Consider the following 60948-nt stretch of genomic DNA (forward strand, 5'->3'; position numbering starts at 1 on the left):
TCTACACATTTGTTTGTATTTTTTCGTTTTACTGGTTACTTCTTACACACCTACGTATCAATATACCGATGTAAATTCTTTAATTATTCCCAGTGACATGCGCTGGTATATTTCCCTGCAGTTTACGAATCAATGCCATTACACCCGTAAATAATAGAAACTAAACCGTAGCGTATTTAGCAAAACGTCGTGTAAAACGCGATGAATATTTCACGTGTGTGAGAGAACGAGCACGTGGCCCGGTACGGCGATACACGGCACATGGCACATGTCACAACGTCAGAAAACTAAATACGAGGTACCTGAGTTCAAAATACTGAAACCTAAATTACCCTAAACACACAATCATACTAAGCTAAAGCGTTGAAAGCGAGCTGCGAGCCGCCGGACTTAGCTGGAGTGAGGCCGAAGATAGGCGGAAGTGGCGGACGTTAGTGCAGACCCTCTGTACCTCTGGGGTGCCATAGGCCTACAACAACAACAGCATACTAAGTACCTACCTATAATAACTTTAGTAGTTACAAGTATCTATCGTATTCATTAGAATCTACTACGTTATATTACAGACAAATTATTATTTTTACTACAGCTTTTTGCAAAAGTATAGTAACCTAAGACTATCAACATTACTTTTGTTACGCTCAAATAGTACCCATATTTATATATCTTTCAGCTTCACGAAATATATGTAGTATTGCAGGGTAAAGGTAAAACCAATGCCTAGTTTCCGCTTTCCGGGTGTTTTGCAGAATAAGGTTTTTTGGTTATCGACATTATGGCAATGTAACCGGTGGACAGCCCTCGTGGTGGAGGACAAAATTACCTCAAATTGCCGGCTGTCACACGTTGATTTGCGAAATTAGACAGAGACACAACATTTATTCCTTTATCCCTCTCTAATTAAATGTTTATCAAATTGCTGTTAGCGTTCGTCAAAATACTTTGATCTAAAGCTGTTTTATGTTTTAATTATACCTACGTTGTAGCAACCAAAATTTTCAGTATGAAAAAGTATTAGGTACCTAAATCTAAAATAAATAAATACTATAATAATAATACGCCAAAACTGCTGTACCACAGATAAGTAGTTAATAGAATAAATCTGTATCTAAGTAATCGAAACCGAATAATTTATTCCATAAATAGATTCCAGTACCTAAATGGCCACAATAATTATGAATTATAATTTGGAACCTCTTGTAAGTTTGTACAACAGGTACATCATATAACAACATTTAGGTAATTAAAACCATATCTGCATTCAGACACCTCCCGTCTCAAGTTTAGAAATGTACCTGCAGTTACACCCAACAGTTATGAAGTTTTATACATTATATCACCATAATCTTCTGTTACATTAACTAATGATTATGATTCAGCCCAAACTCTTATCCAGAAACCCCTTCGTCACAGCCTAGAGGTGATTCGCAAGCGAGTTATGTTTACTATAGATGAAAGTTAAAAGCAAATACATTGACAAACTGTAGACAATAAGTGATTTGTGTTAATTCGCGTCTAAATCAAGTGGGAGCGGGATCGGGTCGCAATGCGATAGTCATTATTTCCCCATTGAAGACCGAGGCCGGGAATAAAATTATACGAAGCGATACGGCGTGAGAACGGCGATACGGCGCGCGGCCCCACTGTCGTTGCCGACACGATCTAATGGGTCGATTACACCTAACGAGTACAAAGGTGAGACAGTATCCTCGGCCGATTCTCGACCAATGAACGGCTAGCAAGTGACCGAATGCGCGGCGGAGGACACTGACTTGCCAGTCGCCACTATACTCGTTAGGTGTAATCGACTCATAAGACTGTTTCACCAAATAATGTATCTGTCAAAACCATTACGAGTATCACATTGGAATGAGGTTAGGTTAGATTTTGTTAGTTTGTATGTTTGCTAGTAGGTACCTACAGGCTTGATAGTTTTCGAAAACTATGAAATTTTGAACTTTTGACAGATAATGTATGCAAGTGACAGAAGAATACCAAATCTTTTTTCGTTTACATAAATTACAAAACTTGTACTAGATGGCCAGGTTTGATAGTTTGTCGGAAACTATAATAGTTTACGTTTTCTTACATACAAAGTGGCGCCTGTAGCGGAAACTATCATGAAACTTTTGACAGATAAGTAATGTATACAGATGACAGACGAACTGTTACTTGCGCAACATGGGATAACTCACTCTTTTATGCAGTAAAGCCGCCTTTTTGTACTGTTTATCTACGTTTTTGTCGTGTTATTTGTTGTTTTTAATGCAAATTGAGTTTGCTTCTTGGAATCCATCCTTCTATTTTTTCTTTATGGATTTTTAGGAAAAAAGCATAAAAGTTTCCAATAATTTTCTTGTTAGGTACCAATTTACTATCTCGCAATACTAACTTACGTACAGGACGTAAGACGATATCGTGCGAATACGTAAGAATGGAAACAATTTCTCATAATGATCGAAAAACAAATTCAGCGGTCGGTCGCCTAAACTATCAATAATAGGTATTAAGATCATTTTTATTGTGGCAACATTTATCCTTAACGATTTCTTTATGGATAATGTTACTATCTCGTTTCAGTTAATGAATTTCGGTGGAGTTTTTACTGTGTTATTGATTCTTCATATTCACATAGCGATGCTATCACTTTTAACATGTAGTATAGTTATCAAGATGGTGGCCAAAATTTGAATCTTTATTATCATAAGTACCTAAGTACATATATACAGACGAATTTATACAGGGAGTTCCAAAAGTTGTAACTGTATAACTGTCTATGTATTTGAACAGTAAGATTTTGTTCTTGTGTGTGTGTGTGATAAATTTTAATAAATAATTAAACACTCGTAAATAGATAACATCTAAAGGCTGAGTTAGGCGATATAATTTTCATATTTATGCACAACTGCACACACACAAGAAAATTAAAATATATTTATGAAGTACATTGACAATTGTTTGCTCCTGATTTTACCATATCTATTCCGTGATTAACAACATCATTGAATCCATAAACCGGATTATAACACAATTAAAAAAGCCATAACGATTAATAACAAACACACAAATAAGACATCGGTCCCCGCGCCCCCCGCGTCCCCCGCGTCCCCCGCGACACATTTATTAAGAACGCGATAAATCAAAACAACAAACCGTTTATACCCCCCTCCCCTCCCCACCGGGGTTAAGGGGAAGCACTTTGTGTATATTGTTATATTCGTAGCAAGTAGACTAACCACAATCTCATAAAGAGAAATAAAACGTTGAGTTTGAATTTTCAGTTTTATGTCAGTTTTGTAGAAATAAAATTATTCAAAATGAAAGTGTGAGCGTTGAGTTTTTCCAACCACATAGGACACTGTTGTATAGTCATTTTAATGTTATACCAAGTAATATTCAAATTAATCTAATTTTATGAATACTTTCCTTGTCACGCCAATCGACGGGTCAAGTCAGCTCAACTCCATTGTAAGATTTGAAAAAAAAGTATTTTTATACGTCAACTCCTTATATTTCGTGTCATTTGTTTTAACATATTGCTGATGAGAGACGGTGCAATGATGTAAGTATAAGAATACGTTAAGTACAGAATATTTTAATTACAAAATGATGTGTTAACAGACGTATACTGAATGCCATCAAAATGGGCGACCCTGTGCTATCGTTAATTTTAATCATCACATTTCAAACTACACTACCCCTTAACATTCGCGAGATTTACCCCCATTATGGGGAATCTGGCTCAGCACGTCGGGTATTTCGCAGAAATTACTGGCAATACATCATTGTGCTCTTTTTAATAAGCGTTAGTGTTGCCAGCTCCGACCATTCGTTGTTTCGTTGCTTTGTTACCGACATAGCTTGAAATATTGCGAAATTGTATGTTCCTAAACGGGAATAGGAATATACTGAAATATCTCTTAAATACTGCTAGAGACTATTTGCAACAGGCGTAAATAAAAAAAAATAACGAATTAACTAATAATAACACACAGTTACATATATTACATATTGTTACTAGAATGTAAGACCTTAAGCATGTAACTTATCATGTTATGTTTCATATCTGTGGTGTGATGCAAATAAATAAATAAATAATAAATAACAAAAGCCTAGAAGTTGAACATCAAAGTATGTTTAAAAAATTGAACAAACACACAGCTCGTAAATACCGCACAGGACAATAGTCTAAATGTCTATACCTCTAGTAGGTTGGTTGGTAGAAAACGCTTTTAGTAGTAAGCCCACGTTATGTACATTTATATAATATCCTATATTTGTGCAATAAAAAGTAAAATAAATAAACTAAGTTATTGCCATAGTCTCCATCGCTTAGCCGGCGAGTTGGTCACTTATCACACAAAAATCAAACAATACTCGTACTCAATACTCAATCTTTTATTGCATCCATAAGTAAATTTTTGTACTCAGGTCTTGGGTGTTGATATTAATTTGTATTTAATATTGTATCTATCTATGTATTTGTGTAGAGATATCAGCTGTCCGATACCCATAACACAGGCTCTGCCTAGCTTGGGGTCGGATGGCCGTGTGTGAGATGTCCCCACATATATATTTTTATTTATTTAATGTTTGTCATGAACGTCACAGTCCTAACTACAACCAGCGTTCAAGTGAAGTTTCATAAATTTCGCACAAATATCTACAATGTATGTACTACGTCTACGGCTACGTCTGTAAAATCCTGTTATCACTGTGCTTGTTTCACGCTGAAATGAGTTATCGTTTTTCATTCTCATAATATGAAAATTGCAGCTTATCTTTTACTGAGTAAAAGTTCCTTTAGTTTCTTGCATTTCTAGGGGTTTCAAGAGCTGGGTCTTGTAAAAAAACTACTCACTACTTACTTAACTGTTCTACATCAGGCTACTTAATAAATATAAAAAAGGTTAAACCTTATTTAGTTAACGCACTGATTGCTTTGTTATTAACAATAAGCCGGGTTTAACAGAAGATTATTATCCATTAAAAGTTTCCTGAAATATACATACAGAGTGGGGTATAAAAATAGGTACTGAGGGGCTAGTACGGGGCGCATTTAAGACGTGACAAGAGTTTTGCATCACGCTAACTCACATCGCGCAGCCTCAAGAGCGAGCGCGACGGACAACTTTTGTCGCGTCTTAATAGCGTAGCGCCCCGTGCTACAGGGCCAGGAGAATGTACGAGTTGTCTTCTTTCATGCGAGAGTCCTTTTGCCGAGTAGCAGAAAGGAACTTTAAGCTAACGTCGGCATTAAATCTATGTATGTCTCTTTCTATCCATTAACAGTTTACAATCCTCTTTATTTGCACCAAAACAAAAAAAAATACAAAAATAAAAACAATATAAAAAGGCGGCCTTATTGCTTATAGCAATCTCTACCATATACTGTCAAAGCAAGGCATAAATAATTAAAGTGGACAATAAGCTTTAAGTTCCTTTCTGCACCTCCCTCACTGATGGAACTATACCTAGTGATGACGTAGAAAGAGAATCTTTATAGCGTCAAAAGTGGCACGTCGAGAACGCTCCCGGCGCGCGGGGTGTCCCACTATTGTCGGGGTGTCCCACTATTGTCAGCCGTCGATACAACAAAAGCGATGGAACTGCAGCGATAATCGCAGGGAGTAAATGTTACGCCTTTGGGTAAGGACGGCCGCGCGCTGACGAATTTGATTAAATTCCAAATTAATAGAGTAGATGAAAAACTTATATTTTGGCTCTGCAGAAACAAAAATAAAATAGTTATAGGTCACTTAACATAAATTTTATAATATAATTTATCATTTAAACAAGTGAGGTATTGTCTATATTTGGCTTACAATGTCTATGGCCCTGTTCCACTTTAAAGTGAGCATATCGACCCCGACGAAATTCAATTGGTCCAAAATGATACATATTGCTTTATTTCTATACCTAAGTACATAATATGTATTGTATACGTATACACAATCTTCAAAAAACGGCTCGAAACGGCTGAACCGATTTCAGTTGTGTTTTTATGATGATTGGTAATGTTACCCCGGGCGATCTAAGCTATATCTTATCAAAATCGGCGTAGCCATTCAAAAGTTATGCTACTAGCGTAGAATGTCGGGGGCTTATAACGTTGGTTAGGTCGTGCGCATGCGGCCGCCCTAACCCGAACAAAAGCCGCGCTTTAATTGCAGCAGTCGCTTTGTCCATTATTGTCAAAGTTAAATATTAAATAGCACAATGAACTCCTCACCAGCCAAGACGGGCTCTTGATTATGTAAATATAAGTGTTTTCGATGCGTATCAATAGGCCCGCGCGAGGGTCCCGGAGACCCTTTGTGTGGTGCGGACGGGTTATTACTTTATTTCCATTGAAGGGTTGAGTGCCTTGGTTTTTGAACTGCCTCTTTCAAGATTTTACTACAGTGCATGCTCGTTCTTAGATTATCCGTGGGGGCAGATAGCTATTGCTGATTTTAAATAAGAATCAAAAGCCATATAATTTCTATGCTATAATGGAAAATATACCTATGAAATTTTGTATCATGAAAGAAAATATTACAAAATCATCATCATCGTGACCCATCACGTCCCCACTGCTTGGGCACGGGTCTCCTTCCAATGAAGGGAGGGGTTTAGGTTTAGGCCTAGTCCACCACGCTGGCCTAGTGTGGGTTGGTGGACCAATTACAAAATGATAACTTATAAATAAAACAGTAAAAAGACTTACTAATTATATTCAAATGAGATATTAAGGGCCAGCAAAAATATTTTAATCTTAGTTTAGAAAAAAAGGAACCTTATCTCACATATACACAATATCATCTTTTCACACGCCTAATAGTATTCGGTAAAAATATAAAATAATTGTTGCATCCTGACATCATCCATACAAAGCATTGTCCATCGGTCACGTTTCAATTTCGAGGGTTCGGTATTGTTATTATGATGTTAAGAATAAATCCCATATCTCATTCACGCATGTCTATTCATTTTGCAGAGACCCTATATCACACATGCTACTTTTATAGCACTTAGGTACTACAAGTACCTACTGTTACATAAAAATAATTAACAACAGAGCATCTGAACCAATAGTTCAAACTCAGGTCACTGTGTATAAATATGCTTAGCTAGCAACACTAACAATGAAGCATGCTCCCAAATTTATGCGGATAAAACATATTTTCCAATCGACTTAGAGTTCCTAAATGCACCTAGGTTTAGGTACTAAGACTTACCAGTGACTAATAACTTTATTTCTTAAGCACATTCTGCCCTAAAAGAGAGGTAAAGAAGCTAGGTAGTTATCAGGTAAAATACTATATTTTTACTACAAATGTAAGTTTATTTAGATCTTTGATTCAACTTTTGTCATAAACAATTACTAACTATGTATTTGCTCTTATATATGAGGTCAGCAAACAAGGTTAAGTAAACTACTTCATCACTAACTGGACTAAACAACAGTGAATTATCTCCGGCCGAGTTAAGGCACCGGCCATAATGTACAATAATGTTTTTTTAAGGAAAAGCCGAGTCTTCTTTAATTTGTAGCCCCCCGCGGTTACCAGGGCAGCAGCGGGAGAGGGCAGGTTGACCAAGTTGTCTTAGCTGAAGGAAATAACAGTAGGCCTAGTACAGGTTTTGGTAGTTTAACGAAAACTATAAGTAAACGGTTTCTCAAATACGAAGTAGAGCCTCTAGCGAAAACTATGATGAAACTTTTGACAGTTACTGAATGCAGATGACAAAAAAACTTTACGTAAATTGCAAAACCTGTACTACATACCGAGAATCTAGCATAAATCCTAGTTACTCACAAGAGTATGTCATGTTAAGGGAAACTTAAGCACTAAGTATTATCTGTGGAGGTGTGGTGGTAGGCTGAATTTTCGCTGAGCAAGACTTAAAAACTTTGATTTGGTATGTTTACTCATGATTATCATGATGAGAAACTGGATTTAGATCCAGTGGGCCTTAGGGCCCACTTCTGTCCAAAAACCAATACTAAGGTATGCAAACGAGCATGTCCGGCAAATACTTTCTATAAGCAATATTTTATTTATGCACCTGCCAAAGCGCCACTCTATACAGGCAGTATTTGTTAGTTATCCTATACCCGGTTGATTTAGTAGTTTATGTGTTTCGGGTCACGTATAATGAGATATTTTTGCAACTTTCCCTGTTGCGTTTTTTTTAGGAAAAGTCGGTAAATAAATATACTGCAGGTTGATATATGGGATTAGATTTTTTCTTATTTACTCCTATGGCTCTTTCTTTGCGCGAATAAAGCATCACTTGTTTCAATTTCAGCAAACTGATATTTTTGTTTCCCATAGTGTTCCTATCTATGATCATCTAAAACTTTTACTTTCCACATCATTATTAGCTTGTTTCCAATATGGTATACTAATAATGTAACGAGTGGACGATGTTTGAATGTTATTTGGCATTTGAACAGGTTTATATTGTTTGATTGTGAATATTCACTGTTCGAAACCTGTTCCAACTAAATTCTGTGAAAGTTTCATACAAACTGAACTTTCAGTATTTTCTCGTACACCTGAAATTTTCTTAAATTCAAACTTTAAAGTATGTATAATGTACTATGCGTATGAAATCAGCGTGAAACATAATCAGATACATAAGGAATACATAACAAAACACATAATTATAGCCTAGTCCTGCGCCGGCCGAGGTACCAGACGCCCAGAGCCGCTAGGAGCCGGCATCCACGCACAATTGGCCTCTAATGGTGCGTGGCTCGTTGCTCGCGAGCATTAGCCAAGCATCTCCACTCACGGGCGAATCTAGAAGATTCGATTTGAGAAATTCGAGCAATCGATCTCACGTTTAGTGTTCTGTGTGATTGATTGTTGTGAGTTGAGATGGTTTACTTAGATATAATGTGTAGTTAATGTAAGAATTTTCGTTTAAGTATTTGATTTTTTTTATTTATAATAAACATCTAATAATAACTTCTACTTACGTACATCGTTAACTTAGGCTAGGTATACGTGAAACAGAAGCGACAAAGTTCCTTAAGTTGAAGGGCGCATTACAAAATGTCAAGATAAGCAATAATGACAGGACACCTGGGCGCATGCCACATCAATAACGAACTTCGGCGCGCTAATGATGATGATTATCATTTTACTTGTCATTATAATGATTAAAAAATAGCGAACATTCGAGAGATAATCGGCGGAAGCGCCGTGTCATTATTGCAAAATCTCGAATGGTCCCGGAGTGTGTTTTGATATTTCTGATCGTAGAAGTACTCGTTATTCTGTTTCTGATCTTACATTATTTGATTCCACATCATATTATAGGTATCAATGCCAGGTACAGGTGTATGCCCCCCGAGAAAATATAATAGAATAGCCCGGTAAAACTCTATTGGCCTGAAGCTGACGCCATCAAGACATTGTCGTCGATTACAAGCATGGAAATAATAAGTACTTACTCAACTCTCAAGAAATAAAAAAAATGTCTTGCATTTTGACAGTGACTGTGTTGTTGATACGCAACGTTAACGGGGGTTCGAAAATACCTGCACTGCTACTACCATGGAACAATATAGCATTTTTCTGGAGTTATATATTATGTACCCAGTGATTATTGTTTCTAGCAGCCGGCTCCCGCAGGGCGGCGCGAACATTCGTCAGTGTCGCGGCTCCCGACTGCACATTCTGCGCTAATCAGCGCGGCTACTGAGGAACTCTGAGAGGGAACTTTTTATTTTTATAAACATTGCTTTTACAGGAGAGATATCGAACACGAATGTCAAATAAAAATAAATTTGGAGCAGGCGTTATGATTGGCGCATGGAACATGTGATACACGTAGAAGGTCACAGTTTCCTATTATGATGGTATTAATCCTACGTCCTAGTAAGAAAAGAAGAGATTTTAGAGTTACAGGAACTCTGCCGAAGCAGAGTTGTCAAAAATATGAGTTAGACTCATTTGAGTGTTCCCCTCCACGGAAATCTTTAGTAAAAGGCGAAAGATTTATACGTTTTGAAGGGAAACCAGAGTACCGAATATAAGCTCTCCTCACTATATCAATATACACCGTAAGCCAAACCATACCGCGATGTAGAAATGATACAAGTAGCGCCATCTAGTTAATTACCTGTGAACCAAAAATACAACTCGTAATCATCCACTGATGGACATAGGCGTCACCCAAGGAGCGCAACAACACTCTGTCCTCAGCTTTCCTCATCCAGCGTAGTATGTATAATTATAGTATTGTAGTCGTTACAGCGAACGGCCTGTGACACCACGCTAGTATTGCCTGTTTGTGGTCTTCATACGCCTCAACGGTCATCGGTTCTTCAGCAGGTATATATTATGACCAGTCCACTGCCATTTCAGCTAGCAGATAAAGCTTTTAGACCATTACTATAAGCAAAAGGAATTTAATTTTGAACTTTCTCTCTTAAAAGTAGCTTCAGACGAGTACTAAAGTAATAAGTTATCCGGAGTTTAGATTCACGAAAATCCTTCAAAATTTAACTTGTCACTCCAACTTTGATTGCGTCAATTTGGCTTCAATTAGCGTAGAATCAATCTGAGCAACAAACGCAGATAATAGAGTAAACTCGTCAGTTCTTCCGTCAATTTATCACCATCATGGGCGAGCGAGTTGCCGGGTTCGAGTCCCAGCAACTCATAAATCATCGTTCAGCCTCATATCACAACTTGGGAGTTTTGTTTGTACCTCCCTGCGAGGCCTACGCGTGAAACTAGTTGAGGGCAGCTCGGGTCGTTGATGTAATGAAAACAAGCCTACTTTTACGAGCTTACATCGTCATGTATAAGTTGGCATGTGGAAAATGATAGGAACTATTTTTTTACAATAAGTAGATATTTGTTTTATTTACTTATACCAAAATTAAGAAAACTGACTCAAAATATAAAAAATGAGGCATAGAGGCATATTTGAAATTTTCGAGAGATATGAGCAAAATAAACAAAAATATTAATAAAAGTTACTGTGAGCTATCGGGAGACAGACTGGCCATATAAAATTAACACTGTGATTTTCGTAATTCATCAGCTGCAAATTAATTGGATGTAAAAAAAAACAACAGAAAACAATTTTTTTTATTAGTAATATAGAGAGTACTAAGTATTCATTCCATTAAATAATTAACCCAAATATGTTCGTAGTGTTCATGAGTAGACCTTGGCAAGCAAGTTTGTTCCTCGGATATTGTTTGCAAACAACATTAGGCCCATTTTGTTGCTTTTCTCAATCACGAAGTACTGCATCGCACTTGAGTGGGTCTTTATCAGTTTAATGAAAGTGCTTCGTTGTATTTATATTTAAAAACGTATTTTAACTATCCCACAAAAATATGTATTAAATAATTATGTCAAGAACCCTCATACAAACAGGAATTTCTTTCAAAAGTGTGCACCTACTATAGGTAACCAGGTACAAATGATCTACCTACTGACCCAACTCGACTATCATTAAACTAATCTCGACTTCTCGAGCTCATTTCTAAAAAGACGCGTACGTATAAATCGGTCCCTTATTTGCCTACTCTTAATGCAGAATCCAATTATGAAACTAGACCAGAACAATCACATAAATTCCGAACAATTACTCCAATATGGTCATCGGTCAGACGGATTTTCTAAAAACTAACGGGATCCGGCGTAAGTGCAACACGCTTGATCGTAAAATGATAGCAAGCGCTGTGGTCAAGTAGATTTCATTTACTTTACTAGTTACATAGATTATATAAACATATCAAGTGTTTATGTATTCGATCGTTAATTATAATTGATCAAATTCTTATTTTAAATTGAGCAAATCGTAAACATTTTCACAGTAATAGTTATTAGTACAAAAGTACAAGAATGTGGATGAATAAACCACGGTAATGGATAGTGGATGAGTATGTGGTATATGTATGGCTATAGAATGAGTGGATGGATCAGTTTAATTTAAAACTTTCGCCCTTAATTTTATCAGGATCCAACTTACTTTCCTATATGCTAGGAAGTACGTAGTTCCCTAGAAAAAACATACACGAGTTCAGAGTTCCTAATAACGACTTTAAAGTTATGTATTTCGTACGGCCTCTGACCCCAACGACCGCGTTGGCCATGGGCAGCCGAGTGCAGACGAATGGCCGATTGTTCTATAATTTATTTGTTTTTGACGTTGATAGCCAACTCTGTGACTCGATAGTGCCGCCCCTGTGTTCTATCTAATCTGTGTTAGTTTTGGCTATCATTTGAGTTAGCTTGAATCGCTGACATTTTGCACCCAAAATGCCACCGCTCTGTCGGTGTTAATAATATGGTACGTATAGGTATTTTAACATGAACCGCCTATTGCAAGACACGAATGCTCTATCTAAATACCTTAGACGAACAAAATAATTAAATTAATTATGAAAAAGGTAATTTCCAGAGACAATACTTTGACGACCGAATGGCGTAGTGGTTAGTGACCTGACTACTGAGCCGATGGTCCCGGGTTCGATTCCCGGCTGGGGCAGATATTTGTTTAAAGACAGATATTTGTACTCGGGTCTTGGGTGTTGATATTTATATTTAGTAACTATCTATCTATGTATTTGTGTAGATATATCAGCTGTCCGACACCCATAACACAGGTTCTGCCTAGCTTGGGGTCGGATGGCCGTGTGTGAGATGTCCCCACATATTTATTTATTTATTTTATTTATAAAAAAAATACAATAATTCACCATCCCTTCAATACTGAAAATCTTTAACCGATTTCAGTTAAATGCGCCCTAATTCGGAATAAAGATCCGTCGCAGGTCCGATGTTTTTCAGCCAGTAACGAACTATTTTATACCCCCCCCCCCCCCTCTGCCAGTCCCACGAGAAAATAAATTAATTAAGCCTTACATCGAGGTGCCTGTCGGGGGCGCCGGGGAGCTATGTTCACTGGATACGGTATTTAAAATAGGCTTAATATCGTAAGGACTAACTACAAATGTAAGCGTCCTATTGGTACCGAACTTAAAACGAATGGACGCGCTTGTGCGAATTTCTATACAACTAATACTGAATACGATGCGTCCCTTGTGTACGATAGCGATAGGTGGACACTTACTTTAAAGTCCCATTCTCACCATACTCTGATAGATTATACATAACAAGGGATTAGTTGTTGACTTTTGACACACCTGTCAAGAATTAAAGATGGAGATGACGTATAATATAAGCGATAAGACCGCCTTTTGTACCCTAGTTAAGTGACTAAGTAAAATTGTTAATTATTTCTTGGTGTACAAATAAAGAGTACTCTATCTATCTATCTATCTATAATTTAATACAGTGATTAGTAGAATATTGATGAAATTACAATGTAACAAGGGTGTTAATGATCTAACAGACTCTGGTGAAACTATGCAAAGCCTATTTGCCTTCTCCACGCCAACCGCTGCCTGGCTGCAGGCGCCGCGCAATCAACTAACAAGTGATGTAATTTGATTGGTCGCTGGATTCGAACCCTGCACTCTTTGCTTGTGCGACTTCTATTTAACGACTTACGTGCCAGGCACTTTCAAATGACTATTAACTCGCTCCTGCCTCTGGGTTGCTCTTGATAATAATGACGGCTAGAAGGGTAAAACGTTCTACTGACTAGACATTGCATGTGGAAAAATATGACTGTAATTATAATAACATATGTATTCCAAAAGTGGTATAGATAGTCGAAAAAGATCACCTTCTGCAAGAGGTAATTCTTTACTACTTTTGTCCAACGACTTTTGGAAATGTTGTTTTGGGCTTATTATACCCTTTTTGCAACACTCTACCGCATACTATCAACATAAGGATGAGGTTTATAGGATTCCATTATTTTTTTACATCTGGAACACAAAGATTTGAAAATAGATAAAAGAATTTAGGACATCAGACAAGATTTTTTGAAGAAGTAGCTAGCTAGGATAGCGGTTTTAATAGTTTTTTTTGTGTCTACATATACAGGGTGATTGGTAAGTCGATGTATTCCTTTAAATGGGTTATAGACGAAGGCATTTCCAGTCGATTGAACCCCATAATGCATTATCCGAAAGTCAACCATTTCTGAATTATTTAAGTTTTTAGTTTTTTTTTGTTTTTGCCAAAATTTATGTTTAAAAGCAAAACCATTTTTTAAATACTTTTTTGATTGATTTGCATTAGTGACATCTTAGCCAACTAATTATTATCATTAAATGCGCAATATTTAACTTGATTTAGACACAGTGCTTCAAAATACGTGAAACATTATGAAAATGTTACGAAAGGTGAAAACAAAAATGTTGAATTTAAAAAGAATTTTAACTGAAAATTTTTCAGGCACTACAGTTTAACCCCCTTATTCATAGAAAAGTTACAATACGTTTTAACTAATAAACTGTTTTGTCCCTCTCCGACAAAGAACAATTTGTTCTTTGACAGAGAGGGACAAAACAGTTTATTAGTTAAAACGTATTGTAACTTTTCTATGAATAAGGGGGTAAAAATATAGTCAATTTATAAGCTTTCAAAAGACATATGCATATCCAAAGTCGATTAAGGTATGACCAAGATATAGCCAAAACAACCACATAGGCGGACAAATCTCAGTAGGGAAACGAACAAGATTTGTTCAAATTTTAAGGTAAAAACTCTTATAACTAGACTGTGTAGAGCTCTGAACCGTTTATTAATTATTGTTCTCCGATAGCGCGGTTCCTCAAAAGCACACATTGCTTGCTGTTGCTTCACCGAAATAATACTTGTCCGATAACATGGTTAGCCGAAAGTACTTTTCGATAACTATAGGTTCAACGATAGAATGCTTTTTCGACTGCACAGTTTGTCAAATTGTTTAACCGATAAATTGCATCACCCATAACACTATTCGGTGAAACTTTTCAGCTAAAACATTTGGCACAGTTGTGTTTGAACACGGTGAAGTTAAAACAATTATTGTCGAACAGTGCTATTGTCTAAACGTGCTACTGGCCAATTATGTTTTTGGCGAATTAACTGTCGTCGAACAGTACAACTTTTGGAGAACCGGGTTGTATCATTCTTTTGTTTTACCAATCATAATAATTGAAAAGTACTTTCGGCTAACCGTGTTTTCGGACAAGCATTATTTCGGTGAAGCAACCTCATCGTCGATCTTTGCTTTTGAGGAACCGCGCTATCGGAGAACAATAATTAGTTAACGGTTCAGATTCAGAGCTCTACACAGTCTAGTTATAAGAGTTTTTACCTTAAAAATTGAACGAATCTTGTTCGTTTCCGTACTGACATTTGTCCGCCTATGTGGTTATTTTGTCTATATCTTGGTCATACCTTAATCGATTTTGGATTGGCATATATCATTTGAAAGCTTATAAATTGACTATGTTTTTAAGCTGTAGTGCCTGAAAATTTTTTTTAAATTCAGCATTTTTGTTTTCACCTTTCGTAACATTTTCTTAATGTTTCACCTATTTTGAAGCACTGTGTCTAAATAAAGTTAAATATTGCGCATTTAATGATTATAATTAGTCGGCTAAGGTGTCACTAATGCAAATCAATCAAAAAAGTATTTAAAAAATGGTTATTATTTTAAATATTTTGCTTTTGAACATAAATTTTGACAAAAACCAAAAAAAAACTTATATAACTCAGAAATGGTTGACTTTCGGATAATGCATTATGGGGTTCAATCGACTGGAAATGCCTTCGTCTATAACCCATTTAAAGGAATACATCGACTTACCAATCACCCGGTATATTATATTGTGTGTAGGTATCATACCTACTGGCTATCCGTGTCATTGGTGTAGATAAAAATAGACGGTAAAGCTATTCTTAGAATTGCGATTACTGCCAGTTTCAATAACTCTATCTACTGATGACTGGTACAGTGCCACAAACTTATCTGTTCCGGGGAGAGCTCACGTAAATGTCTAATATTTCTTCATTCTGTAAGATTTTATGTTTGCCAGTAGTGGTAATTCGCCCTTGCGGTATTAATAAACCCATATATTATTTAACAATATAGAATTCATTAGTAAGTTATGAGATATGGATCAATTTAGTTCGCTCTCACCGGAACAGATAAGTTTGTCGCACTATAGTTACTTTCATACGATTTTGACAGGTTGTAACTTTTGAAGTGTCAAAATAATATGAAAGTAACTACCAGTCATCGGTAGATACAGTGCCACAAACTTATCTGTTCCGGTGAGAGCGAACTAAATTGACCCATATCTCATTATTTACCAATGAATTATATATTGATACAGATTAGATGGGTTTATTGAAACCACAAGAGCGAATTACCACTACTGGCAAACTTAAAATCTTATAGAATGAAGAAATATTACACATTTAGGTACGTGAGCTGTCACCGGAACAGATAAGTTTGTGGCACTGTAGAGTTATAGAAACTGGCAGTTAGGATATTTAGAAATGGCTAACCAGGAATACTAATAACAAATTTCATCACACAAGAGTTAATCCTAACTTGAAGTACCTATAATAAACATGATGATCGTGAAGTCCATTAAACGTCAATGGACAACATTTCAAAAAACTAAAGCTGCTATAAATCAAAAACCATTTCGAGATTTAGCTCTAAAGGGCACAAAAAAAATGTTTTTGTATTTTTTGGATGTATCATTTTCGAGAAAATCATAAAATAGTAAAAAAGTGCTGATGACGACATGCATCAGGTGCGATGCATTTTGATGATCAAAGCCCATAGATTTAAAAACAAAGTAACTGTCACTTTCATTTTTGATTGACGTTGACGTTTTATCGTGACGTTGTTGTTTATTTGGGTCATTTTCATTAATTCTGTTCTGACACTTTCTGACTATTTTTTTTATTTATTATTAAGAGATGACCTCTATATAATATGTCCCAGAGCATGCCACCGCCTACACAGTTGAAAAAATGCTTCTGCTTATTTTTTTACATGATAAGTACCTACTTTCCATCTTCAGAAAGGGTGTCATTTAAACGATCGCCAATTAAATCCGTTTTGAATTTGCTAAATAATAGGTTTGAAGGCAAAATAGTAGATTTGCCAGCAAATTTTTGCCCCCAAACAATTTTAAATCAATTCAACAATTAATCACTTAAAATTGCCGGGATTTATGATCAAGTGGCAAGTTAACATTTATGTATATATTTTAATAGGTATGTCCACATAACTCGATGTTATGTTTAATATTTAAATGAAACAAAAAATTAAGTTTAAATCATCAATATTCTTAATTAAAAACAACATAAACAACCTTCTTCTAATTGTAACTTAAACCTTAATCTTCTTCTAATCAAAAGCAATCTTATTGTAATTAAAACTTAAACTTCCTCTCTTCATCATCATCATCATCAGCCAATAATCATCCACTGGTGGAGATAGATCCGCTCCCAAGGAGTGCCACAACATTCGGTCCTCTGCCTTCCTCATCCAACCACTATCGGCTATCCGCCTAAGATCGTCAGTCCAGCGGGCAGGAGGGCGTCCCACGCTCCGTTTGCCTGTTCGTGGTCTCGACTCGAGAACTCGTCTACCCCAACGGTTATCGGTTCTTCGGCAGATATGACCAGCCCACTGCCTCTTCAGCTTGCATATTTTGACAGCTAAGTATGTCGGTAACCTTGGTCCTCTGACGGATAATCTCATTTCTGATACGATCCATCAGAGAAACTCCAAGCATAGCTCTCTCCATAGCACCGTCTCCGCTAATTTGTAAACTCATGTATTAAATTGCTAACGAATTATAATGTTTTAATAACTGGACCAATCATAATGTAACTACTGCAATGCTGATAAAATATGAATTAAAAAGAAATCGCAACATGCGACCTAGAGTCAATATATTTGCTGGCAAATCTACTATTCTGCGGGCGCAGTTATTATTTGAGGAGCAAAAATAATATTCTGCATACAAAGTTTTTATTTATGTAATGAACTCAAATTTTTTGGCAATCCATCTATTATTTTAGATTTTTGTATTGATATTATTTGCTGATTCATACCAGAGGACACTTTTTATTTATTTGAGGACAAAAATATATTGTTGCGGTTGATCTATTAATTTGCTGATACAAGTTGATGACAAAAATAAACTTTGCTGGCAAGAAATATAGTTCCCCTTCAGAAATATCAATGTCATTTGAAAATGACCCATTTGTTGGTTGGCATGTAAACAAAGTTTAAATGTCACTTGTCAGTGTCATTTATGTTTTTTTCGAGACTCAGGCAATAGACAAAAATAAAAATTGAGCCTAATATGTAACGTCACTTCCGGTTTTAAAATAATCAACTTTAAAATTAAAAATAACATGCAAAAATTAATGTATATACAAAATAAAAAAATACGGGTCCACTAATTTTCTATAAACTTTCCGAATAGCTAATAAAAATATAGGGTAAAGAAAATGAAATGTTGTCCATTGGGCAATTTTCTCAGGGCATAGACCTTCCTTCTAACCATGGCTACCTAAATAACTCCAATATAGACACTAGTACTGCCATAGGTACAATTATGACTTCACTTTATAGAATCGTTTGCATTTCATGTCAAACGCAAATTTATAGAACCTCCATTATTTTCGTTTTACAGAAAAAAAACAGATAGCGGGAAGGTACTTGTGTATATTATTTTTTCAAAATAGTAAAATTTTAAGCTCGTGCTGTCACACAGTGCTCTGATGCTCAACAACTGTTTATCTCCTCGCTGCGCCCCTCGAGACCTCAATATGTGCTGCGCCCCGGCGTACTGCGTCCTGCTGCACTATTCTGTTCACCATATTCTATTTTGACAAGGAAACCTACTTACTCTGTTTCAAGGAAAATTGCTTCCTTTGTTCACATTGGACAGCAATTGTTCAACTACAACATCAAGTATCTACCGTTTAGGATGCAGTTAAGTGCTGCATGAAATTTACATTGGTGACATCATGGCTTGGCTAGTGATCACTGATCAAGGCACATAATTAGTTCGATTCATATTCACTATAATATTGGGTATTATAAATATATGGTAAGAATAAATATATATGGTAAGAATAAATTGGGACTGCTCGCCGCATATCACCCTCCCAAGGCAGACGCAGCAACGCACTTAAATCTTCAATACAAAATTCAATTCGGTGTCTTTTAAAGTCTGATTATTTTTCATTTCCTTGATTTAATACCGTACTAGGGTCCTGAATCCGGCGCCTGACAACAGGACGTGCCCAAGAATATCATATTTATGAACTCTTAAGCGTCTAGGTATTATTTTTTGGTTCACTGGCTTGGAATAAGGCGGTGGAGGTAAATTAAAGTGTGGTTTTGAGATAAATCTTCGTATATTTATAAAGGTTTCCGCTCTTGGCCTCAGCTTACATGGATTGGTTTTTTACCTCCTGAATAATCTCCTTGGATCATTCCTTTGTGGCCCTTCAGTGGTTAAGAAGCGGATATGTGATGTGAGGGAGTGAGGGGTCTGAGGGTATGTGATAGTATTTACCTGCACGTAACATTTCAGTGTAAGTAATACCTACTAGGGAGATGTGATTTTATTTTACGTAAGTTTTTTATATACTTAAATAAATAAATAAATAAATAAATAATAATAAATAAATATGTGGGACATCTCACACACGGCCATCCGACCCCAAGCTAGGCAGAACCTGTGTTATGGGTGTCGGACAGCTGATATATCTACACAAATACACAGATAGATAGATACTTAATATAAATATCAACACCCAAGACCCGAGAACAAATATCAGTGTTTAAACAAATATCTGCCCCAGCCGGGAATCGAACCCGGGACCTTCGGCTCAGTAGTCAGGGTCACTAACCACTACGCCATTCGGTCGTCAATACTTAAGTAGATATTTCGTGTATTTAACTTCGTAACTAATGTAGTTTAATAAAATGTACCCATACGACGCTAACTTTCAAGTGTGCAAAGATAAATGGCTACAAACCTCTTGAAAATTTTAAACTTCCCATTTTATGCTTTCCCGAGGAATTCTGCATTTAATGGAACTTATTAGCCGCCCATGACGTCTGCGACTCAGACTATTCTAATACAATTAGCTGGAGCGCACTTTTGTAATTAAATCCAGTCAGAGGCAGCGACATATTAACGTGCAAGTTGAGCCCCTGTAATAATAGTGGAGCAACATCGCACGCCGACATATTGCTAAGACGTAACTGGCAGGCGCTTGCTCCGCTGTGCTCTCTTCACGATACCACGTCTTCAAATATATTCCGTTTAAGTTATATTAGTGGAGGCAAATAATAAATACATGCTACATTTTTTTCATTATTTAAGTTCAATTTTTTATGTTATGCCAATAAAATAAGCATTTCTCACCTCTAAACCTTAATTATTCAGTAAAAAATATTTGATTACTTGGACCAAATTTTTGCTGTTGGTATTTTTACATAACTATAGAGTCATTTAAGTAAACTTACACCATAATTTTATTACTGAAATATTTTACCTAGAATCAATAGATATCATCAGTCCTACTACTTATCAAAAACAAGTAAAATATGTATACTGTATGTGCCTACCTAGTAAGTAAACATGTCGTCCACAAGACGAAGCAACTCGCTCGCAACATATCGCCTCCTCGAGGCTGCACATTGCTCCACTCTCCACTCTCTATGACATGCACTAATTTAGCTAATTAGCGTTTTCCTGCTCGGATGCCTGGGGGTCATTCTTTATGACGAAAAACTAAGTTTCGGAGCGCTACTGCGCGAAGAGTCTATCTCGTTGTACTAAACGTGTCAGTTGTACGACAGTGTATCTATCACGGGCGAACGTGGCAATACGCTAGCGTTGTACGATACTAGACAAAAATATGGGAAAAGAATTGCCCGAGCACAGGATTTGAAACCTCCGTTTACGTTGCGTATCGTCAAATGTCACTGTCAAAATGTAAGGCAAATTTGTTAGTTCCAAAATGTTTTTTCCATGTAAGATGGAATTTCACCAAACGCTAAACGTATTTAGTAGCCTGTCATACGTCTGTCAGTTAGTACAATATGTATTTAAAATTTGATTTAAATACGTTTAGCGTTTGGTAAAAGCGACCATTCGTGTAGATTAGAAAATAGTATCGAATCCTATGCTCGCGCCTCGCGCCAACGTAGACACTTGTCATATTAATTACTATCGAATTACGCTAGCGATTTGAGCACTCGTGATCGAGGCCCAGCTCTCGTTCGTTCATCTTTCGTCGGTATAGAGTGGCCCCGGGGGTCCCTGGGGCTCGGCGGAGGGGCTGAGGGCACTCTTGTATGCGACTAATGCGGCCGCGACACAGCGCCTGAGCGTAATGTACTGGCAACGATATACTTCTGTGAAATTGCCTAATTGGCCGTCGTAGGGACGGTTATTTTTCTGTTTTAATTAAGGATGTTCTGCCGTGGAGAAGGCTGTAAGGCCATCAGCGTGACATCAATGACATGCTAAGCAGAGATTCGCTGGCATGTCATAATAATTTTATGTACCGAAGTGAGCGTTGTTTTATGTTTGGTAGAACTATTATAAAAATAAAGGTTAATTATCTTCTTAACCAAACGTAGGTCAAAACCACTTCCCAAATGAAACTGAAACAATTTACTTATTCAGTGCTGGGATAAGTACCTAAATATCAACTGCATCACAGCACATCGGGCGTCAGTGAGTGTCCGACGCTGACTCGTGTCGATTCCCGACCCTCAACTAGGGGGCATCTATCCCCATCATTGGGTTTATTCGGTTTTCTTGTACCTCTGCGGGTAGTATATGGCCAGTTTCCTGTTTGCGCTTCGCAATTAGTGGGCCCCGCTTCGGTAGGCAATGACTAATGGATAGAGAAGGATTTGTTTGTTAGTCCAGTCTGCTGTAATTAATTCTTGGCCTGAAATTTGTGATGATATTATGGAATAATTCTGTGTCCATTTTCATAGATTTATTAGCCTATAGGTCTTATTAATTACTTAATTTCCTATGAGCAATATTATGTTATTAAGTTAAGTTGTTGCCGAAACGAAAGACACCAACTATTATAGGACATCCAATTTGTATAATTTACTAACATCTCAACGACCTCTGATTGACTGCAGCATCTAGCTATGGCTTATACAGCAAGGTGCGTTTATATTCATCATACAGTAGGTATAATACAGTAAAGTTAACGAAGATCTTCAGAATTCGCTGCAAATTGTTTCTACCCATACCCAAATAAATGCCCAAATACAAAATACTTCGGTAGATGATAGACCGTATCCGCTGTACCAACCTCTAAACAGAAAACAAAATACCCGCAAAAACATAACTCATTTCAGTACACATTAGCACATAGCTACCTGCCCACCCTCCTTCCTGGGCATTGCCTATCTCGCAACAATAACCTCGCACTAATATCTTTGCCCAAAAAGCCGTCATTACTCAGGAACATTAATTCAACACCGGCGATAGGCCTGACCTGCAGATAGGTCGGCATAACTCCAGCTGCGATAGCCGACGGAGGAGAGACCCTATTCTGGATACCAACTCGATGAGGCATTTGTTGACGATGTTATTGAATTAGGTGATGATACTAGTACGTACATACGTACTTATTATATATTGTATTACGGTCTTATTCATAAAAAGTTACGGGAGACCTATAGGCCTGCTATAAGCAAATGTCAAAAAAACTTTATTCATAAACGATCAATAGCGCTAAAGAACTCTCCAACTGATTCGTAAAACCTTGATATGCTAAAGTTGGCTGGACCCTACTAGACACCTTCCGTAAACCTCCTCTTGTACAAAAACATGGCGGCCGGTCAACGGTCAACAGCTGTTCTGCTTTATTGACGATTTGACATTTGTTGTGAGTTAATATTTGCTGAAAATAAGTTGCCATGGTAACGTAAAAATTTTTTTTTTTTTTTGTGGGTTTTGGCTTGGCCAACTGCGCCTTTAAGCCAACGTAAACTTTTTTAAGTGCCGCGCCGTGGCTAACATAGATAGATAAGATACATTTCATTCATTGATAAATGAATGAAAGTTTTCGCTATTTTTGTTTATGGTTTCGTCGGACCGGCAACTTAATAGGGTAAATGCATAGACCTACTACCTCTAGACTGGCAATCGCCGTGTGCACTATTCTCTTTCTCACTCAAACCATAGATGTTGCCGACAAAAAATTAAACCTAAATATGGGGAAATTTAACTTATCATAATAACAAAAACAAAACTTGAGTATATCGTCGGTTGATAGGAAAAAGACACTAAAGGCTAATTTTTCAATAGCCAGATAAAAGTTTTGCTGGGAAATAATTTTGATGCTGTTGCGTCTCAATGTTTCTCAATGTTTGTATTACCCAGATAACATTTATCTGAATATTGAAAAATCTGCCTTAGTGAGTTTTTCCTGTCAACCGACGATATAAGAAAAAAAACTTTACTCATACTTATTTGATTTCAATATAATTGTTTAATATACACAAACTGAGTTGATTGTATGATTCATTGTCTTCGTCCAATCGAAACAATCCTCTTCAAAATGTGCCGAACACAATTTTTGTATGTTTCTTTGGTTCCCAATTTGTGCGACCGGTAATGTCTATCCATTTTCTTGATATTTTTTTTTCTGTCGGAAACCTATGAAGCAGAGATAAATGGATGAGCATGAGCATTATAATCGTGGGCCAAATATGTGATGGGGTTTTTTTTAAAGGAAACACGTATTTCGTATCAATACAATAAACTTTATATTCTCTCTCTCAGCCTTCTGTAGTCCACTGTTGGACATAGGCCTCTCCTAACGATCGCCACCCCAAACGGTCACCCGCCATCTGCATCCAGCGGCTTCCCGTTACCTTCCGCAGATCATCAGACCAACGGGTTGGGGGGCGACCGACACGCCGTTTGCCGACACGGGGTCTCCACTCCAGAACCTTTCTACTCCAGCGGTCGTCGGCTCTGCGGGCTACGTGGCCAGCCCATTGCCACTTCAGCGTGCTAATCCTTTTGGCTATGTCGGTAACTTTAGTTCTCCTGCGGATTTCTTCATTACGAATCCTATCTCGCAGGGACACGCCTAACATAGCCCTTTCCATAGCACGTTGAGCAACTCTGAGCTTGTGGATAAGCCCTTTGGTGAAGCACCACGTCTCGGCTCCGTAAGTCATCACTGGCAACACGCACTGATTGAAAACGTTTGTTTTCAGACACTGAGGTATGTTTTCAGTGAAGATGTGTCGTAATTTCCCGAACGCTGCCCATCCGAGTTGGATTCTACGAGCTACCTCTTTATCGAAGTTGGATTTACCTAATCGGATCACTTGTCCTAGGTAGGGATACTGATCGACAACTTCGATGGTGACACCTCCTACAGTTACGGGCGATGATGAAACATGTTCGTTCGACATGACCTTTGTCTTGTCCATGTTCATTTTCAGCCCAACTTTATATTATATATAACTTTAATAAACTTTATATTATACAGAAGAAATCACACATAGAAGAAAAAAACGAAACGAACGTTTCCTCACAATGAGAGGCACCTCATTTGAAAGAGGAGAATGACTTCTACAAAATACAATCTTCACAAAAACCGAATTCGTGCGCCCCATTTGTAAACCCAACCCAAGTCCGTTACAATTTCTAGTGTTTTCTTTGCATACTATAATATTTGTGGGTAAAATAAATTTTCAATAACTTGCAACACCATGTGATTTGTTATGATATGGTACCTCGTAATTTTTACTTAAAACTGATACTAAAAGACCTTACAGTATTAAAATTAGTATCGTTTTATATTAAAATCGAGCCAATAGATAGTACTTTGATGAATGTAAGCTTGTTAAACTTGATAGTATCTACTTACATGTGAAAATATATCTCATCCATCATTCCATCGTGTTTTCGTTCAATATGCTCTATACAACCGAACAAAATCCACCCACCCATGTCACACACTCGTTAAGTGATGATAATAGTCTAATAAACTTAATAAACACCCACAAATCACTAGCAAATCAAAAATAAATAGCATTTAGAAAATTTTGTTGTAACTGTCAGCCTTTGTTTGGCACAGATTTTTCATTTGTTTCATTGTTTGGCACAGAGAACTGACGTAAACAGGCGCCTCAGCAAAAAGGACAAAAAACATTTACAGCTTAACGTTTCTTTCTTACGCTTAATGTAGCTAAGCGTCTCTTTTTCGCAATGTCAGAACTGTCACGATTATATCCCTGTGGGTAAATGTCAAAATGTTTGGTCTGTGAAATCTATTAGCATCACTATAGTTATTGAAGGTCTACGGAACTATTATGAATAGAGATTTTTACGAAACCTCAAATAGGCTTAATGTGTTCCGTAACTATTGAGCTCAGTAAACCTACTTTAAGGTTTTTTTATGAATAAGACCGTTTGTGTTTAGAAATAAATATAGGTGAGTGATCGAGTGGCATTCGTCTGGTTTACTGATATTTGTGAAACTACCCAAGTCTAATCAGTTGTCAGAATTTAGTAATACGTCGTTCAATAAAATGGTTACAGCTTCAGTAAGCAAGTGAGAATAGCCTCTCCGGACTATGAAATTGTAATATTTAGGTACGCACAGGGTCCGGCGCAGGTAGATTGTGTGAATAATGGGGAGAGGGGACATTTTTGCCAGGAAAGGGGAAATTAGGGCAGACCGGCCCCGGACAGGGAAAATGTGGCGTGGCGCCTGCTGAGAACCAGATAGCTAAACATTTAGTACCTACCAAGTTATTATTTAAATAAGTAGTAAGTAAGTAGTGTAGAAAAACTTATTAGTATACCACCTACTATATACAAACAAAAATAACAAGGTAAGTACCTACCTAAATATTAAGTAGGTACTTACTTAATTTGTTAATCTATACTTGGTCAAATTATTTGCAATTTAATTATAATAATAATAAAAAAAAACTTTATAATGTATAAATAACGAAACCTAAAAACATTCTACAACTCCCCGTCAACATAAAATCCGTGAACCTTCATAATCTCTTTACGGCCGCGCCATATTTCTAATCTGCATGCCCCAAACCAACCCGTTAGTCACAGAGCAAAAGCCCCAATAATTCGCCATAAATAAAATATTCGCCGCCGTTCAGAGGTCAATCTTACCTCGTCGTAAACATGTCTGTGCGGGGGCGGGGTAGCGGGGTAACTACTGCCCACCGATTGTGGGTTAAGCCGACTTGCGGTCAATTTGTACGCGTGTTGCTACTGCTAGTCCAGAAGACCAGACGTTTTATTTACATCCAGAAACGCCATTATTGAATAGAATAGAATTTTAATTTGCACCATGAAAGAAAATATTACAAAAAGACACCTTAAACACCTTATAAAAACATTACCCTCCTCCTTCGGCAGTCGGGTAATAATAAATAGTACAAAAAGGCGAACTCATTGCTTAACGCAATATCTAGCAGACAACCTTTGGATGGTGCAAGGTATACTACTTAAACAGTATGTATTTTGTAACCATTATGTATATTTTTAGATTGTATCTGCTAGTCCTCTTATAATCACCGGCCTTTGTGTAAACCAAAATCTATGGAACGAGGAAAATTTTCAGTAGATATTTCTCCTAAACGCAATTAAATATGCTAACGGTTTATTTTGGTCGAAATGGCCCATTTAAATTAGTTAAATCCGATTTATCCTGTAAAGTAGTCCCGGATTTCAGTTTCCATTGAAGACCTTATTTACATACGAGTCTTTTGATCCGCAATTTTTGTATTTAAGATTAAGTAATTAGAATTTGGTTTAATATTATTATCGTTTAAAGGGCCAACTGGTCCCCTTTTAGGGGTAAGTGAGTCCCTCGCAGATCATGCCTAGTTGCCTCGGGATGGTCAATTAACCCGCGTGTTGATGATAAAAGTAGGTACTTACTAAACGCTTTGGCCCTCTTCGGTAACGATTAGGGAGACGCAGATAGATTTAGATTTGAGCTTAGCTCAATCGACAATAGGTATTCATTTTTTTAACCTCTGACTATTAAGGGGAGGGTGTGTGTGTGTATCTGTCTGCGGTAACGTTGCTTCCAAACGGCTGAGCCGATTTTCGACTCCATCAATGATTAAAATATGTACATGTTAACATGGGAAGGAACAAGGCAATGTTTAGCTGATTCCTACCTTCTTTGCAGCCAACTTCCGCAGGGTCTTGTAGCACCATCCACTTCTAAAAATAACCTTCGATCACGACTGAAAAATCACGAGCGACCTCTCACTTTGCGTCTGAAACTGTGGTACAGAAACTTTTAAAATATTATTTTAATATTGTCTGTTACTAATTTCACAGTTTTCACACTACAGTAACACTTTGTACCTATTCACTTTCACATGTTGCACTTGGGGTGACACCCACTGTACTAAATCTACGACATTCAGAAACTTTTCATGAATCTAACAAAGTAATAAATAAATAATAAATAATCTTTATTGAAAACAGGCAGAGTAAACATAAAACATGAAAACCCTGACTCCCAAACTAGGTAACCCTGTATCTTGAGAGTCAGTGCCTTCCCATTCAATGAACATTTTTATAAGTAAATAACAGAAGCAGTGAAGATTGAACATAGGTAAATGAACATGAAGATTGATCATGATATAATTTTGTAAGTATATAGAAGAAAGTATGAAATTACAATCAAAAATTTACATCAGTTGGAAAAGGTATAACTATATAAAAAAATGTGAATCGGTAAGTACAACTAAATCTAGTCAAAGTCAAAAGTCAAAGTCAACATTTTTTATTCATCGTAAAAATATAAAATTTTCTGATGAACGTCAATTTTTACAAACTACTCTCCGTTCGTATAAGGGGGGCTCTTTCTGTCTAAGGGTGAATTCGTCCAAACATCAAGTTACACGAGAATAACTATACCGGAATAAAATTTATACGCGAGTAAATATCTGGGATAAGTACATTTGCATTCTACCAAGTTATACCATGATTAATTTAATGAACGAGGAACGAAACTGTAATGCAACTAAAATAAAAATAGCTGCGTTTCAAAGCATGTACAATAGAAATGACATGCCAACTTAGTTTGAATGGATTATAATAGTATAAAATTGTTTATGTTTTAATATTTTATTCGCTGTTGTTATTCTGAGAATTTGCCTTTTAACGTACTTTTGTTTATGTTTTGACAGATGTGTTTATATGTCATTATGACGGTTTTCTAATCAGCTGATGCGCTGCCGCCATTACAAAATTACTCTTGGATAAACTCGTTACACGGTCAATTTTGGCGGTATAACATTTTATTCTTGGGATAATCTACTTATCTTGGTTTCAGGTTTGGTAGAATGCAAAATCTGCTTACTCGCGAGTAACTGGTAGTTTACTCGTGAATGAATTGAATGTAGGTATTAATTCCCTGAAAACAGATATAACAATACTTAGCTATTTGTTTTTTTTTACTCTGGGACAATGATTTCAAAAGGAAGGATACGCCCGTCAGAACGTTTTGTCAAAAGAAAATGGCACCCGCGAGCTGGCCCTAAATTCATACAAATTATGACAGATTTATGAGGTTTTAGGGCCAACGCGAGGGTGTCATTTTCTTGAGCGGTTGGGCCTGTCCTTACGCTAGTAATATATAAGTCAATGCTCTGGGAAAATTTATTTATTGCATCTAAAATTATGTTAAGTACTTAAATGGCGACCGAATGGCGTAGTGGTTAGTGACCCTGACTACTGAGCCGATGGTCCCGGGTTCGATTCCCGGCTGGGGCAGATATTTGTTTAAACACAGATATTTGTTCTCAGGTCTTGGATGTGCCCGTAAAATGGCAATAGGCCCGCCCCCTATTACATTGGGACTAACATACACTCTGGCGAAAAGTGGGTGCAGCAATGCACCTCTGCCTACCCCGCAAGGGAGTACATAAGTACAAGGCGTGAGTGCGTGTTTTTTTTTTTTTTACTTAAATGTTTTTTTTTTCTACATGGGACATAGAATTATTAGCTACTCAAGTAAGTATATCAAAAACGTAATCCGCGGGTCTTCATATGAAGCTATTCTACAAAGTACCTACGTGGATCAACGTGGATAAATTAACACTTAATATCTCCCATGAATGGAGTTGGCAGAAGTGTTTGTACACAGCTGTCAGTGACTGACTAGATACCGAACGCAATCTCGAAACCTCCTATTCACTTCCCGAACTAAATCTTGGGAATTTCCGAACTTAAGCTGCTTACAAACCTTTCCTTATTAAAACCTCGTCTGGAAATGCTGCGTTAACGAGCAACTCTTTGCACGCCATTTCCTACCTTAAAATCTTCGTCTGAAAGTCCACTGAAATAGAATGGTAACGTTGGCAGTCGTATAAAATGCCAACGGTTGAATGAGTGAATGAATCAGTGAGTGAATGAAACTATCCTCTCTAATCTTCGTTTTGTATGAATGGCTCCGAGATAAGCCCAAGATGCGAGTACTGAAGAGGAGTTCGGCCCTCAGTTGTTCTCGGCCTATTCCGGGCTTAGAGTAAATCAGTTTGGAACAAAGCATGTTAGGGAGCGTGATAATGCACGGGAGGGTCACATAAGAGTTTGTTTAACTAGGTTGCTGAAAATCTGGAGCTTATACGAGTGATCGGATGGATGGAGGAAATCGTATTTGCCAATTTCATGATCAGTTTATGGCATGTACTTTTATTACCAAGGGGTGTCATCGCTATTAAATGAAGATTAATTGGTTTGGAAATGTTACGTTACTTTTATTGTAGTTATACATCTACAGGTTATTTGGCTTTTCAAGTGTGAGGGCTACAATGCTCCAGTCATGCCGTAAACAAGGCTGAGCCGCGACGTATCTGCGGACTTTACACGGAACTGTTGGTTCGCAATCTCGGCATGGCATCTTTATATACGCAGATAACCTCGCGTAAACACACATTGCACGTTCCGCCAATCACGTAGCCGTGTTTAACGCAGATATGGTGACGTTGAATCGGTTTGATACGAGTTTATTTCACCTGATCACCTGATGCATATTTTTTACGGCACGGCTGTAGGAGTCCAAAAAGGGTTCCGCTCATCTGGCATAATCTTTATTGACCAAAACTCATTTCGCATAACTCGTATGGTCTAAACTTTTTTGGCCGAACCATCACTTTGCCAAGACTTATGTGGCATAAGGCTCGTTTCGTCTAAAACTCTTTAGGCACAATCTTTAAACACCTAAGTTTCGTTAGCTCAAATTTATGTTCGTCTATACCTATGTATAATCTTGTTTCTCCTAATGTTATCTTAATAAATAATATATTAAGTATGTAGTAAATGTACAAATTGTGGTATTTTTCTCCTACATCCCGAAAATCACGATATTGTATGATCAAAAAATCGAAAGTTAACGACCAATATAATTATTACAAACCCCATGAGATCGAAACCTAAAAATAGGTGCGACGACGAGCAAAGCGAGGAGGAGCGTGTTAGGTGCACATGTTCATCAAAACCAAAGCGGAGCGCAGCGAAGCGGAGCGGAGCGGAGCGGAGCGGAGCGGAGCGTTTTCCAAACAGCGGAAACAATACAAGGCACCAGTTTGCGCTATGTAGGGAGACGCTCCGTCAAAGTTAAAGCCAAACGAATATTATTTCTTTGTATAAACCTATGCCATAGCATTATTAGGCTATTCAAGATTTGACCATACTATTATTAGGCCAAACAATGTTATGCGAAATAACTTTTACTAAACGAGATTTATGCCAGGATACGATTTTCGGCGTAACGAGACTTTGACCAAACGTTACTATGCAATACGAGAATAGGCAAACAAATCTTATGCCAAAAAAGGTAGAACCGTCCAAAAAATTTACACCATTTTAAAATTATATAAGCTTTATAGCGTAAGTAACTAATACATAGTAGGTACTTATGAAATTCTACTGTCTTACTACGTTTGTAATAGTTATCAGTTCAGTTAGCACTGCTTTGTTATGCCGTAGTAGGTACCTACTGTTATGTAGCATAGCATACTGAAAGTGTAAATTGAATATTTTTCATTGACCGGGATCACAGAAATGTGGCCCTGGCCGCCGCCGGGCTGATCATTGAAACCATTAGTTTAATTACGCGAAACATTCGAATTTTAAACCAACGCAACATTTCCGCGTCACTGCACATTCCTCTTTATTTAATAAAAGCCTCCATTCGAGCGTAAAAATTCCATTCCGTTCCAAAGATAATCTGGATGCACCATAAAGATTATTCACATTGTTTCCTATAGCGGTGAAAAAGTTGCAAAAAAAACGAAAAATTGGCGGGATTCGGGCGCGTCGAAAAATCCGCGCGAGACGTAAATCCCGGCTGTATAGGCTATAATCCTTGCGTCAGGAGCCTTTAAAATAATCTGTTGTTATCGGGCGCGCGCAGACCGGCGATATTCGCGATGCTACATGCCCGCGTTCACGCCATCTATCCCCCGGCGCCATGACAGTTTCACTGCCGGATGCCCTTAAACCAGGTGAACAGAGCTCGTTATTGCTTGGCCGACAGGGCTGCCAACGCAACGCGAGGGGACTTCTTCCGCTGAACGCAGCGTAACGTTTACCGCGTGCACTGCGCCGACTAAGTACGGTCGGTTTAATGACTAAAATATGGCGGAAACGGAAGTAGCGACATTGAGCCTAAGGGTGTCATCGGTGAATTTACAACGGTTGATTAACGTGATGAATACACAAATCGGGGTGTTCTTGTGTGAAGGTTTACTATCTAAAGTGTGCACCTGTCCCCAATGTTTTGTGTTATGCTCAATGAGAGCACCTACCAATGGACATACTTACCGCGTTGGTACAATCTGCCTGAACAACTAGCGTCGCTGACTGTCAATCGGAAGTTCACCCCTCGTACACCCCAAAAAGTACCCATTATAAATGATGTATTTAAGTATTGGGGACCTTTTAGCCGCGGGCGTCCACAACGAGGTTACGGAGGGTATCGTCGGCCGCAGGTAAGTACAATCGAATGAAGGAAGAAGTCGACGACGACACAGCCTCGAGGTAAATTGTTTTGAAAAGGTCATCATTATAAAATATATACGTGATATAGGGTGTTGCAAATAGGATTTTATTTGTACTATTTTTACAGCCTTCGATAAGAAAGATAATATTTCTTTATCTAGCTATAAAAAGTACTTAGATACTTACTTATCGGATCAATTATAGAGCTATATATTTTTACTCTTATCAATTGTTTTACTACTAGAAACACTATCATAAATTAAAACTTTGTGTTTTGTGATATCATTCCACGAAGACGTTTAAAATTACTTACCAGATAGATAAATAAGTTCTTTACACAATTTTTGTAATAAAATACATATAATATATCGCAATCTCAAATTCTTAAACCGAAATGACTAGAACTTAAATATTACTGTTATAATGCCATCGTTCGATCCTTATTATGCTTTAAATAATTACTTATATTTACACAATACCCATTGCTCTTAACTTTAGAATACGCATAAAATTAATAATTTCAATTGACTGTTTCTTTTCTTCTGTATTTCTCGTAGAGTTCTCTCCAGAACAGCATAGAGTCGCCATCCCACAGTGGAGCCGTGGAAAACTCTGCGTCTATCACAAATGATTCCGGACTCTCTTTCTTCACTGGATGCCACTGTACTGGGAGCAACTCTGTTAAAACAGGAGTTGGGTTTCTGAAAGGGAAATCATATTGTAACATAACGTTTTTTTTCTGAGACAAGAATTGAGAAAGTTCAAAATGCAATAAAAAAATATCTTGTAGAGACTATTCCTTACCCAAACTTAGCAAAGTTGGTCCACATGGTAGTCATTCTATTAACCATGGTCATTTCAAAAAACCTAGTAGGAGTCGGTAGCAGGCTCGGCTTGAACAAGTAGAACAAGTCGTCAGCATGAGTAGCTCCAGGGACTTTGAAAAACCCCGTGATTATCTTACCCACGTTCAGTAGACCCCCATACTTGAGCCTGTAACTGTAAATTGGATTTTCATTTGTTTCCAAAGCCAAGTCTGTTTCTTTTGCGACCGGGTAGTTGAAGTACGGCTCTCCGTGTAGTTTGGACAACTTCACACGAACTTCTTTAGATATTTTTTCATCATTAAGTAATAGTGAACCTAATTTATCAGCTGCTTCCTTCTTTTCAGTTTCAGAAGGAAAAACCAAGTCTTTTGGCATGGAATTTTCGAAGGACATCGCGGCATACGTAGTGTCGTTTTCGCCTGCCACAAACAGTAGCCCTTCTTCGCTGTTAGCGCCTATGATAGTAGGAACTTTGTTGTATTCTCCTCTCTTAAGTAGATTGTAAGGCAATTCGGTCAGAAATGCTTCAACTCCCGGTAACTTGTTCTCAACACATGGCGAGTAGAGCAATTCAGTGAGCAATATGTTCCCTCTCTTTCTAGGAACTCTAGTCATTATGAGATCAGTATTAGACTTATTCATAAATATGTTGTATAGTTCTAATGGGTCCGTTTCACTGTGACCCATGGTTTTGCTGAGCAGACTTGCCATGTGCACAGGGTTATACTGATGCGCCCAAGCGGATAGTGAGGATCCACTTTGAATGATAGCTTTGTGGAATAGTCCTTTTGACATCGGGGACAGGATGTGATAGGACACAGACGCTGCTCCAGCACTCTCACCGAACAAAGTCACATTGTCAGGGTCGCCTCCAAACGCTCTGATGTTTCTTTTGATCCATCTCAAAGCAGCAACTTGGTCTTTCATGCCAGCGTTTCCTGGGGCCTCTGGTATCCTCAGGCACAGATAGCCTTGGATGTTCAGTCTGTAGTTAATTGTTACAACGATCACACCTTTTGTGACCAAATATTCTGGTCCGTAGATAGTTGGTAGTCCGGACCCTTCGAAGAATCCTCCTCCGTGGATGTAGACCATCACTGGCAAGGGTTCCTCTACCTGCAGCGGGGTATACACGTTCAGCCTGAGGCAATCCACCTGACCGACCAAGTAGGACTTGCCCATTCTTTGTAGACATCTGACGTTCTCCTCTATTGCTTCGTACACGCCTTCCCATGGTTCTGTCGGCAGAGGTGCCTGAAAATAAAGCACACTTCTTAACACTCAACCATTGTACTATCGTAAAACTAACAAGTGTGTAGTCATTTGTTTCTGTTTATTCATGCTATCATCAAAACTCTACCGCTAGATAAGATAAAGGTTAGCGATCAACAGCTGGCGGAACAAGGCGATCAAGCAATCAGCACTGACCTTGAACCGGGCGGCGTCGTCGGTGCGCGCGTAGGGGATGCCCATGTACTGCCGGTACCCCCCCGGGTTGATGGTCCCCCGCAGCAGTCCCCCCTCCACCCGCACCGGGTCGGTCGGCTGCTGCCGGCTCCACATCGCCACCAGCGTGAACAGGATCAGGTACTTCATCACTGGAGAGGACTTATGGCTCTACACTCTTTCGAGGAAACTGGTTGAAAAGCCAATATTTCTGGGGGTCCAAGGTAAACCTGATCCACGACCTCTTTCTTGACATCCACAATGTTCTGAAAACAAACCATTTACTCTACAATATTCATACCAGTTCTGGGGTTCTGAGTAAAAACGATCAGACTTATCGGATTAGCGTGACGACTGAAATGATGATATACAGTTTTTTTTTTTGTTATTTTGTTTTTTTGAGAATGGTAAGTTTTTAAAGCCGGTTTTTATTAAATTATCATTATGTACACATTGTAATTTAAATTTGATCACGGTCATCGTTCAACAAAAAAATATCTAAACAAAAAACAGACCTACATCATACATTATGTACCTAGACTACCTAGGTACTTAGGTACTACTACTACTTACCTAGGAATTTTCAGATATTTTCCACTATCCTTCCACGGTTTCTGATACCTCTATAACCTCGGTTGGCGGTTAATAACCTAGCGTCACTCAAAATAAACAACACCCACACTCTCACTTCAATTCACATTTTCACTCAGATTTCACACTTATTTGCTATTTACACGACATGTCTAGTTTAACACGAGCAGTCAGCGATACGCCGTTTGTGTAACTAACCTAAAACAGGCAAGTACTGTGTAGTCTGTGTACAGTCATGCATGGCGATCTTCGACCCACTGCCTCGGTTGATACTGGATAGTGACATAACATCCAGACATAATAATGATAAGAGGCCCTAGCGGCGGCGCCGGCCAATCATGGGTGCCCTAACGTGTACAGTGGGCCTCAAGCTAAACTAACATTGGACTTTAGCTCTGTGGACTTTGTACTAGACGTTCGACAACGTTATAAGTAGGTAACTATACTATCTATAGGAGGATAACTTGATATTTGAAACTTTTGTGGCGTCCACTGTACAAGATTCATAAACCTTATCAATAAAAGTTATGATTATGACGTTCCTCAGCTCTATAATTTATTCAAGGTTATAAGACATTTAACCTACCTAGCTATATCCGTTTTTTCAGGCGTTCAGCCGCAATGACCTATGAAATAACAATAACGTACGTATACACAATTATTAAGTAAATAAACACAATGTAATTGAGTTCACATTATTAAGTAAGTACCTCTTTGATGTCCCTCTTGTGTGAAGAAGCCCTACTACTGTTATCAATAAGTTTGAATCCATTCAGCATGAGAAGTGCAAGTTTATTATTGCAAGTATCTCCGTGCGAGTAGCGTCGAGTAAACGCGAATTTATATGGTGTAGGAGAGTAACACTAGCGGTATTATGTACGCGCTGCACTAGCTCCGCGCCATATAAATTTGCGTCGATTTCACTGCTCGATCGGTTGAGGTAAACCTACACTTGGCCCTCTGATGTTAACCGGTCTCAGCAGAAAAATGTGAAAAATGCGAATTGAAACCCAGTACCAAAGGACTAGAAGTCAGCTTCGCTTGGCTACACTATCTGTCACATGAGTTACCAAGCTGTATTAGCATCATTTAACAGGCAAACATTTTGTTGTAACATACAATTATAGCATTTAAGACTCTTTGGCTTGGACATAAGGAGTGCGGTAGTAACAGCTGGGTGCATGGGTAAGGTGGTTTGTGGGTCGCTGGTAAACTGGTTTGATGCCGGCACTCACAAGTTTCATCGGAGTAATAAATACGGTCAGTGTTTTTCGTATTATTTAAGTTATCAAGTTGAATCAAATTCTATTTATTAAACTAGGTGTTTAGTGCTATTTGACATTTCTCAGCTGTTTATGTGCTACGTACTGGTTGTATTTACGGATAAGTGAGATAAGTGTTGCAGTGAGTAAATGCAATTTCGTGTTATGTTATGTTTGTGTAGTTAAAGTCTAAAGTCGAAAACAAAATGTTGTTCACTAATTGAAGACTATTTTTTGTGAATTAGCTAGTTATTCGTGATGTGCCATGAGTTAAATTTAGATGAATCGGAAAAAACCTATGAATTTACAGATGTAACAAGGACCTACAGGTTGTTTATCACTAATGAAACTTTAATGGGAGTGTGATAGTAATGTGGTTTTAAAGTGAGCCAGAACAGTCGGAAAATACCGGGGTAGGTATTATCCTAACTAATATTATAAATGCGAAAGTAACTGTGTCTGTCTGTCTGTCTGTCTGTCTGTCTGTCTGTTACTCTTTCACGCCAAAACTACTGAACGGATTTGAATGAAATTTGGTATACATATGGTCTAGACCCTGAGAAAGAACATAGGCTACTTTTTATCCCGGAATTCCCACGGGAAAATCTTTTTAAGGCGAAGCGAAGCTCGCGGGCACAGCTAGTTTAAAATATGTTAATAATACTTGTGTATGCCTGTGTAGTTAGTTATACTATTCGTACACCGTTCAATGTTCATAATTATACATAGATAGCCTATGTTTCCCTGTCTCCCAAAATCATACGCAGGGTCAGAGCTAATCCTTATAAGTAATCGTAATATCTTCACTAGCCATTTACACATCTTAACTAAGTATTATTATTTATGTGAGTGTTTTAATAAAGTTCTTTGAACTTATTTTAATTTATAAATAGTAGATAGTTACCATATAAAGCATGCCGTGCATTAACAATTAGATGGTACGGTCAGCAGCGACCAACGTGCAACGCTAACAGAGTCCACACTTAGTGTTTGTACTATAGGTAATACAGGGTGTCCATTAGATTAGATTAGAGACAATATTTAAAAGCAAGTTTTCGCCGAATATCGGAAGGGCTGAGCAACTTTAGTTCCATGACTTTGGAAAATTATTTTATTTCGCTATTCCATAGCAATCTTGTTGGTCAAGAGGATTTTTTACCCGACTGCCGAAGGTAAGTATAATTTTATTATAGGGAGTAGAAATTTATTTTACAAATGATGAAATAAATCTATCAATCTGCCGGATTACCTATCAGATATACGTACCAAATCTAAGTAACTCATTGTTAGCAACTATGGAGAGAGTGCTGTTTGCACCGTTAGAATATTATTTGTTGTTTCATAAAATAAAAATATGTGAATTATCAGCTAACAGTACAATCTTAAATTCCTACAAACATAAGAAAATATATTGGAAATCGTTTAAGTTGAGTTGTAGGTAAATAATTATTTATAGGATATAATTTTTTATACTCTCATCCTTATAAAGCCTTTCTGAGAAACCATCTCTCCATTCAACCACGTGAACCAGCAGACGAAAGATATAACAGTAAGAAATATTCATTTATTGCTTTTTTAAACTCGTTCTGTTATCTAAATATATTCTGTTTTTTTTTTCTTCTTAACCAGTTTTATGACAAAAATAGATGACTCCTACTTATATTTAGAAACATAATAATGTTATAAACGCGAAAGTTTGTATAAGGATGAGTATATGGATGTTGGTTACTCTTTTGCGTATTTTGAGTTAGATATAGGTTAATTTTTATCCCGGGTTTACACGGAAACTTTTTAAGGCGAAGCAATGCCGGCGGCAACAGCTAGTATAGAACCGATAATTTTATAAAAGTTTTTGCAGTATCTCTATTAGTATCTCTATAAATATTATTCATATCTCTACATCCTCTAGCAGCTGATTTTTGAAAACTTTTTTTGTAACTTACATCGAGCGTTTGTAACTAGCGACAAAAAATGTAGGTTAGTAAAAATACATATATAATGAAGGTGAAAAATACTATACTTAAGTATTAACTACATTTGTAATAGGGTGAAAATCACCAAATATCCCTCTCCTTGTAGACCGTAGCGTAGCCGAGACAAACACACTGTATCTGTATAGTTTATTTACTTCTATTTACATTATTTTACAAAGACGACATTTTTGCCACAAGCTGTTGAGCTCGAATTTCAAGTCTTATTACTTAACTGTTTCTAAAAGATGAAAAACTCTGCTAATTCTCGTCCATAAATTCTAAAAACACGAACGACCATGGATAGACATACCCCCATATTCATATTTATTTATATTAGCTATTGAACTATTTTTTGTCGCTCTTTGATTAAGAACAATTTGTTGTAATCTTCTTCTAAGGATCTTTAAATAAAGCTGAAGCGAAGCAGTATGAAGAGTTTTTTGGGCATCTATCTTTGCTCTTCCACCAGTATAATAACAAAACCGCTATGCTGGGTCATAGTCATAGCCATAGCACCATACAAATACAGATCACGTATCATATCCTGTCCTTTAACCATATTCCACGTTACCTTCCAGTGCCATCATCAGCAGTGCGTCTCACGATGCTGAAGCATCTGATCCTGTCGACCCTGGCGCTGAGCTGGTGCGTGGAGCCGGGGGCGGGCCCGGTGCGGGCGCCGGCGGGGGCGGTGCGGGGGGCGGTCGGCGGGGGCGGCAAGTACGCGCAGTACACGGGCATCCCGTATGCCAGGGTGGCGCAGCGGTTCCAGGTGGGTTTGAGAGACATCTGGGAAGTTGAGGTCTCGTTTTAGTGAAATGCCCTGTCTTCTGTATTTAAGGTGCTCCCTTTATGTGGCATCGCCGTGGGATAACCTGTATAGGTATTTGAAAAATTGATCGTGGTAGAGGTCATTTATTTATTTACTTCTCAGTAGTAGTCGATAGTACACAGGAGTCCCAGGAGTACAAATGGTCCCAGCCTTTTCTTTGAGAAATATCCTAATGTACACTCACTAATAAATTTTATACAAAAATGATATTTAGCAGCACATGCATAATAATATAATTATGTAGGTAGATGTTAGATTTGTCCATTGACCGTCGTCGTTATTATCTTTACTGTAGATACGTAGGCACATAATAATATGATTTGTAGGCCAGTCGACTTCAATAGACGGAGGACTAATTTATCCAATACACAGCTAGGGTCCACATCTATTTATCAAATACCACTATAAATAAAGAGTGTCGGTTTACATCGTGCATGATTTAGTAAACAATTATCTATCGCCAACACCCGCTATAAAGAGTGTCGGTTTACATCGTGCATGATTTAGTAAACAATTATCTATCGCCAACACCCGCTATAAACTAGCTATAGCTGTTAGTTTAATATGCACAGAGAGAGTTAACACTAATTAGGTAATTAGCAATGTATGCTCTGACAATTACTATTAATATTTATGGCACGGACATCAAGCGAAATTGTCTAAATTATAGGTTAGCATTCAGGTACTATATTTGTTCAGGAGGTTGTAACGTAACTTAGTATCTGAAAGATCACATAATAATTTGACGTATAGTAAGCTGCGCTGTGTGTAAGTTTAGGCTTACGATTTTTCTGAATCCCCTATTTGTGTAAAAACTTACAGATAATTTACAGTTTAATATAAAACAGTCAGTTTATTAACTAGACAATTTTTTCTATTGCTAAAAACACAGTAAACGTAGCCTATAATAATGAATGAACATAATTTGCGATCAAACAAAAGCGCCGATGACTATAAAACAGGCACAGTTGAACGCTCAATTATTGATACAAATGGCTGTATCTAGTGCAGTGTTCGTACGACATAATGACTATAATGGCATAACGAGCCCTAGTTGGGTGACATTTAGTTCTTGGAAAAGCATATTATATTAGCTGTTCGTCATTGCGCGGACATGCACCCTCGGAGTACAGCCGACACGACAGGTACGTGTGTATGAATTAATCTTTAAAAGACCACTCAATGCAACGATTGATTATGATCGTAAGAATTCGTTTATATGAGGGCACATGTCAAAATTATACTACCAAAGGCCAAGATTAAGTTTTCAAAAAATCTAATCTACACCCATACAACACACTGTATACTGAACCAGCTAGTCACTAACCACCCTCTCCCGCTCCCCAGGACCCTCAGCCGGTGCCGCCATGGCCGGAGGTGCTGCACGCCGTGGACCAGCACGTGCGGTGCCCGCAGCGCTTTCCTCTGGGCCTGGTGCTGGGGCAAGAGGACTGCCTCACGCTGAACGTGTTCCAGCCGCTCGCTTCCGCGCCCCGCCCCCGCCCCGTCATGGTCTTCATCCACGGCGGCGGCTTCCGCGAGGGCTCCAACACGCAGTTCTTCTATGGACCCGACTATCTGATTAACAAAGATGTGGTGCTCGTGACGATTAACTACAGAGTCGAGATACTGGGCTTCCTCTGTCTGGGAATTAAAGAGGCTCCTGGAAATATGGGACTGAAAGATCAAGTAGCAGCCCTTAAGTGGGTGAAAAGGAATATTGAAGCGTTTGGAGGTGATCCGGATAATGTAACAATTTTCGGTGAGAGTGCCGGCGCGGCCGCCGTGTCCTACCTGATGCTGTCGCCGATGGCTGAAGGGTTGTTCCATAAGGCCATCATGCAGAGCGGGACAGCCATAACTCCGTGGTCATTCCAGTACGACCCTCTAGAGACAGCTATATCTCTAGCAGGTCATATGGGCTTTCACTCTGAAGATCCTCACAAATTATACAACTTCTTCATGAACAAAACAGTAGAAGAATTGTTGAAAGCGAGAGTGCCGAGAGAAGAAGGAAACCTGATAATGTCAGAGACGATTTTCGTCCCGTGTGTGGAGAAACCGATACCAGGCGTAGAGCCGTTTCTTACAGACTACCCTTACAACATTTACGAAAAAGGAGTACATAATGATGTTCCCACGATGCTGGGCTACAATACAGCTGAAGGTTACATGTTCCTTGGGAAAGAAAACGATACTACCATATCCCAGCTCGACCTCAGGAAAGCGATGCCGAGGGACTTGAAATTTCCAACGCAAGCAGACAAAGACGCAGTCGCCGACAAGGCAAGAGAACTGTACTTAGGACTGGAAGACGTGAAGATTACGAAGAAGAACCTTCACAAATTGGTCGGGTTTTACGGCGATCCGTTCTTCAAGTACCCGGTGATAGCCACGACCGAGCTGATGCTGAAGACGAGCAAGAGTCCGGTCTACAACTACAGGTTCGCGTACGACGGCTGGCTGAACCTCGCCAAGTTCATCTTCGGCTACGGGAGCCACCCGGGCGTCAGCCACGCGGACGATCTCTTCTACTTATTCAAGCCCAAGTTCCCGGTCCCCGCATTCCTCGAAAGCAAGATCATCGATCAAGTGACCACCATGTGGACTAATTTCGCCAAGTTCGGGTAAGTGGAGCACGAAATCGCTATTCTTGCGGGTTCTTTGTAAGATACGGTGAGTGGTTTGCTACAATAAGTACCCGAGGACCGCAGTGCTTACGTTTCATGGCGGATGAATTGTGTGTGTTATTTGTATCCGTCCTTAAATCATATTTACTGGAAAGTTTTATGGCTTAGAATTTTGAAATGGGGGAAGATTATGCGGGATTTTTAAATTTGTTGCGTAGCGTAATTTATGCTCTCACAAGTTGCCAAAGTGGAGTAAAGTAATATACATAAGTACCTACATAGATATATAATTTTAAGCCATAACTCCATAACTGCGACAAATATTTTAACATAGATTGTAAAAATGTTAGCTCCTGAAATTTTTTACCATTTATCTACTAGTCAACATAAACCAAGGAGAAATTATGTAGTATATTTTTACGGACCTTAACATTAATTTCCGTTAAGAGTAATTTGATACTATTGTCACTGGAACTTTACCATTGCTCGCGAGTATATTAACCCATTTTTCACCACCATCTTTCACCCACAGGCAGCCCATACCCTCCACCTCCCCCCTGCTGCCCCGGCCCTGGCCGCGGACCTCCCCGGGGCACCCCGAGGTGTTCGTCATCGACCGGGAGCCCGCCAGCGCACCGCTCGTCGACTCTGAAGCCACGACGTTCTGGAGACAGACGTATTCTAAGTATCGGAGGAAACTGTGATTGTTCTTAGGTTTAGATAGGATGGATGGGGGAGGACGTTTTGTGAATGAAAGTGGGTTTGGTTAGTTAGTTGTTGTGGTTTATTTTGTACATAAAGAGTTTAGAAACATCAGTAGTATGAGTAGTAGTTAAACTACTTGCCTATTGTTGACTATTTGATAAATGACTGAAGTCAGCCTTATTATTGTAAGTCGTAAGTGTAACTTGTACTATGTAGCTATTAGAGTAAAGCTTAGTTTTTTGGTAATCCTTGCCAATAAATCATTAATAAAATAAACATAGGTAGGTACATAAGTGCATAAGTTTATGTGATGTTGCCTATACTATATGATCGAAGGATGTTGGTAAAGTACTTAAGTAAAATTTAGATTAACCAACCTTAAACTTGCTTTAAGTTGCCATTGTGTAAAAGGTGGCAACTAGAAAATGCCTTATTATCAAATACGAGCAAATAGTAAAGTCACAAGCCTCCGTGCCGCAAAACCTTCAGTTCTTTAGACTCCATAGTAGTCGGTAGTGGCTGGATGAGGGTGGCTTAGAACGGGTGGATTATCTTGCGAGAGGCCTATGTCCAACAGAGGAAGCTTACGGGCCGGTTATGATTTTTTTATAATAAGTGCAAAAACTATTTTAAATACAATTGTCAGAGTCAGTCTGGGTCAAAAACATGATAAACATGAATGATATATTACTGAATTAATTACAATTTAAGTGGAAATAATGTAGCTCTTATTCTTGTTGTTGAATAAAATTAAATTAATAAAATAATTTATTTATGAACCGAGTCGACTAATAAACTTTGACCTTCTCCTGTAAACGATATTTAATTTCAGTTTTCCTTTCCAGAAAATACCAAGCTACGGAGTTGAAAGAAGAAAATCAATGAATATTATATTTTTGAGTAGGTAAAGCCTAGGCATGTCAAATTATCCAGCAAGTCTAGACATTTCATTATTTTGCATACAATATTCAACGTTTAATCAATATTTAGTTACAAGAAACATGTGACTGCTGGTTGATGAGATAAATAAACAGATCATAAATATGTAGATTGTGGACTTAGGTACTTAAACAGATAAACCTAGATGAACTATGGGAAGGGGTGTTCGATGCATAATGTTTACAGAATAGTGAATCCATAAAACAACTAGACAAATCTCAAGTCCTTATTATAAATATTTATTGATAACAACTGTTACCGCGATTCGCGACAAACACGGCCAGTCATCGGACAAGACATTGCTCTGACTTCGTCTCGATCAGTCACAAATCGCACCCCGTCAGTGACGTCGCGTTACACAACCGACATACCTCTCATTACACGGGACTCCACCCGCACCGGACTCCAAAAACTAGCCCACGGGGGTTACTCTACACTGATGGAAAACTAACGAACGAGAGCTGTCGTGCAATCGGCACGTTTAATACAACGAGATAGAGTCGTAGCTGCACTGCAGTGCTCCGAGACTTCGTTTTTTTCGTCATATAGAGTGACCCTCCAGCATCCGCCGCGTGACCCTCGCCCAACCTGCCATCATAACATCCAACGTTCATCTCAACTATACCACTCGAATATACACCTTAAGTGAAGGTGCTATGGTGTGGTGACTGTGGTGAGTTGTGGGTGTTGGCCGAACGTTGGCTGTGGACAGCCTTGGTGGTTGTGAAAGGAGGCGGCTGCCCGCAGTCCAACAGCTCGACAAGTGGTCCCTACATGTGTGTCGCCGGGAAAATGACGATATTCGTTATTAAATAAATTTAAGAAACAAACTTGGTGCAGGATATTACTTAGTAGTGCCGCGGGTGGCGAGTGAAAATGTGATTTTTTGGTGGCATGGTGTCTGTTAGGATTTTATTTATTCAGTGAGTGATAATCTTGTGAAAAATATGTGGTCTCGTATAAACGTTCGTTTATTAAATTAAATTTAATGGAATCCTAAAATACACCAACATTATATTTCTGTGGTATAAATAAAAAATACTTAGTTGACTTTACCTTTAGTTCAATCATTTACAAATTAACATCTGCAATGACGTCAAAAAGCAAGTTAGCAAACTACTAAAATTTAAATAATAAACAAGTTAAAAATCTATTCTAACCTTTCTTACACCTAAACTGCGTAAGTAGTGCGTAATTTAATTACGCCTAAGTTTATCAATGAGAGCTAGCGTGTTTATAAACTTTGCGAAAATAGCATCAAAATTCGCACACAGTTATTATGACTACACTTGCAAATCAGTCTGTTGCGCAGGAGTAGTTAGGAATCTTTAAAACCATAGAACAACACGGACTCGGGTTTCATACTCAATGGTAAAAAAACACATCGCTAAAGCTGGTCGAAAAAATTACATTGAAGATCCGAGATTTAGTGATGATCCGATGACGAATATCTTGCAGAATCACCTGATATACACAATAATATACTTTAGTGTAGGTACTCTCGTAACACAATGGGATGGATATCCGAGAGAGCAAGCAGTGGTCCGATGCCTACATATCAAATGATCAGTCACAATTCCCAGGAAGCGAACCCTGTATATTGGAGCTAAGTTTCGACCACTACACATAGGGGCTAGGAGGCAATAGGTAGTTAAGTACAAACAATATGCAATGATACATAAAATAAGACGTATAAAGTATGGTATTTGCGACATCGCGAGCAGGTCAAGGCGAATAATCTCGATATTTATAAACGACTGCTCCGCAGTGCCAAGGGTAGCCACTGTTGGTGCTACGACTCAGAATAAACAAACCAGTATTATAAAGTACACATAACTCATTAGGTAATGTAAACAAAGAAAATAACATGTTCATGTGAAAATTCATAGTTGAATAACTACCACCAACAAAAAATCTACGTTAGTAAATCAGGCCGTCCCTTACAAGGGACTTTTGCCCTGGGAGGACTACATAACAGGAGGAGAATGGTACAGCAATGCATCTCCGGCTACGCGATAAAATATAAAATTATCACGGCGCCTGACTATTTATTGTCGTCATAACAAAACAAAACAAACTAAACCAGATTGCCAAAACGAAAAACTACTAAAACGCTATAAAACATTGACATTGACAGATGCACCGCGCCACCGGAAGCGCTTCCGCTCTGTAACTAGTTACAGCAAAATGGCCGGCGGTGTGTCAATATCCCCACACGTAATTATTACCCGCACCGTGGTTGCCCAATCTGGAACTACACTGGTTACTACACGGCGGTAATAGGGGATTTCTAATACATCCGAACACGTGGCGATAACAGCTACTGAAAGCGTTTCAGTTTTCATAATTTGTGAACTGCGTACATCTTTTGGCATTTGTTTTATAATACTGGCCGCAAGGGCCGCTTGACTTTTTTTTAATAAAAAACACTCTTTTTTGACAGCGTCAACTAACAAACTTGCACCCGAGTCTAAACTTGAACACTTTTTCAAACGTCAGTCAGGACTTCAGGAGCCAGGACATATCAATCTACTGACTTCTGAGTTTGAGTACAGCCACCATCTTTAAAAACTGATAAATTACAAATCACTCAGGTTTTTCAGGCTCAAATCCTTAAACACCCAGGTACATATACAAATATACACATGTAAGAACTTATATTATAACTCGTACATTGTAAATTTTCAAACTATATAGGTACAAGTTATGTGTTAGAGGTAATTCGCGTAAATAAACAGTTGTGTATAATTCATAACAGTAAACATAAACCTATTTATCTTCGTAGTTTGTTTAGCTTATGTAATTGTTTACCCACTTATTAATATTTATTTATTTACCATCTGAATATGCCCACAACCCACAACTGTTGTTATCCCGAAGGAATATAGAGCTTAGTTAAATTCATAACATATTACACCAGTCGGGTAAATTATGAATTATTCTATATGCTGAGGAAGAAGTAGAGAGAATAAAGTGAATAACCACGTCTATTAATAAAACATGATACAAATTTCAATTTCTCGGTGGTCCCGGGTTCGACTCCCAGGTGGGACCATCAGTTTTGTTTCTTTATCGTTGTTTCCAATTTCCGAAAGATCTGAAAAGAAAAATAATCCTTAAGATTTATGTGTTGCTGTTAGATGATAGATAGTCCTGCTTCGCGATAGTACTACCTTCTGCTTCTAACGCCTCTTCCGTGCATCCGTCCCACTTTTTTTAATATTCTCGTAATCGTAACTTATATCTATGATCCTGAGCACATGTGCACTAATGAGTACCACTATTGAGAAATGATAATTTAAGTCGTGAAATTGGATTTAAATCAAGCGAAATGTTACTTACTTACTTACTTCGATTGTAATTGCAGGATGTGCATTATGTTTACTCACGTTATGACGTTAATCATGCCCAATACATTAACGAAGGAAAACTACTGACCACTGACAAGAGCAGCCGCCTTAATAAACACAACCATATCATTACCAATCCATCGTTTGCCGTGCTCAAACGTTGCATTGTTAATTTTCTTTTTTCAACCAAAAAAAACAGACAACCAAACTTTACAAACCACAGATTATGTAATCAAAATTGAAATTAAAACGAGTGTTCGAAAAAAAAACAAAAGTGACAATATAAAAGCGCGCGGAAATGTTTTGTTTTTAAAAGTTGGTGCGTGCGGAGCGGCGCTCTTTCAGCCAGCGTAGGATGAACAAGTGGGTGGCTCTGTTCTCGCTGATCGCTGCCAACCTGGTGCAGCAGCCCGCGCCGCTAGTGAGGACCAGCAGCGGCCTGGTGCGGGGCCGCGTCAGTGAGAATGGACGCTTCTTCCAGTACTTCGGCATCCCGTATGCGACCGTCAATGAGACTAATCGGTTTCAGGTGGGTGCTTTTTGTGATGTTGTTTTTATTTTGTTTTTCGTAACAAACACTAGGTCTAGGGGTTCAACACATTTTATTTATGACAGAATTTACAAAAAGAAAGTGCCTTCTTAGTGCATTTCATAGTGCATTGCTGGATTTATATAAATTTTTAAATGAAAATTATCGGAAGAGATGCAACTGTGCCACGTTTGTGGTTTTTACTGTGGTGAAAGAATTTGCCAGATTCGTTAAGTTTTGAGCCACTGACTGCCCAGGGTACGCTAGATATACAAGATATAGTTCAAGGAACATAATCTAAATACACAGAAAATACAGTTTAAACCATAGAAGTATTAAAACTATGGTTCACACGAGGAGGCTCCTCCGTAAATGCACCCATTTTCATAATAATTTAAAATAAACGGAAAAACGCATTATGCTATAAAATTCAAATTATATGTATAAACTGAAGACTTGAGTAGTTACTTAAAGATTTAAAATCATGAACTGTCCGCTATTCGTTAAAAATAATGTCTGATTTAAATAAAATAAATAAGGAGTCACTGTGAACACGGTAATAAGAAGGGTCAAAAGCTCAAATACGTAAATGGGAAACGCGTATTTATCAATCACACATGTACATAAATAATGATACTATGAGTATGCTACGTATTTGTACAATTTTACCTTGATTATAAATATCCTCCTGTCCTCTGCAAGTTGGTGAGCTCACACATCCACATGTGCAGGTTTCACATTATCCTAAATTAGTTAGGTATATGGAAGCGTAGTAAAAATCATAAACCCACTACAGACAAAGTTTCCGATACAATGACCGACCTTCTGCTTTTAGCCTCAGATCAGTGATGAAATACTCATACTATGCTATTCCAACGTAAGTATACTATATTGGTATAACAGGCACAATATTATGATAGTGTTATGATACGAACAAGCGGTCACTAGAGTGGTCCGCCTTGGCCTCGCGGCGACCTTTACCTTGCACCGGCTAATTCACTATAACATCATTAATAATTCCGTGGTGTAGTGGTACAGGCTTCGCTAATACATCGAAAGGTCCCGGGTTTGATTGTCGAGTAGAGAAACAAAGTTTGAGTTTCTAAGTAGTTGTGGTTTACAAGTTTGTTTCGGTAAAGGAGTTGACTTTTGCACGGCAAAAAGTTATTTTATGTACACACCTATTACTAGCGACCCGCCCCGGCTTTGTACAGGTGGAATGCTGATGCTAAATATCTCTGTGCTAAATACACTACAGAAAAACTGAGATGTTATTTTTATACATAAACCAAAATCCTAATTCAAAATCCGTTGCGTAGTTTTCAAGATTTAAGCATACAAAGGGACAGAGAAAGTGACTTTGTTTTTTTTTATACTACCTATGCAGTGATTAAGTATTTATCATGTGGTTTATGTTTTTCACATATTTTATTTTGTTATTTTTTTACATTTTCGTGGAGAACCTGAACGTGGAGCATTTTGTTAATAACAAAATATTACTTATGAACACATAACAACTTGATGCCATTAACAGGTTCCCGCATATAACAAATGCATACAAGATGATACGTATGTGGGATAAACCCCCTAACTAATAATTCTATTGCGTCTGGTTGCCAATGCTCATGCAAAGCTACAATGACCATTATTGACTGAAATTGTATGCTGAAGTGGCAGTCGGCTACGCACACACCACCCATAACGTAAACTTATGCCGAAGATCCGATGACCGGCGTGGAACGAGTTCTCAAGTGGAGACCAAAAATAGGCATGAGCACTCTTGATGAGGATGAGGACACTGTTGTGGCACTTTTAGGAAGAGGCCTATGTCCAGCAGCAGACTTTTACTGTTACGGGCTGATATTCATGATTGACTGGTACTGACCACATCTCGACGGCATAAACTGCATTATCATTCCGACAAAACACGCGCATTAGCTATTAGGGGGACTTATACACGTGGAGCTTTGTCTTCAATGTCACCTCGGGTCCTGTCACGTGTCACAAGTCACGGTGTTACGTGGTCGCTGTGAGTAGCGAGTCTACACACGCGAGAGGTATTTTAGGTACTCAGCACTAAGCATGCAATCTTTTTTAAAGAAAAGTAAAATGTATAAAACAAGCTCATAGTGCTCTAGTTAGGCTGGGTACATGAAAGGAGCATCTCTGAGTGACGTATTAAATGCCAGTACTTTATTGTACATACATATACATACGCATACGCCCGGAGTACCCTGGGCAGTCAGCGACTGACGATATTCTGACCGGTAAATCCATGTATCGCATGCTATAAGAATTGACAGAAAAAATACGAACCAATTTTTTCAGCAAGATAATCATTGAATGAAAAATTACTGCCAAACCTACCACCTCGATAGCTTACTCTCCGTCTAAATGTATAATTAACCCATGTTGCCTGTTGGTTCCAGGCGCCGCTGCCGCCGCCGCGCTGGGACGATGTCTTCGAAGCAGTGGACGAGAACACGCGGTGTCCGCAGCGCATGGTGGGCTCCGTGGTGCTGGGCGACCCCGACTGTCTGAAGGTCTACGTCTACACCCCAGTCCATGCCAAGCCACTCGCCCGCCTGCCCGTCATGGTCTACATCCACGGCGGCTGCTTCTTCGAGGGCACCGGCACCGCCTTCCTCTACGGGGCAGACTACTTCGTGGAGCAGGGCGTGGTGTTCGTCGGCGTCAACTACAGGCTCAACGTTGAGGGGTTCCTTTGCCTCGGCACAAAGGAAGCGCCCGGCAACGCTGGGTTAAAAGACCAGATCGCTGCGCTGAAGTGGATCCAGGAGAATATCAGAGCGTTCGGAGGAGACCCAGATAATGTCACTGTGTTCGGAGAAAGCGCCGGCGCTGTTTCCACTTCCTTCTTGATCCTGTCTCCTTCTGCCCGCGGACTGTTCCACAAGGCGATACTCCAGAGCGGCTCCACGCTGGCGCCCTGGGGCATCCAGCACGACCCGATCAAGACCGCCAGCTCCCTTGCCAAAGAATTCGGTTACGACACCAAAGATCCCTACGAAATTTACAGTATTCTATCGAATAAGTCAGTCCACGAGCTCATAAGTGCAATAAAGTACTCTAAGCACAGGAACTACATCACGGCGGAGACGCTGTTCGTGCCGTGCGTGGAGGCGTCGCTGCCGGGGGAGACCCCCGCGCTCCCCGCGCCCCCCGCGGCCCTCATCCGCGCCGGGAACTACTCCAAGGTGCCCATGATCATCGGCTTCAACGACAACGAGGGCATATACTTCGTCGCCAAAGACTACGGGACTTCCTTAAAAGAAGTGGACACTAAAGAGTTATTCCAGCCCGACTTGGAATTCCCTTCGGAAGAAGAGAGGAACATGACAGCGGAGAGAGTGAGACAACACTACTTCTCGTCAGACAACGAGGAGAAGATCACAGACATGGTGGACCTCTACTCCGACTTACACTTCAAGATGCCGGCGGTGTTCGAGTCGAGGCTCTACTCCGAGACGACGGACCAGCCGATCTACTACTACTTGTTCAAGTACGGGGGCTACATCAACATGCCGAAGATCATATCGCGCATGGGGTTCCTGCGGGGGGCGTCCCACGCCGACGAGTTGTTCTACATGTTCAAGCCGCACGCGTTCCCGCTGCCGCACCGCTACCTCGAGAACAGCATGATCAAGCGCATGGTCAGCCTGTGGACCAACTTCGCCAAGTTCAGGTAATTAGTCTCCGCTCTTGTTATTAATCGCGAGAAGTTGCCAGTTTAATTCGTCAGTTATTATTAATGCCTCGCGGTCGGTCGGTATTGACGGAGTAGTCGTGGTTTCCCTAATTGCTCGCTAAATTGGCATGCCATATTCTGCAGTTGTGCAAGAACCTGAATTACTTTTATGACAGTTTTGTTTGGATTGCCCTTGTTACTAAGATTGCCTCTCGTAAACAAATTATTAGGGCTACTCAACTGCCTATAATATAACTAAGTGCATTAGATTAGGTTAGGTTATGGTAATAAACTTTCTATGATAAAATTATAGAGTCGACAGAATATTGAAATTAGACTGTTCAATAATTTTGTTTCTGTAAGAAATACGCCAATTAGAATGCATACTACCGATTCTATCAAAATGATTTATAATTATAGTCATACTACCGATCCTGCCAATAAATATGATCAATATGATATGATAGCGCAAAATATACATATCATGTAGCAAAATTGTGACTCAGCTCGTCATTCTAAACTGTTTCTATAATTTATCTTGTTATAAACAAATTATTCTTTACCTTTTCCAGTGACCCAACACCGAAGAAGTCTGCGCTGCTTCCGCTGCGGTGGGAGCCCAGCCGGGACTCGAACCCGGTGGCGCTGGTGATCGACAAGTCGCTGACCACTGCGCCCATGTGGGACGAGGCGGCCGTGCGACTGTGGAACGAGACGTATACTAAATACAGGAGAAGAAATTACGGGTTCGGACACTACAGTGACCTGTCTAATGACGTCTAGTTTTAGGGAAAAGTTGACATGGAAAATAGGGGTTGTTGGTTTGATGTGTGAGATTGTATGGTTTCCAAACTGAATGTATGATTGAAATAACTAAGATACTTAAGTCAGTGATTGTTTGTTCATGGGCCATCCATGCTGGTTAGGTACGATATCTTACTCTTCATTTTAAACTGCTTTAAAGTATACTTATGGTGGCTGATTCCAGACAATGTGTTGGAAATATTTCGTATAGGTACCTACTTATAATTATTATTGAAAAAATCTTCTGTTTTCATAACACCAACAAACACCATATTATATAGTTTCTTCACTAGGTACTCGTACCAACCTACTCGATAACTTTTCTATTTTTTAAATTTATTCTTCAATCACGATCAATGAAAAGGTTCCACTTACAAAATTTCGAAACCAAATGACCCCAATATTTTCAAACAATTTTTGATCAAAATATTTTCATTTTTAGTTGGTAATATTCTGTTGCGGATGTTGTCATAAAGCTAGTCTTTTCCGTTTAGGAGTAATTTAGTACTGTCATTGGAACTATTTTATTGCTCGTGAGTCTTGAGTGTACTTAAGTATATTTATTTATTTATTCTTCATTGCACAATATACAAAAGTAATATTAAATTTTATTACACTCTGAAAATTGTTTCGGGTAATATTTTCGATTTTTGATTCCAAAGTACGTACCTAAGACTGCAAAGACATTTAATAATCATCACAATAAATCCAGATTTTGTTTTTTACAGTACTTAAGTACTAATACTAATGACGGCCGAATGGCGTAGTGGTTAGTGACCCTGACTACTGAGCCGATGGTCCCGGGTTCGATTCCCGGCTGGGGCAGATATTTGTTTAAACACAGATATTTGTTCTCGGGTCTTGGATGTGCCCGTAAAATGGCAATAGGCCCGCCCCCTATTACATTGGGACTAACATACACTCTGGCGAAAAGTGGGTGCAGCAATGCACCTCTGCCTACCCCGCAAGGGAGTACATTAGTACAAGGCGTGAGTGTGTGTTTTTAAGTACTAATTGAATAAGAGACCAAACAATTTTTTGGTGATAGTTTTTCTAGTCTTAATTAAGGGATTTAAATTGTTCAGTAAGTAAATGTATTTTTATTTGTGACATATTTATGAAGATGTTTACCATACATAGTTTAATTTTAGCTTAGGGACACTAAATTATATCACTACTTATAGTGTACTTGAGTAAGTACTTATTAAAAGTTTGTTGAAAGAAATAGTTTTATTTGCCCCTATTTTATTAAGTTAGTTATTTCAACGCTTTTTACAATATGGGAACAGTAAATAAATATGGAGATATTTAAATTTAAATTGTACAAACGCGATCTTCTTTCAACTCTGAAAGTTAGGTTAGTAATAATATTAACCATAAACTCAGTAAGTATAAACTCTACTTATTTATAATATAGAAGTACCAAAATAAAACACGAGAGATTCGTCAGTCGAGTGAGGACACCACAAGGAGCCACTGGCTATGTTACCTTGTAAGTACCTACCTTTTGTAATTTGTAATGTAAGTACATACTTTCTAAGTACTTATCCTTTTTTCAGTTTCAACTTTCAACAAACAGAAAACCTCTTAAACTGTCCCTTACGGGCTTACGACGTACTTATTTTAAATTAATAAATTAATTATTTGCCAATTCTGTTCCAATAAAGCTTCTTTCCGGTAATGAAAAGCAAATAGGGCGATCCATAACAGGACGGCTGGCCTGTTTGTTTAGGCGAAATATCTGAAATATCTGCGCGGGGACTCTTAATTGAGGGCGGCGGCGGCGGGTTGCACGGGATTCTACCTTTTTATTGTTTTTTTAACAGTAAAAGGGCGAGGAATTAAAGTTTGAGAGCCACTCGGGCGCCAGGCAACAAAGATTTGATTAAATGTTGATCTTAATTAAATGCTCATTATAATTTTATTATACTTTACTTATCTGGGAAAGTGCCGAAGGCTATGTAAATACGAACGTCTATGATATCTTTACGCGAGTCCTAAGGAACTATTATGTTAACCCACTTAAGTATTATTCTTTAGCTACCCGCAGAGTTAAAACAGAAGATAGTATGTACCCTCTTATCCACTCCAAAAACGGAGCTCTTAAAATAACTTGTAACCTCAAAACTTGTATAATTTCTGTTGGAGACGGCTATCTACATTATTATTCATTGCACACAATACTCCCGAGTTATAACCCGCCATAAAGTTAAAGCATAACCTCGGCAGAACCTGCTGCTAATGAATCTTTATGCAACTTCTGAAAAGATTAAGCCTGCTCTAAAGATTAAAACTTGAAACTTTTTAAACACAATTACATTAATCTACATAATACCTAGGTAGGTACATGTGGTAGGTATCTTCTGACAGATATAAAGTTAACAATCACTGCACTAGCTATCTTGTTTCTGCTCTATTCGGACCACTTCTGTTTTATTTAATATTACACTAAAGGTACTTAGTTATGTGTCTTCTTAGCGATCTCTAATAAAAATCTTGCATTGGAGATCGAATAAAAGAAAAAAATGAGATTAATTATGTTTCTTGGGGAACGTTTTTCAAGTTGGCCATTTGGTAGATCATGAGTGTAAGTAGTTCAATTTTTCGAGAGAATAGGGAAGTAATCCACATTGTTTTTATGCTTAGGTAAGCTGTCTCCATGTGTAGAAAAAAAAACTACACTGCCGGGCAATGAAAAAGTTCCATTGCGAAAATCACCAAATTACTCCTAAATGAAAATAACTAACTTATGACGCCTTCTGCAATATTTTAGTACATGGAATGGAGCATCAGAATATTACCAACTAGAAACGTAAATATTTTGTTAAAATTTTCCATTAAGTAAAATGTTTTAAAAAATTGGAGCCATTATTTGGTGTCTGCATTTTGTAAATGGAACTGTTTCTTTGCACGTGAGTGTATAAGTAGGTACAGTTGTTTGTAAAAAGTTATATTGCCAACCAAACTCACCCCAAATGTCCGCTTTTCATAGCTCAACTTTATCATAATATAGTAGGTACCTACCCGCGCCGCACCGCTACTGTAAGTTCATAAATCCATTTTGTCAATTCTAACAATAGTCCAAATCACAAATTAATATCATCCGCATGCATTATTGACCGCACTTGATGTTATTTGATTATTCCGCAATCTTTACAATAATTTTCCGATGCGATGCCGCCAAAACAGATCTTCTCTTCTTTTGTTAAATTTTGTTTCTTTTCTTCATTTCTTTTATTTCCCGCTTCGCGTCATGGCAAAGGTTTTCGTCTCAAACAGCCTATACTCCAAGTCTAAATACAGAGTGTGCCGTAAATACTTGACCAACGTACAGTAACTATTTACGGGGTAAACTGTTATAAATTATAAAACTAAACACATATGTATAATCTTTTTACAGTGCCACAAACTTATCTGTTCCGGTGAGAGCGAACTAAATTGATCCATATCTCATTATTTACTAATGAATTATATATTGATATAGATTAGATGGGTTTATTGAAACCACAAGAGCGAATTACCACTACTGGCAAACTGAAAATCTTATAGAATGAAGAAATATTACACATTTACATGAGCTGTCACCGGAACAGATAAGTTTGTGGCACTATACTAGTTTAATTAATACCTACATTAAAAATGCTATTAAGCAAAGGCAAATGTACATAACATTTTATTTCTCGTAATAAAGAAAAATATATCTGAAGCGGGAAGAAGTCGCTAATTGTTATAAACTCACCCGCCATGCAAATAGCCACCGCGCTATTCTGGATAATTTAACTGTTTAAAGTTGCATGGCGCTCCTCGGTAGAAGAGCATGTCACAGTACAATGTCACAAATGGACATTGTACTGTGATGCCTGATAGTGATCTTGAGGGGATTAAGGTAGGTAAATAAACAATTCAGAACATTTATAGTAAAACTTCTTAATCTTGATCAAGGAATATAATAGGTACCTACTTATCTAACGAGAATCTTGATGCATCCCCTAGAACTTTGTTACTTTTGATGCACCTATTTTCTATTCATAATCGAAATTGTATGGCTTTGAAAACGTTTTAAAATTAAGAATACGGACGAGAGCAGCTTTGATATATTAAATGCAGTAAACGGCTTAGATTGTTGTCTAATTCGTGTAGAACTCCAGGACCTACCATTAGAGCTCATCTGAATATGCTGAAACATATTTTACACTTTATGGGTAAACTAACGTAATGTTTACTACATCCAAGAACATTAGTATTTACATGCATATACTGACGGTGCGGTAAAAAAGATAAGTCACAGATAAAGGTGACTTGCCTTTCCAAAGTTAGTACCAGATGCCCCGCAGATATCTGACCCCTCCACCCGCGTAATTCAATTTAGGTCTAAGTACTTTCCAGAGAATCTAATGGTACGTTTACACGCTTGCCAAGCCTTCGCAAGCGGCAAACAGCCCCAAGCCTCCACAAATCTCGTTTGGCATTTGAAAGGAGTTTACACGCTTGGGAACGCGTCAGTCTGCAAGATAGATCCAAGCATGGCGGACACCGAACTTGTGACGGCTATTGCATTTGGTTTATCGTACTTTTATTTAAAATGCAAGCATGTGCAATGCATTTGACCAGCTACTCATTTTTTATTTTGTCCGTACAAGCACAAAATAAATCTAGTACCAGAAGGTAGGCTCCCTACGAGACACCAAAACGGCCCACTCGCTAATTCGCACTTGCGTACACGGAAGCGTGCGGGCTAGAGCGGAAACGTGTACTCGCCGCGAGATCACAATGCCCACTGAACGCGGACCAACGTGTAAATGCGTCGCAAGCGCTTGCCGCAAACGCCCTTTGATCTGCGTCAAAAAACCGACACTCGACTGGATCGGAAGGAAGCGCCCACAAACTCACGCAAGCCAAGCCAAACGCCCTCTTTACACGCTTGTGATTGTTGGGGCTTGCGAAGGCTTGGCAAGCGTGTAAACGTACCATAACGAGATGCTTGGCAAGCAGACAGACAAATTCCAGACCTCTATCATTCTTTCTATAGTTTCTGATAAGTACCTAACTGATCAGTTATTTCAGCCGTAATTTTTTTAAATATCCTTTAAATCAGCGGAGGTCTAATATCTACGAGCCATACTGTACCATTCTCTACATTATTTTTTACCATCGTGATAAACGCACAAAAGCATCAGCAGCCGTTTATCCAAGAGACAACATTCGCACGTGGTCGCTATAAAGCTATTAGCCAATACGGAGGTACTCCTCTGTCATATATGTATGTAATGTACTTGTAGGTATCTCTCTACGCCTCTTAGGCAACACTATGCAATACTCAGCTCCTAGACTTTACCAGCAGACTTTCTCTGCCAGTGTGATGTACCAACTAGCTGAGATCACCGCATTATTGTAGTTATCGGAACAGGATGACAAAACTATGAAAAAGTAAAATTGTAGGGATGTGTTTGTGAAAATGTGTCGCGCAACTCGCGTGGCGGCAGTGCTAGTGTTGTGCGTGGTGGCTAGTGATGTGCTGGGGGTGTTCACGGGGGTGGTGCGGACGGCGCAGGGGCGGGTGCGGGGGCTGCGCAGTGTCTCCGGACAAAACCGGTTCTACGGGATCCCGTATGCTGTTAGCAAGCGGTTTCAGGTATGCTGTTTTTTTGCGCATTGTTATTTACATGATGATCTTGATAAAGAGTAGGCACTAATATTTTATAAAATGTTGCATTAATAAACAACAGAACTGCTAGGAATGCAGCCATAATAATCTCCTCTTCATAATAATTATATCGCTCAAACGTTATTGAATAAAGTGATTGAGTATCGTTTATAGGTACAGGGTAGCCCTGTAATTCGTGGCCCGAACGAAACAGGGTGATGGAGGACATATATCATTACCAGCAATTAATTATAAGACAGTATGCCCTTGTACAGGGCCACCCCGTAGACTCTGCCACTTCTTATAATTGTCACCTTGTCGGCAGCCCCCTCAAGACCCGCCACCATGGCAGGGCGTCTTCAACGCCGTGCGGCGCTACTCCGCGTGCGCTCAGAGCATCTCCCTGCTGACCCTCGGCTCCGAGCAGTGCCTGCACCTGGACGTGTACTCCCCCTCCACCCCGCCCCGCCCCCTCCCCGTGCTCGTCTTCATACACGGCGGCGCCTACTACTACGGCATGAAGGCTCATTACGACCCAGAATTTCTGGTCACTAAAGGAACTGTTGCTGTGGTTATAAACTACAGAGTTGGGGCGTTAGGATTCCTCTGTGTGGACGGGGTCGCGAATTTGGGGTTGAAAGATCAAGTGGCAGCGCTGAAGTGGATAAGGAAGAATATAGCAGCGTTTGGTGGTGATCCTGATAATGTCACCATTAGTGGTCAAAGCGCTGGAGCCAGCGCGGCTGCGATGCACTTCTTGTCACCTTCTAGCAAGGGGCTGTTCCATAAAGCTATCCTTCTCAGCGGGACACCCTTGGCGCCCTGGGCCTTTAATGTTGAACCGCTAGAGCCAGCGTTGGAAGATGCCAACAAACTCCGGACAGCGAGGACACCTGAAGAAGTTTTAAGAGTATTCACTGAAGCTCCACTAAGGGATTTGCTTCGGGCTACTCGCGATACATCGATCAATTCAAAGTACTTCAAGTACTCCCCGTGTGTGGAGACCAACTCTTCAGATCCATTCTTTCCTGGAACCCCTTACGAGATCCTGAAGTCTGGCAACTTCAACAAAGTGCCAATGATAGTCGGTTCAGCTGACGTGGAAGGGATGCTATTCTACGGGCTGCACAACGAGCGAACGTTTAAAGATTTCGACTCCAATTTCATCGATAAGCTTCCGTCGGTGTTCAGCTGGTGTTCCGAGAAAGACAGGCAGATGATTTCAGACAAGATGCGTCGTCACTACTTCGGTCGGGACCCGATCACCAGAAAACAGATCAAGGGGGTGGTGGACTACTATTCTGATTGGATCGCGTACTCCAACATCCACGCGTTTTCGCAACTGATGGTGGAAGTATCAGAGCAGCCGGTCTACAACTATATCTTCTCCTATGAAGGTGGAAGAAACTTCGCCAAGTCCATATTCGGATCTCGCACGGGCATGAAGGGGGCGTCCCACTCCGACGACATCTTCTACGTGTTCAAGCCGGCCGGCCTGTCGCTGCTGCTCTCGAATGAAGATAAGTTGTTCATAGACCAACTCACCACCATGCTGACTAATTTTATGAAGACTGGGTTAGTACTGACGATACTATTACTATGATGTGTATAGGCACTATCTCTAAGAACTTTCAATTCATTTAATCACTACTATTAGCTTAGGTTTAATCAAGTTTATTATAAAGTCGTACATACTTAATTAAGTATTCATACAGAATGCATGTCATGCTTATTAGTGCCTACGGAGAATGTGGTAAAGTTCATGACACAAATTCTTGTATTTTCCAACACTCTTGAACATAATTATGTCGTACAGTAGGCTCCGTGATCTATGCAATTCCATCTTCAATATTTTGGCCACCGTTACATCACGGTACATAAGTAGTGCCTAATAGTTGTGATTGCGCCATACAGTTTTATGCCTTTTGTCACTCAAAAAGCGTATTTCTTTGTGATTAAATAAATAACTTTCTATACATGGACTTATTATAATGAATGCTCATATTGAATGCGAATGTGTGTGTACCTATCTAGTATCGACCGTTCTAAAACAACATAGGTATCATTGGTACCTACACAAAAACGAAAGGAATCTCCTAGGCTATATCACTGGCAATTTATAGGTACCTTTCAAACATACTTATTTACACTGAAATAAATAACGTAGCGAAATTCGCAGATAATCATCACACTTTTAAATAAAATAAAAATAAAAAAGCCTTTTATTTCGTGCATGCCGACAAACAATCTATCACACATAAAGTAGTAGTTATAATTAATTATGAATTTAGATACACTTACAATAAATTTTCTATACTTACAAATCAATTAAAATAAATTTTCTATAAAATTTACTTGAATACATTCACATTACATATATTAAATTTAATGGTATTGAATTGAATTTCTTTTTATGCGTAATTTATTTTAAAAAAAACATTTCTTAATACTATTCATGCAGCTTGCAGGAACCCCTTTATTGGGTGAAGGCCTAATTGATTGTATTCATCACACTTTTAACACCCTACAACTCCTAACCAGCACATCTATCCCACAGGAACCCAACGCCGTCACCGACCCACCTCCTCCCAGTGTCCTGGCCGCCTGGTACCCACAACAGCAGCTTGTCCCTCCGGCTGGCGCGGCGGCTCTCCGTGACGTCATACCCGGGGCGGCTGCGGGGGGGGTTCTGGGGGAGCCTGCTGTGCGAGCATGGCGCGCCGGGGTTCGTGCCGTGTGAGGCAAGGGGCGGTGTGAGGGGAGAGGGGAGCGGTGATGGATGTGACCAGTTGGTGACAGAGGTCAGCAGCAGCAAAGCAAATGATATGTAGGTAGTTACTTTTAACCATCATAGTTTAATTGATTTGTAGGTCCTTATACTCGAAGTCTTTCTCTTATCATATTTTATTGTGTGGTACCAAATAATGTAGAGTGGCAATCTGTTTTGCATTGAACCTGTATATCACAATCTGATATTCTTTACATATTTCCCTGGAATGTAATAGAAGCATCCGGAGCCCACTTGAGACGCTCGGAGCGGCGGCCGCGACCACACGATGTTGTTTCATGCGAAACTACTCAACATTGTTGTTCTCTACAAATCAAATAAACTATGAATCTACAAACAACCCGGTGTAGCCAACTGTGCTGGGGGAAATTTCACTGAGAAAAGTATTAAAAATAAAAATAAAACATATAGGTAGGTAAATTATACGCACGTCTACCATGCAGTAGGTAACTGCTAGTTTCAATAACTCTATCTATCGATAGCTGACAGTTACTTTCAGCCATTCATAGTAAGTGTTTATAGGTACTTACCTTAGATAGGTACCCTAGGTATACAGAATGACTTGTTACACATTCTTGCTTGGATATTTACTGTTTCCTTCAGTTTTGAAAGTTGCTCCGTATGACGTGTACATTCATGATAAAAATCCACTCACTAATATAACACTGTATAGCTGTAACTCCACTGACTGTAGCACGAAGAATCTAGTTACCACAACTGTGTCCTAAATAAGCCCGCGTTACAAATTTATTGCAAAAAGAAATGTTATCAAGTTAACCAATATCCGATTTGAAAGTTGGCAACCCTGCCCAGAGCCGCGAGGAGCCGCTGGGATTTATAAATATGCAGATCAAATATTAAAAAGAAGATCCAGCGGATCATCCCATGTGGGAGCCACGATCAAGTGGATACGATGGGTATGCAAGAATTAAGATGGTGTGGTGAGGCAT

At 38.9% G+C, this 60948-nt stretch overlaps 4 protein-coding genes, 1 long non-coding RNA gene and 1 other non-coding gene across 8 annotated transcripts; 3 read left to right on the forward strand and 3 right to left on the reverse strand.

Moving 5' to 3' along the window:
* Window positions 1–9906: 9906 nt before the first annotated feature.
* LOC119690702 lies at window positions 9907–10024 on the reverse strand. Its single transcript, XR_005253699.2, has one exon. It is a non-coding gene; the product is annotated as a U5 spliceosomal RNA (small nuclear RNA).
* Window positions 10025–32320: 22296 nt separating this feature from the next.
* Window positions 32321–35295, reverse strand: LOC105390291 (juvenile hormone esterase). Its single transcript, XM_048627590.1, has 4 exons — window positions 34864–35295; window positions 34225–34508; window positions 32774–34050; window positions 32321–32670 (listed from the first exon to the last, which is right to left on the reverse strand). The coding sequence occupies exons 2-4, from the start codon at window positions 34390–34392 to the stop codon at window positions 32490–32492; spliced, it is 1626 nt and encodes a 541-aa protein (XP_048483547.1). The 5' UTR covers window positions 34393–34508; window positions 34864–35295; the 3' UTR covers window positions 32321–32489.
* Window positions 35296–35787: 492 nt separating this feature from the next.
* Window positions 35788–42513, forward strand: LOC105390298 (cholinesterase 1-like). 3 transcript variants are annotated; one of them, XM_011561574.3, is made up of 4 exons: window positions 35788–36093; window positions 38647–38840; window positions 40248–41527; window positions 42063–42513. In XM_011561574.3, exons 1-4 carry the CDS (start codon window positions 36015–36017, stop codon window positions 42232–42234), a joined length of 1725 nt encoding a protein of 574 aa, XP_011559876.3. In that variant the 5' UTR covers window positions 35788–36014; the 3' UTR covers window positions 42235–42513. The 3 variants fall into 3 exon arrangements, with proteins under 3 accessions (XP_011559876.3, XP_037962273.2, XP_037962272.2); XM_038106345.2 differs by having other exon boundaries at window positions 35791–36508; XM_038106344.2 differs by having other exon boundaries at window positions 35791–36237.
* A 3631-nt stretch (window positions 42514–46144) lies between these two features.
* LOC119690629 lies at window positions 46145–46449 on the reverse strand. Its single transcript, XR_007267351.1, has 2 exons — window positions 46348–46449; window positions 46145–46271 (listed from the first exon to the last, which is right to left on the reverse strand). It is a non-coding gene; the product is annotated as an uncharacterized LOC119690629 (long non-coding RNA).
* A 274-nt stretch (window positions 46450–46723) lies between these two features.
* LOC105390299 (cholinesterase 2) lies at window positions 46724–51566 on the forward strand. Its single transcript, XM_048627591.1, has 3 exons — window positions 46724–47053; window positions 49483–50759; window positions 51335–51566. The coding sequence occupies exons 1-3, from the start codon at window positions 46880–46882 to the stop codon at window positions 51543–51545; spliced, it is 1662 nt and encodes a 553-aa protein (XP_048483548.1). The 5' UTR covers window positions 46724–46879; the 3' UTR covers window positions 51546–51566.
* Window positions 51567–56605: 5039 nt separating this feature from the next.
* Window positions 56606–60041, forward strand: LOC125488445 (esterase FE4-like). The gene is made up of 3 exons (XM_048627948.1): window positions 56606–57198; window positions 57536–58785; window positions 59768–60041. The coding sequence occupies exons 1-3, from the start codon at window positions 57022–57024 to the stop codon at window positions 60039–60041; spliced, it is 1701 nt and encodes a 566-aa protein (XP_048483905.1). The 5' UTR covers window positions 56606–57021.
* Window positions 60042–60948: the final 907 nt, after the last annotated feature.

The sequence above is a fragment of the Plutella xylostella genome, chromosome 19, assembly GCF_932276165.1.
Source record: "Plutella xylostella chromosome 19, ilPluXylo3.1, whole genome shotgun sequence".
NCBI classification, from domain to species: domain Eukaryota; kingdom Metazoa; phylum Arthropoda; class Insecta; order Lepidoptera; family Plutellidae; genus Plutella; species Plutella xylostella.

Bases quoted from the DNA above. Each gene is read 5' to 3' on its own strand.
- LOC105390291 (XM_048627590.1), bottom strand. From the start codon at position 34,392: ATGAAGTACCTGATCCTGTTCACGCTGGTGGCGATGTGGAGCCGGCAG. The intron at 34,051-34,224 runs GTCAGTGCTGAT...CTTTATTTTCAG, and splicing joins ACGACGCCGCCCGGTTCAAG to GCACCTCTGCCGACAGAACC. The intron at 32,671-32,773 runs GTAAGGAATAGT...TTTCCCTTTCAG, and splicing joins ACCAACTTTGCTAAGTTTGG to AAACCCAACTCCTGTTTTAA.
- LOC105390298 (XM_011561574.3), top strand. From the start codon at position 36,015: ATGGGTAAGGTGGTTTGTGGGTCGCTGGTAAACTGGTTTGATGCCGGC. The intron at 36,094-38,646 runs GTCAGTGTTTTT...GTTACCTTCCAG, and splicing joins TCATCGGAGTAATAAATACG to TGCCATCATCAGCAGTGCGT. The intron at 38,841-40,247 runs GTGGGTTTGAGA...CCCGCTCCCCAG, and splicing joins GGGTGGCGCAGCGGTTCCAG to GACCCTCAGCCGGTGCCGCC.
- LOC105390299 (XM_048627591.1), top strand. From the start codon at position 46,880: ATGAACAAGTGGGTGGCTCTGTTCTCGCTGATCGCTGCCAACCTGGTG. The intron at 47,054-49,482 runs GTGGGTGCTTTT...TGTTGGTTCCAG, and splicing joins ATGAGACTAATCGGTTTCAG to GCGCCGCTGCCGCCGCCGCG. The intron at 50,760-51,334 runs GTAATTAGTCTC...TACCTTTTCCAG, and splicing joins ACCAACTTCGCCAAGTTCAG to TGACCCAACACCGAAGAAGT.
- LOC125488445 (XM_048627948.1), top strand. From the start codon at position 57,022: ATGTGTCGCGCAACTCGCGTGGCGGCAGTGCTAGTGTTGTGCGTGGTG. The intron at 57,199-57,535 runs GTATGCTGTTTT...CCTTGTCGGCAG, and splicing joins CTGTTAGCAAGCGGTTTCAG to CCCCCTCAAGACCCGCCACC. The intron at 58,786-59,767 runs GTTAGTACTGAC...TCTATCCCACAG, and splicing joins ACTAATTTTATGAAGACTGG to GAACCCAACGCCGTCACCGA.